General features: G+C 46.4%; 2 protein-coding genes across 3 annotated transcripts in view; both read left to right on the top strand.

The window, feature by feature from the left end:
- The first annotated feature begins 5,298 nt into the window (after positions 1–5,298).
- On the top strand, positions 5,299–42,971 carry LOC110301200 (inhibitor of carbonic anhydrase). The gene is made up of 17 exons (XM_021171527.2): positions 5,299–5,436; positions 10,415–10,587; positions 11,934–12,042; positions 13,530–13,691; positions 15,505–15,652; positions 18,210–18,265; positions 21,001–21,179; positions 23,799–23,970; positions 25,116–25,258; positions 25,853–25,943; positions 27,290–27,346; positions 30,116–30,271; positions 33,856–33,997; positions 36,943–37,007; positions 38,641–38,825; positions 41,476–41,662; positions 42,829–42,971. The coding sequence occupies exons 1-17, from the start codon at positions 5,394–5,396 to the stop codon at positions 42,861–42,863; spliced, it is 2,103 nt and encodes a 700-aa protein (XP_021027186.1). The 5' UTR covers positions 5,299–5,393; the 3' UTR covers positions 42,864–42,971.
- Positions 42,972–62,998: 20,027 nt separating this feature from the next.
- Positions 62,999–65,267, top strand: part of LOC110301231 (serotransferrin) — a 38,982-nt gene continuing 36,713 nt past the window's right edge. The window contains exons 1-2 of one of the 2 annotated variants that reach the window (XM_021171578.1): positions 62,999–63,137; positions 65,173–65,267. The exon at positions 65,173–65,267 is cut by the window's right edge and continues 78 nt beyond it. In XM_021171578.1, coding sequence (XP_021027237.1) covers positions 63,095–63,137; positions 65,173–65,267 — 138 coding nt within the window. In that variant the 5' untranslated portion in view covers positions 62,999–63,094. The remainder of the gene's footprint in view (positions 63,138–65,172) is intronic. The other variant, XM_021171579.2, reaches the window with a different exon arrangement.

The following is a 65,267-nucleotide window of genomic DNA, read 5'->3' as shown; positions in this document are numbered from 1 at the left end:
AAAAAAAAAAAAAAAAAAAAAAAAATGTCATCTACAAGATCTGGTGGCAGTTTGTGCCACCTCAAGGGGCTGAAGGTCATAAGTTCCAGTCCAGCCTGAGAGATTTAATGAGACCCTGTGTTAGAATACAAAGTGTTTTTTTTTGGTTTGTTTGTTTGTGTTTGTTTTTGCTTTTTTTAAAGGGAGAAGGACTAAAGACCTAACCCAGTGGCAGATCTGGAGCCTACGAGGTGCAAGGCCCTGGATCCAATCCCCAGTACAGAACACCAAATAGCAGTTACAAGGTAATGTGATGAGTGACTTTGCTTCAGTAACTTTGAAATGTAGATGGTGTGTGTGTGTGTGTGTGTGTGATTTATGTATGTATATGCATGTGATATGAGATGTGTGAGATGCATGTACTCTTGGAGGACAGAGATCAAGGCTGGCTGTCTTTCTCAGAAACTCTCCACCTTTTCTTGAGGCAGTGTCTCTCACTGAACCAGGGGTTCACTGGTTCAGCTTGGCCAGGGATCTCTGCCTCCCCATCTCTGGATTCGCAGCCTCCACTATGCCTGGTTGTTTTGTTGCTTTGTTTTTTCAAGATAGTGTTTCTCTATGGAGCTTTGGCTGTCTTGAGATTCTGTAAACCAGGCTGTCCTTGGACTCTGAGATCTGCCTCCCAAAATGCTGGGATTAAAGGTGTGTGCCACTAGGCCCAGCTAAAGAAAATTGTGTGCTTTCAAATCTCCATTTCCAATTTTCCATGAGGTTGCTGGGAGTCAAACTTCAGTCCTCTGGAGGAGTAGCCAGTATTCATAACCTCAGAGCCACCTTTCCAGCCCCTTTGCCTGGATTTTTAAGTAGTATGTCAGGAATCTGAACTCAGGGCCTCGTGCTTGCACAAGGAGCAGTTAACTGCCTGAGCCATCTCCTCAGCCTCTAGATAAGTTTCTCACAATACTTTGGCTGAAGTGATGGCTTAGAAATTAAGAACACTGGTGCTCTTTAAGAGGACTGAGGTTTGATTCCTAGCATCCATAAACAGATCCTAACAGCCATTAGTAATTCCTGTTCCAGGGGCAATGGTCTCCACAGGCACACATGTGGTACATAGACATACAGGCAGCCAAAATACTCATACACATACAAATAAGTAAAAGACAATATTTACCTATACTCTGGTTTGAAATATTAGAAATTATGGATAGTTCTATAGATATAAAAATGGGTTTGTAGCTGGGTGTGGTGGTGCACGCCTTTAATCCCAGCACTTGGGAGGCAGAGGCAGACAGATTTCTGAGTTCGAGGCCAGCCTGGTATACAGAGTGAGTTCCAGGACAGCCAGGGCTACACAGAGAAACCCTGTCTCGAAAAACCAAAAAAAGGGGGGGGTTGTTTTTTGTTCTTTGGGGTTTTTTTTGTTGTTGTTTTCAAACAAAGTTTCTCTATGTAGCCCTGGCTGTCCTGGCATTCACTTTGCAGACCAGGCTGGACTCGAACTCAGAGATCTGCCTGCCTCTGCCTCCTGAGTCCTAGAGTGTGTGTGCCACCACTGCCCAGCAATATAAATAAATCTTAATTTCCTAGGTGTGCACATCTCTAAGTTTAGCTACTGGGATAGAGGCAGGAGGATTATGAATCGTAGGCCAGCTTGGGCTTCATAGTGAGATCATGTCTAAAGTAAAAGTGAAGGGCTGAACTCTTTCACGCAGTTCTTGCCTAGAATGTATGAAGCCCTGTGTTTAATCCCTAGTACCAGAGAGAGGAGGGAGGAGACAATGGTTAGTGTGTTGTTGAAAACTTTCCCACAAGGGAAGCTCTAAACTCAGGGGACGTCATTGCTGATGTCTTCTGCACATTTAAGGAAAAAGGAATGTTATTCTCTTTTTCTTTTTCCCTGAGACAGGGTTTCTCTGTGTAGCCTTGGCTGTCCTGGAACTCACTCTGTAGACCAGGCTGGCCTCGAACTCAGAAATCTGCCTGCCTCTGCCTCCCAAGTGCTGGGATTACAGGCATGCGCCACCATGCCCGGCTAGGAGTGTTATTCTTACATAGCCTTTTTCAGAAAGTAAGAGGTGACATTTCTTAGTTCAAAAATCATTGTAATGTTAAAGCAAAAGATATATGGAAATTAGAATAAAGAGAAACTGTAAGATTATTTCTCTCTTTTAAAATTTTCTTTATTTTTCTCTTTTTAAAAAGGATGTATTTATTTTTATCATGTATGCATATATCCCCACATATATGTATGTATATATGTATATATACTTGTATGTATTAGTCAGGGTTCTCTAGAGTCACAGAACTTATGGATAGTCTCTAAATAGTAAAGGAATTTATTGATGACTTACAGTCTGCAGCCCAATTCCCAATGATGGTTCAGTAGTAGCTGTGAATGGAAGNCCAAGGATCTAGCAGTTACTCAGTCCCACACGGCAAGAAGGCGAAGGAGCAAGAGCAAGACTCCCTTCTTCCAATGTCCTTATATTGTCTCCAGCAGAAAGTGTAGCCCAGATTAAAGGTGTGTTCCACCTTTAATCCATAGCCACTATGCCTCAAGATCTCCATACCAAGATCCAGATCAGAAACTTCTATCGCCAAGCCTCCAGATAAGGGTCACTGGTGAGCCTTCCAATTCTGGATTGTAGTTCATTCCAAATATAGTCAAGTTGACAACCAGGAATAGCCACTACACTTGTATATATACATATATACACAGACACACACACACACACACACACACGAGTGCAGGTGTCTGTGGAGGCAAGAAGAGGGCATCAGATCCTTCTGGAGTTGGCAGCTGTGAGCTACCTCATACGGGTTCTGGAAATCAAACTGTGGTTCTTGGAACATGTTGAGACATCTCTCCAGCCCCCAGATTTATTTTTCTCAAGAGAATAGATACAGAAAGAAACACTAAAGAAAATATTACCAACTCAACAGTACATGGGTAATCTTGCATATAATGACCAAATGGGGTTTATTGCAGAAATCTAACAGTGGCAATACTTCAAGGTCAGTTAGCAGGGAGCTGCAGAGACCCCCCCATGACTAAGAGCACTTGGTGCTCTCACAAAGGGTTAGAGCTCTGTTCTTAGTACCCATGTGGTGACTTACAACCAGTAGCAACCCCAGCTCCAGGGGATTCGACACCCTGCTCTCACTTTCACAAGCAGAAGGCATGCGTGTAAGCAAAGCACTTATAATTCATAACGTGAAATAAATCTAGAATCCAGTTAGCAGGTTAGAGATGCCATTCAGGGGTGAAAAGCAAATGTGAGACCGGGGGTTCAAACTCCATGTGGTTATACACCCCCATATGTCCAGCCCTTAGGAAGCTGGGGTAGGAGGATCACAAATTTGAGGCCAGCCTAGTTTATAGCAAGACCCTACCTGTCTCAAAAAGCAACAAAACAAAACATTTTTAAAAAAACAAACAAATAACAACAAAAGAAGAAAACTCATGTTCTGCTGCTGTTCCCCACAGACAAGGCAGGAAAATCATGTCATTATTTTGATAAGTACAAAAAAATCCAATCCCAGTTATGTTTTTATGATGTAAGCAACTCATGTAGAAAGAGAGAACCTTAGTATTGCCAGTAACACCTAAAAGCAGAAGACATTTTTTTCTGTAATAACCCTTTTCAGAGCTTCTTGACTTAGTCCTAAGAGTTTCCCGGATCTATGAAACCAGGCCTCCACCTACTTCTGGACCAAACAGTTGTTCTCCTAGAAAAGTCTGCTGCAGAAATGCCTGTCTATTTGCACTCAAAGGCATGCACTAGACTATTCCCAAACTAACTGTTTATAGCAAGCCAAACCTGGGATAAGGAGGAATGCTAAAAATCAGAAAGAAAGAAAAAAAAACCGGCATTATTCAACAAAAGATGTAAGAACGCAAACAGAACACTGGAAAGAAACAGATTTAACAAAATAACTCAAGAAAGACACTGTGTTCAAGTTCAATGTGCAAAAATTGTGGCGTTTTCCTGATTGTGTCTTCTATTTCTTTCTTTAAGTTTTGTTTTTGCTTTTTGTGTATACAAAGGAATGTGAGCCCCCACAGAAGCCAGATGACCTGTAGCTGGAGTCCAGGGGTGTCAGGTCCCCCTGTCGCTGGAGTTACAGGTAATTAGTTGTGAGCCGTCCAACATGGGTGCTGGAATTGAACTCTTGTCCTCTGGAAGAGCAGCACATGCTCTTAACCACTGAGCCATCTCTCCAGCCCTACGTGCTTGGTTTTCGAGACAAGGTCTCTAGCCTAGGGAAGTCTCCAATAGGGCACGTAGTTGAAACCTCGAACTCCTAATCCCACTGTCCCCACTTCCCAAATGCTGGGGTCTCAGGCCTGTACTTCCATACCAGGCCCTGCTTTTTTTTATTTAGTTTTAGATCCTAGTAATGTATATAAAATGAAATGAAATTTCTGTTCCTAGCGGCACTGTCTGTAAGGACGGAATAGGTACTACAATCGTCAATCAGGGTGAGAGATGAAATATTCTTCATTCACATGATATGAAACAATAGGCCACACTGATAGCTGGTGGACAACCTCTGCATAGGTGAATCATACCAATTTAATCTTGGGTCAGAGAAGCCAGGCTCTGCGCTGTACGATTTCATCTCTGTGGAGTCCTGAAGTTAGCAGACTTCCATTTCTGTTAGAAGTCCAGGTAAGGGCCACCTATGTGGGAGAAGCTCTGCAGGGATTCGGCCTCCTGGATGTGGACTGGCTCTACCGGAGTCCTCTTGGTGATAACTAATTATTACACTGTGCTAGCAGGGTTTGTTGTACACCTACTATATTTTAATTTGAAGTTCTTCGAGTTTTATTTAAAATTACCAGACTTTTCCTAGGCAGAGGTCGCACAGCCTTGCAGACAGGGCTGCAGCCGGGAGAGCGAGAAACTCTGCATGTCAGATCTGTGCCTGAGCCAGGCCTTACACAGCTGGGACAAGCAACACTGGTGCGTGTTGGTGTGGAGTGGGGGTGGGGGGATGGAGGAGAAACTATGGGCTGTGTCACAGAAGGGACAGCTCCACTGGGGTCGCAGGACAGCCGGAGGACCTCAGCTTAGTCAACTTAGAGTCCTTAGTGAGAAGTGAGAATTCCCAAAAGAAAATTGTGTTAAGGTCTTATGCATGTGCGCACCGGCTTTACCGGAGAAGCACCGTTTCCACCCAGGGACCGAACTGGGGACAGAGAGAGAGAAAATAGTGTCCCTAGCCGCCTGAGTATCTGCTTGGCCAGATAAGGAAGACATGGAGGGTGTGGCAGTGGCGACCAGCCCGGACTGGGGCTGAAGAACCTTTCCCAGTAGGCAGATTCATCAGTCAACACTCTGCCTTCTGGGTAAAGTGCACCTAGGCTGGGGGAGAGCAACCAGAACGCAGTAGTTCCACAGTTGAAAATGAGGCTGCTCATCTGCGCCCTTCTATGCGTGGGGACCCTAGGTGAGTGTGCTGAGAGCCAGGCAGGGGGCCGGCCCTCCCGATCCTCTGGGGAGGGGACCAGGTGTCATTTGCTGACCAGACACTTCAGGGATCAAATGTTGTGGTTGGATAGCCCTAGGAAGAGTAATCACTTTGGACTGGAATTCACCTGCCACGCAGTCCCCCGGCTGTCCTTTGCCCTCACTGAGGCAGTCATCGTGGATTGTCGCTGACTCTTTTGCTTGGTTTTGGGACCCTTTTCCTGCCACATCCTCCTTAATACCAGGGAGGTGCCTAGTCTTTTTGTAACTTGTTATGTCGCGTTTGGTTGATATCCCTGGGAGGCCTGCCCTTTTCTGAAGGAAAATGGAGACAGTAGTTGGTGACAGGGGATGTGAAGAGGGACTCAGCGGAGAGGAGGGAGGGGAAATTGCAGCAATATATGAGAGATAGGAGAGGAAAAAAAAAAGCCGAACAAACAAAAAAAAACCCACAACTTGTTCCACTGCTTCTGTAGGTAAAGGGGCTGATGTCGTGATTGACGACATATGACCTCCAGGACCAAATGGTAGAAGGAGGAAATCCACTCCTGAAAACTGTCCTCTGACCCCCATGTGGCTTCCACAGAATGTTAACTTTTTTTTAAAAAGTTATGTTTACCCAACAAACACACAGTTGCTGGAGAAATGAGCTAACACAGCCAGAGGCAGGCAGAGTTCTACGCTCACAAATACAAGAAGCCCTTTCTTGGGTAGGGAGAACAGACTCCTTCCTCCAGGGAGGAACTCATGCACTGTGAAGAGCTCTTCCTGTCTCAGCCATGGTTGGATCTTCCTCCCTTTAGCTTTGTCTGGTCTGAGACCGTGGTAAATAATACCTAGGGTGGGCATCTTCCTTGGGCAGGTAGGCAGGGTAGCCGGAGCCCAGCGATGGTACACAGTATATGCCTGCCTCTTCTGCCCAGCAGTGCCATCTGTAGCCAACCCAGAGGGTCATTCTCTCAGAATGCAGCTGCCTGGTCTCTTTCAGAATTCCCCTGAACTGAGACAGTCGTCTGCTAAATAGCGTTCCGCCACCATTGCCAGCAATGTCAGACACCGACCAGAAGTTCATTTTCCCAACAGGCTTCATGTTTACTTATCGGAGACTAAAGGCCCCTCCCTCCGGGCTTCGTTTCTTCACGACCTTTCTCCAGGCTACCAGACCAGGCCGGAGTCTGGAACCTGCGTTCCTCAAAACTCAGTGTTCCAGTCCAACAAGAATACCTGTGGTGTCAAATGACAAAAAAACAAAACAAAACCCCAAACCACCACTACCAACAACAAAAAACCCCAGCCAAAGCAGCTTAAATAGGAAACACATAACCGAGGGACACATATCCTAAAAACTTGCAAAAGTCAAGAGCCAAGCCAACGGTTTCTTCTGGGGTCCAGGAACTTTCTCCATTCAGTGAGTGACTGGAGGCCAGCAGCAGCCTTTCTCTTCCCCCTGAAAAGGTCACAGCCGTGCTCAGACCTCTTCCTGTGTCTGTCAGGAGGCCAGTGGGGGCATGCTATTGATGACCTTGTTGATGTTCTCAGACTCCACCCACCCTTAGCTTGTCTGTACACGTTCTCTTTTTAAAATATATCTATTTGCCAAGCCAGGACAGTGATGACAGGGCAGTGATGCGCAGACAGGGAATGAATTCACCAAAGACAGAAGGAAGCAGTGGTAGAGAATTAGCTACACTGTGGCACAACCAATAGGCAGTAGAAACAGTTTAAACAGAAGCTTTGTAAGAAACTGGGGAGGGGTGCATGTGTGCTTGCTTGAGTGTGTGTGTGTGTGTGTGTGTCTGTGTGTGTCTGTGTGTGTCTGTGTGTTTCTATGTAGGCAGTCCTCCAGCAATGGTGGCAGTTGAGGCTTATGGTTATCAACAGGTTGGCCTTGAGGTTAGGATGATCTTGCTGTGACTTAGAAATGGCTCAGTAGAACCTACCAGTCCTAACGTGACATCCATCTATCATTTTTAGCTAGGGCATGTTATGATGAAGTCTTTGTCATAGAACAGTAGTCCCGTTCACAGGCAGTAGTGACTTGCTCTGAGCCCAGCCTGCTTTGAGGCCAAAGTCGCTTTGTTCTGAGACTTGAAGTGGCTCAGCAGTGTTCCCCCAGATTATTGACACATTGTTTACATACGATAAACTACACTCATTTAAAGGATATATACAGTTCGGCTAACGTGACCCCCTCCATAATCGAGATAAAGAACATTTCTAACTTTTTCAAATTGCCCCTCCTCCTTTCTCGGCCATCCCCACCTCACCCCTGCAAACACCCTGCCTCCTAGGCTCACACATCTGTAGTGTAAGCACACATCCCTGTGGGTTTGGCTTCTCTGTGTTTTCCATTTATTTCTTTATTGTGTGAAGGTCTCTGTCTGTGTGTATGTGCTCTACAGGAGAAGATTTTTGGAGTTGGTTTTCTCCTTACAACTTATGGGTTCTGGGGTCAAACTCAGGTCATCAGGTTTGGCAACAAGCACCCTTACCCACTGCCATCTCCACGGCCTGGACTACTGATTTCTCCTTCTTTTTTTCCCTCTTCCTCTTCCCCTTCTTCTTTTCCTCTTCTTCTTCTTCCATCTCCTTCTCCTCCTCTTCCTGTCTCTCCTCCTTCTCACCACGCCCCCCCCCCGCATTAGCTTGTAATTATTAAGCAAGAAGTGGAATTAAATAAGTTATTAATTTGGATGCAAGTGTGCAATACTCAAACCAAAGTGAACCTGGAATTTCTGGGGGGAAAAATTGTCAGTAACACAAGTAGCCACTCCCTCCTTCCCACCAACAATACAGAGTCCTGTTGGAGGAAAGAATTGGGCTTTGAGTTGGGAGAGCAGGTAGGGCTGTTGGTTACGCTTGGATTTTAGAATGATTTCTATGGCTCTCAGAATCAAGACTCCATAATGAGTGCAGGTAAGGGCCACAACCTTGAAGTCTTGAGCAGGGATTCCAGTAGATCTACATGTGCACCGCCATGTGAGGATTCTGGCTTGGACCCCATTGGAAGCAGGGGAGATCACAGGTAAGGGCAGTTTCCGTACGTAGACAATAAACAGGCATCACTGGCCTCGCATAGGTATTTGAATGGCCCATTCCTTGAAACCTTCTCAATTGCCGTAGACAGTGGGGATAAAGCCCTCAATGATGGAGGGGCTGTAATGGTTCCCAGGGGGTCTACTTCACAGAACTGGGAGTTCTCTCTCTCTCCCTGCTTCCCTCCCTCCCTTCCCCTCTCCTTCCCCACTGCCCTCTCCCCATTTATGTGTGCTACATTCATACATGCCTATTCAATCACGCGTGGGTGTCCTCGTGTGCACACACACTGTACTTGTGTGAGTTTGTGTGAAGGCTGGAAATTGACATTGGGTCCATTTTAGCGGCTGAAACAGGGTCTCTCACTGAGCCAGAAGCTCATCAACTCTGCTAGTCTAGCTAAACAAGATCCGGGTCTCTGCCTCCTGAGTCACTGAGCCACCTCCACAGTCCCAGCGGCTTCTGTCACTTGGCAGTTGTTTGGAGATTTACCCAGGTGGCATACACCACATTCACTCTCTCAATGGCCAAGCCCTGTTCCACTGCGCTGAAGGCTTCACCATCCTTTGATTCCCTAGCCACTTACTGAGCAGGGCAGGTTGTCTCTAGTGAGAGACACTTTTTTTTTTTTGAGACAGGGTTTCTCTGTATAGCCCTGTATAGCCCTGTTTAGCCCTGTATAGCCCTGTATAGCCCTGTATAGCCCTGTATAACCCTGTATAGCCCTGTATAACCCTGTATAGCCCTGTATAGCCCTGGCTGTCCTGGAACTCACTCTGTAGACAAGGCTGGCCTCAAACTCAGAAATCTGCTTGTCTCTGCCTCCCGAGTGCTGGGATTAAAGGCGTGCGCCACCACGCCCGTCTAGTGAGAGGCTTCTGTGAATAACTGTCATGCACAGTAGTGGGCCCATCTTTGAGAGGATACGTGGTTTTGTTTCTTTTGTATAAATGTCTAAAATTATTGGGTCCTATTAGTAACTATATGTTGAGGGTTTTTGTTTGTTTCTTTCACTTGCTGTGTTTGAGGTTCATTCAGGACTTAAAGCATGATGGTACCTATCTACTCTCCCTTTAATGCACACTTGATGGGTTTTTTAATGTTTATTTATTTACTTTAATGTGCATGAATGATCTGTCTTCACACACACAAACCCAGAAGAGGGAATTAGATCCCATATAGATGGTTGTGAGCCACCATGTGGTTGCTGGGAATTGAACTCGGGACTTCTGGAAGAGCAGTTAGCATTTTTAACCTTTAGCCCCAAATGTTTTTCTTTTAGTTATTGAAAAAAATAGTTTTGCTGTGAATATCTGTGTATTTGTTTGAGTTCCTGTTGTCAATTTTTAAATATATATTTAGGAGTGAAAATGCTGTGTCATATGGCTAATTCTGTGGTTATCTTTTGGGGGATGTTTGTTTGTTTGTTTGTTTGGGTTTTGGTTTTTCGAGACAGGGTTTCTCTGTGTAGTCCTCGCTGTCCTGGAACTCACTCTGTAGGCCAGGATGGCCTCGAAGTCAGAAATTCGCCTGCCTCTGCCTCCCAAGTGCTGGGATTAAAAGCTTGCGCCACCAAACCTGACTTGGGGGATTTTAATATATCTGGAGAGAGTCAGAAAAAAGGGTCCTGAGAATTCCCTCAAGGAACGCAGCTAATTCAGTGTGTGGATGACACACAGTTGGCTCTATTTTTTAGTATTAAGATATTTTTAATTACATACATAGTGTGTGTGTGTGGGGGGGGATGTTGTGCATATGATTGAGGTATCCACAACAAAGGCCAGAAGATAATGCCCAATCCCTCAGTGCTGGAGTTACAGGAGGTTGTAAGCTGTGACTCAGGGGCTGGGAACTGAACTTGGGTTCTCCAGAAGAGTTGAATGTCCTGTGGGTCCCTGACACCTCTTGTGTCTCTCCCCTAGGGCTGTGCCTGGCTCTTCCTGAGAAGACCATACGATGGTGCGTTGTGTCAGATCATGAGGCCACTAAGTGTTCCAGTTTCCGTGACAATATGAAGAAAGTCCTTCCTGCAGGTGGCCCAGCTGTTACCTGTGTGAGGAAAACCTCTCACCCTGAGTGCATCCGGGACATCTCGGTAAGTCACTGCTGCCTGAAAGAAAGCTGAAGAAAGGTTGTCCTTTTCCTGTATTTTACAGAGCAGGGGAGAACACAGCTGTTCACTGCTCGTCTGTCGGAAAAGTCATAATCTTAATCGAACAACTAATACAGGGTTCAAACTTAGCAATGTAGCCATGACACAGCAAAACCTAAAACTGCATCAAGAGAATCTATAAAGATTCAAAAGTACTGGGCTTAGCAGTTTAGAGCCCTGGCTGTTATCCTGGAGGACCAGGGCTCAATTCCCAGAACCCATACTGCAGCTCAAAACTGTCTGTAACTCCAGTTCCAGAGGATCTGTCACCCTCTTACAGGCAAAACACCAATGCATATGAAATAAAAATTTTAAAAATTAAAAAAGAAGACTCAAAATGAAACAAGAAACTTTCTCTATGCAGACCAGGCTTGCCCAGAACTCAAAGTGTCCCTGTTCCTCTGTCCCAGGCACTGGGACTCAAGGTGTAGACCACCATACCTGGTGGAGTTTTAATATTAAGTACAAAAGGCTGGGTTGTTGTTGTTGTTGTTGTTCTTTTAACAAGGCTGGTCTCGAACTATATGCCTGCCTTTGCTTCCTGAGTGCAGGGATTAAAGGTGTGTACCACCACTGCCCAGCTAAAGTTGTTTTTTTTTCCCTTAACATGAAATTTGCCTTTGTTTATGTGCATACATGTGTGTGCATGTGTATGAGTGTGTATGAGAGAAACAGAGACAGAGATAGAGACAGAGGCAGACAAGTGGGAGAGTAAACAGAGATGGATTTATAGCTATAAATATAAATTATGTTTGCTAGTTGTCCTTATGCAGTTGCAGAGCAGGTTAAGCTGTCTAAGACTTGCCTTTTTCATCTGATGATGGACCCTGAAGGGGAAGGACTCAGGAAGGGAGGATGTGCGAAGTGGAGAAAAGCCACCATGAACTGGAGCCTCAGAGAGGGCTGGAGCTCATGTCAAGTCCATTCATGTTGCTCCAAATCTTCTTCCGTCCTTCTGTCTTTCTTTTATGTACGTATATATTTTTATTTTATGAGGTCCTGAATTCAATTCCCAGCAACCACATGGTGGCTCACAATTATCTGTAGTGGGGATCCAATGCCCTCTTCTGCTGTGTCTGAAGACAGTGACAGTGTACCCACATACATGAAATAAATAAATAAATCTTTTTTAAAAATAATGGATATTGACAACTTAGAAAAAAAAAGAATGAGAGGAAGGAGGTCTGAGCTATGGAAGAGTCTGTGACATCAGAGTCCCAGGAAAGACACTAGTAGAGTCTTCACCAGGGGTGATGAGTCTCATTCATGTCTGGTCCCTTGTCTTTCAGGCCAATAAAGTAGATGCTGTGACTGTTGATGGAGCTTTGGTGGCTGAAGCTGACCTGCCTCACCACAGCCTGAAACCTATCATGGCAGAATACTATGGATCAAAAGATGGTGTGTTCTCCCAGCATCACTGGTGTGGCGTGATGGCCACCATGGTTGGGGGGGGGGGACTTTGCCAAGAGTGGCGGTTACTTTTGTTGTTGCTGTGACAAACTGCCTAACAAAAGAAACCTCAGGAAGGGAAGGTTTATCTTGGCTCACAGTTTTAAAGGATACAGTCCACCACTGTGGGAAGGGCAATGCCAAGGAGCGCGAGGCAGCTGGTCACATTGCATCTGTAGTCAGGAAGCAAGGAAAAAGCGAGGGGGACTGATGCTCGGTCCACTCTCTTCTCATTTCTATCCATCCCAGGAATGGTGCTACCCACATTCAAGGGGTGACTCTTCCCTTCTCAGTGAAACCTCTTTGAAAACCCTTAAAGACACTCAGAGGTGTGTCTCCTACATGATTGCAAATCTAGCCAAGACAATGGTGAAAGGGAAGCATCATGCCAACGTTACAGGGTATCAAGTCTCTGGAGCTCTTCCGATTGGCAGTGTTGTTCACTGACCCGCAGGGTTTGGGACATTTCTCCACAGGAAGCTGTAGCTTTTATGAATCCTGATGGACAGACATATCCTTGGTTCTATAGTCTGTGGGACAGTTAACATCCCCAGAGGAACGTTATCTAGAGCCTATCACATACCTCTAGGGTTGTGACAATAACAGACCATTTCTGAGGATCCACAAGGCTCTTCTTTTTGTTGCTTCCTGTAGGCCTTATATGGCACAGGTGGTATGAAAAGAAGCTCTGGGGGAGTGAATGAGGGGAGATTCACCTATCAGCGTGTGAAAGCACAGCCCAGCTCAGTCTGGTAGCCCACGGACACTCTCCGTCTTTCTTCTCACAACTTTACTATGTGACTGAGCTGTAAGCAGAGAACCACAGAAGGAAGAGAAGTCCACATAGAGAAAGCAACAGTGCAATGACTGGGACTAAAGCTTGGGGGTCCCTGGAACCCCCACGAGTCCTGAAATGAAGCATTGGAGGCTTTGCAGACTTACAATGACTGGCAGAAACTAAATATTATAAGCCCAAATGCTTTCAGTACAGCTGGTCTGACTAATAGCCTATCCGCAGTGCTGCGGATGAGTGTTTGTCCCCGTGGTGATCCCACGGCTAACTACACACACCATGGTTTAACATCTCTGTCCAGCTTCAGAGGAGGGGCACAGCATGCATTCCAAAGACCAAACTGAAAGTTCAAAGGATGCTACTGTCATCTGCATTGACCATAAAGTAAAAGCCTCACAAGTCTAGCTTGTAAGTCAGAGAGCATCTGTAATATTAATTTATTGCCTTGAAAGGATCAGTTCTCTCTTCCTGCCAGATAAAGGCATTTTTGCATTCCCCACCCCCCACCCCCACCCCCGCACTTCTTGCTAAGGGGTGGTGCTGGGCCCAGGATCCTCTGATGGTCCGCATTGAGAATGCCCTGGAAGGTTGGTTGTAATGACACACTTCATTTTGCCTTCTCTTTCTCTCTGCTCCTCTACAGATCCACAAACCCATTATTATGTTGTGGCCATGGCAAAGAAGGGAACAGGCTTCCAACTGAACCAGCTCCGGGGCAAGAAGTCCTGCCATACCGGCCTGGGCTGGTCTGCTGGGTGGTACGTTCCCCTCAGCACCCTGCTTCCTTCTGGCTCTCGGGAAACAGGTGAGACACCTGGGGCTGGGTGCCCCCAAGTGGGGCTGCTGCACTGGATGGTATAAATGGATTATGTTGGGGTTCCACAATGGGTCAGTCATTTGTCTTGCTGCTGTGAAACATACCCAACAAAAGCACCTTCAGGAAGGAAGGGCTCGAAGTCTGAGGGAACAGTCCATCTCAGTGGGGAACTCACGATAGCAGGAGCTCTCTCTCTCTCTCTCTCTCTCTCTCTCTCTCTCTCTCTCTCTCTCATTTAACCCAGGACCCAATTCCATCAGTGGGGACACACCCATGTTCAGGGTAGCTCTTCCCTCATTAGTTAAACTTTTCTGGAAACATCTTCATAGACACACACCCAGATATGTGTTTCCATGGTGATTCCAAACCCAGTGATAATGCATGTTAACCATCGCTCAGTCCCTGACGAACATGTCATGCTTTATGTTCTCCAAGATGGGAGTAAGAGTATGCACCAGCATCACATAGCTGGCAGAGTCGTCTCTCAATAGAGGTGCTTCTCTTTTGCTGGACCGTCAGTCTCTTCTTCCCAGGGAATTGCAGCAGTTTGTCTTGGCAAGAGTAGCCTTGAAAGTCCCCAAGGAAGGTCATCTCCCTCCAAGCCTCCCAGGAAGGGTCTCTGGGGACTCCCAGAAACTTCACCAGCCCCTCGGGTTTCCACGTATTCATTCTAGGGCTTGGGGCATGGGCAAGGACAGTGGGACTGGTCGATGCTAGAACATCTCTGGATACCCCAGGCTTCTCGAGCATTTAGAATGAGCCACAGTAAGCCCAGATCTGTTCAACCCTTGAAGATGACTACCAGATCCTACACTCTGCAAAAGTGGTACTCTTTCTGAGCTGTCAACCTCTGCAGTATTCATGGATATTTTTGGGTTTTTTTGTTTGTTTGTTTGTTTGTTCGTTTTAAAGATTTGCGTATTTTTATGTCTATGAGTACACTGTGTCTGCATGTACATGTGCATGCCAGAAGAGGTCATCAGATCCTATTACAGATGGTTGTGAGCCTCCATGTGGTTGCTGGGAACTGAATGCAGGACCTCTGGAAGAGCAGGCAGTGAGTGCCCTTAACCACTAAGCCACCTCTCTAGCCCCCAGTACTTGTGTTTTAACAGAGAGGGACAGGTGACTCTGTGGGTCTGCTGGAGTCTGGTGAAGTGGAACAGCCTTGCCTCGGCTCTCGCTGGGTGTTGACCTTTCTATAGATCTTCACTTGCCTTGGTGGCAGATACCGTGGACATCTCCCTGGGCAGCTAGGCTTTTGGCTTGCTCCTCTCCTGACTCACCAGCAGCATCTACCAAATACCCCGATGCCCCACCACCAAAGGGATCCCAGGAGGCATCATAGTCTCTGTGCACAGAAGGGATGAGGTGGGTGAGCTTCATGCAGGGAGACAAGGCTACTGGGTGGTGGATGATCTGCATGGGGGTCTTCAGTGTTCTGCCTGGCCCTGTAAGGGGTTGGTGAATTAACAGAGTCACATCTTGTCTTCACGTGGGTCAGCAGTTCCCACACCCTGCAGCAGACAAGCCGGCAAGCATTTTCATGGGCTTGAGCCCTGGGCTCACCTAAGTGTGATTCTCAAACACACAGGACCCTGGGCCATGCATCCATTCATTCTGATGTGGGCACTGCCGGCTACCTAAGGCAGGCTCCCTGCACATCCTTTCCCTTCTTAGAAGCAGGCCTGGGAGATGTCCACAGACTTGGGCTCTCCCACAGGGCACTTCCCCACAAACATGCGTAATCTGGAGCCTTGAGCCAGCTCACACCCTGTGGCCCTGTCTCTGTGTTGAGCAGCAGCAGCCACGTTCTTCTCCAGCAGCTGTGTGCCCTGTGCGGATGGAAAGATGTTCCCCAGCCTGTGCCAACTGTGTGCGGGGAAGGGGACAGACAAGTGTGCCTGCTCCTCCCGGGAACCATACTTTGGCTCCTGGGGAGCCTTAAAGTAAGTGAAACCTTTGCTCTGGAACAAGGGGGTCTATTAGCAACTTTTCTCTCTCTCTCTCTCTCTCTCTCTCTCTCTCTCTCTCTCTCTCTCTCTCTTTTAAAGTACTTATTTATTAAATTATTTTAATTTATTATCAAATTATTAATATAATAAAAATTACTAAAAGTTAACAAATTATTAAAAAGAATTTATATTTTGTAAGTTATATACATACTTTACATAAATAATCAAACTACGTGTATTTGTGGTTGTCTGCAAGTATGTCTGCGTGAGGCTGTTGAATCCCTGCAACTGGAGTTACAGACAGTTGTGGGCTGCCATGCGAATGCTCAGAATTGACCCCAGGACCTCTGGAAGACTGCTGAGTCATCTCTCCAGTCTCTTAGTTACTTTTCTTCTTTCTGTGACTAAATGCCTGACAAGAAGCGACTTGTGAGAGTTTATTTCAGCTCACTGTTTGGGAGGATACCATCCATCATGATGGGAAAGGTGTGATGGCAGGAGCAGGAGCTAGCAGGTTACCAGGAGTGGGGGATGCTGGCGCTTAGTGGCAGCAGGAGCTAACTGGTTACCAGGAGTGGGTGGGGGATGCTGCCGCTCAGTGGAGCAGGAGCTAGCTGGTTACCAGGAGTGGGTGGGGGATGCTGGCGCTCAGTGGCAGCAGGAGCTAACTGGTTACCAGGAGTGGGTGGGGGATGCTGGTCTCAGCTCACTTTCTCCTTTTTATTTGATGTCAAGCTCTAGCCCATAGAGCAACACCACCCACATTCAAGGTGTGTCTTCCCACCTTAATTAACCTAGAAACGCCCTCGAAGATAGGGCCTGTGCTTGTCTCCTATGTTATCTGATCCAGTCTAGTAGACAACCAATATCAGCCATCGCAGAGAGACGAAGGCACAGGGTAGAACAGGACATACACCTGGCATCTAGATGGCATGACCATCAGGGTGCAGAGTCCCTCCCGTGGCCTACCCCTGTTTCTAACCATGCTGAGGTTTATCTTCTTTGTGGGAGACCTTACTGTCTCCCCAAAGCTGGGGCCATGACATCCCCCATGATAACAGAAGTGCCAAGGGGTCAGACTTATCTCATTTCTGGAGACCGAGGTCTGTAGACACAGGCCTCAGGAGCCTCCCAGCTAACCACCTTTGGCATTTTACCTGTGTTTTTCCATTCTCTGTAGAAGGTGACTCAAACCAAAGCAGGGTTTTGAGGTTATCTGGCAGGTTTTTGTTTGGTTGGTTTGTTGTTGTTGTTGTTTTTGTTATTGTTTTTTGAGACAGGGCTTCTTTGTGTAACAGTCCTGGCTGTCCTGTAACTCCCTTTATGGACTAGGCTGGCCTCAAGCTCACAAAGACCCCCCTGCCTTTGCCTCTCAAGTGTTGGAATCAAAGTCGTGTTGTTGTTGCTGTTCAAACACTGCATTCAGAGGCTTGGGGAAGGGTTATTTTCTGTCTGCTATTTTCTGCAGGGCAGATCATAGAGGTCTCCCTGTCACTGAGAGCATCTGATGCCTTTATTTTTTCTTTCCATAATTTATTTATTTTTATTCACTTTACATCCCAATCATAGCCCCCATCCTGTCCTCCCAGTTCCACCCTTACAAACCCCTCACCCAATTACCCCTCCCTTTATCCTCAAAGGAGGGGAAGGGAAGCCCCACCCTAGAATATCTAGTCCTAACAGGACTAAGCATATCCTCTCCCACCGAGGCTCAACTCTAGGTAGGGGGAAGGGGATCCAATGGCAGGCGACAGAGTCAGAGACAGCCCCTGCTTCATTCGTTAAAGGACCCACATGAAGCCCAAGTTGCACATCTCCTACAAATATGTGAGTGTCCTAGGTCCAGCCTCTGCATACTCTTCAGTCTCTGTGAGCCTCCAGGGGCCCAGGTTAGTTGACTTTGTAGGTCTTCTTGTGGTGCCATCTATATTCCAGTCTTCCACAAGACTCCCCAAACTCCATCTGATGTTTGGCTGTGGGTCTGTCAATCTGCCTCCCTCCGTCCACTGCCGGATGAAGCCTCTCAGAGGACAGTTTTGTTAAGCATAGCAGAGTATATCATTAATCGTGTCAGGGGTTGGCTCTCTCCCATGGATGGGTCTCAGGTTGGACTATTCCTTCTGTCTCTGCTCCATCTTTATCTCTGCACATCCTGTAGGCAGGACAAATTTGAGGTTGAAGGTTTTGTGGGTAGATTGATTTATTACTGGTCATGGTGGCTCACACCAGTAGGTTTTGTCTGATGACTTGTAAGTAGCCAAAACCAAACCAGTTGCTTGGAACTGCTCCCTAGGAGGAATGTGAGGGTCCTGTCTGCTTCATCACCCCTCTCTGGAGCTGTCTGCCATGATGGTTTCCAGGCTCCTGCCTGCTTCAGGTCTTGGCATGGCTGTAAGGTTCAAAGGCCCCAGATAAGGCCATTGCCTCTCTGAAGGCAGATGGGCGCCACCACTTCTACCATAGCCTTCCTAGATTGTAAGGGACATTGTGCAAGAGGCAGATGAACCGTGTTCCCAGGCAGAGGGCCTGACCTTGGCTGTCCTGTTTGCAGATGTCTGCAGGATGGCACGGCGGATGTGAGCTTCGTGAAGCACCTGACAGTGTTTGGTAAGTGCTGGATGAAGAGCAAAGTGGGCCCCAGCCTGGCCAAAGGCTCTGGCTCTTGTCTCCAAAGGGATTTTTTGTTTGCTTATTTGTTTTTGCTTTTAACTTCTAGAGACTTTTGATATTGAGAGGCTAATGCCATTGAAGAGATTTTATGAAAGCATTTCCACCATTTCTACATTGCTTAGGGCCCCACTTATTCTTCTTAGCACACACCTGTCTCTTAGTGACTACCCCCATTTCAGGGCCCTGCACCCATCCCTTTCTTGCTGCCTTAGCCAACCTGCTGACGCCTCTATAAATCTAGGGAACATGAATTTTGGATGGTTATTTGCAATTTACCAACAAATGAAAGAAGTTTCTTTTGCCCCACATTAAACCAAGAGCCTTGTATATACCAGGTAAAGGCTTTACCCTGATTACCCCCCTTCCCATTGAAAAAGTTAAAATCAAAAGTAACATGGCAAACCTTTCCACCATCCATTTTGGACAATTTAGCTCAAATAAGCAAAGCAACGTTTTCAGACAAGTTAAGATTACATGTTCTGGGATTGTGAGGTGTGTATGTATGTATGTGACCATGCCTTTAGTCCCAGCACTCGGGAGGCAGAGGCAGGCGGATTTCTGAGTTCGAGGCCAGCCTGGTCTACAAAGTGAGTGCCAGGACAGCCAGGGCTACACAGAGAAACCCTGTCTCGAAAAAACCAAAACAAAAAAAACAAAAAAAAACAAAACAAAAAAAAAAACAACTGTTGTGATAATAAAAAGAGAAAGAGTTATAAGAATGTGTTCTGGCAGGGTGTGAGGAAAGGGGGTCCCCCGGCAGACCCATGCAGAGGCATCCCTTCCCCCTGAGGGACCAGACACACACCAGTGTAGTATAGAATAGGGTTCATTCAGGTCAGGGGGAGGGGAGTTAAGAGGGTAGCAGAGGCAGAGAAAGGCAGAGAGGAGAGAGTAGAGACGTAGAGGCCAGCCATGACCATGTGGAGAGGGGGCGGGGGAAGGGAATGGGGAGAGAGGGGGCAAGAGGCAAGAGAGAGACAAACATGTAAGAGAGAGAGGAGGGACCAAGCAGCCCCTTTTATAGGGCCAGGTCTACCTGGCTGCTGCCAGGAACTGTTGGGGTGAAGTTTAGACAGAATACCAACAACAACTGTATCTGTGTGTACATATTTGTATATGTGTCTTTCTCTCTCTGTGTATGTGTGTATGTGTATTTGTATATGTGTCTCTCTCTGTGTGTGAGTGTGTGTATGTATGTGTGAACGTGTGTGAACACATGTCTGTGTGTGTATGTGTGTATGTGTATATGACTGTGTCTGTGTGTGTATGTATCTGTGTGTATGTTTTTTTGTGTGTATGTGTGTCTGTGTATGTGTGTGTTTATGTATGTCTATGTATGTGTGTGTATGTAGCTGTGTATGTGTTTGTGTGTCTGTGTATGTGTTTATGTCTGTATGTGTGTCTGTGTGTGTATGTATCTACGTGTGTATGTATGTGTGTGTCTGTGTATGTGTGTGTATGTATGTCTATGTATGTGTGTGTTTGTGTTATTCTATGTATGTGTGTGTTTATGTGTGTATGTGTTTATGTGTGACTGTGCTGGGATTAAAGGCGTGTGCCACCACTGCCCAGCTAAGGCTGCAACTTTAAGATGAGGGTGTCAACAGTGTTTGCTCCTTCTGAGGACATGAGGAAGAATCTCCCGTCCTGTTCTCCTGGCTGGGTGGCCATCTCTGGTTTTCCTTGGTTTGCACATAAATATCGTCACTGTCTGACTTCACACTGATGTCATGCTTGCATGGCAGTCTCCCTGTGTGCATGTCTCTGGCTCAGTTTCCTCTCCCACAAGAACACCGATTGTATTGAATTAGAAGCCCACTGTATTCCACTATGTCATGTCTCCCTGTATGCATGTCTCTGGCTCAGTTTCCTCTCCCACAAGAACACCGATTGTATTGAATTAGGAGCCCACTGTATTCCACTATGTCATATCTTAATGGCACACACTTGTAAAGACTACTTCAAAGTAAGGTCACACTTGGGGACGCTGTGGATTATGACTTCAACCTATGAATAGGACAGGGTCCACAACACCCAAATCAACATAGTAGCAACCAAGGAACCTGTGCTTCACACCTGCAGAGTCCCCTGACTGGGACCCCATTATCCTTTCTTACCCTCGGCTCTCTCAGCACTTTCCCCAAGCAGGCCCTGTCTTGGGGAGAACTTGGCTCTGTCTTGGGGAGAACTTGACTGCGTTCATGAGGGACATGAATTGCCCCAGCATGGCAGCATATCTGAGACCTTGACAAGTTACCTTAACTCTCTGCCTCTGTTTCTTCGTGTCTATGATGTGATCATTCTATCCTCCTTTAGCTTGGGGGATTGAGGGTAAAGAGGCCTGGGCAGCAGTGAGTCTTGTATACAGCTGTGTGGGTCATCACTGCTAAGCGTGTGTTTGCAGCCACCGTTTGTATATTCAGATCCACAGGGATGTAGGCAGCTGGAGGGGGCCAGGGTCAGGCATGGTACCCAACCCTGTGGGAGTCACAGTGGGACTGTAAGCCTGTCATTCCCCTGGTGAGCCCCCCACCCCCTGCTCTCTCATCTGTGGAAAGTGTGTTTAGAAAGGATTCTAGCTCTGTCCCCTTCAGGCCACTTGCTCTGTGGTGGTGGGGAGAGGTCAGCACAGCTCCATGCTCAGCCTGCTCACCCGAACTTTCCTTCCTCAGAGGTCATGCCAACAAAGGCCGACAGGGACCAGTACGAGCTGCTCTGCAGGGACAACACCCGCAGGCCAGTGGAGGAATATGAACAGTGCTACCTGGCCCGGGTCCCTTCTCATGTTGTGGTGGCTCGAAGTGTGGATGGCAAGGAGGACTCCATCCAAGAGCTTCTCAGAGTGGCCCAGGTACCCCGTTCCCATATCCTTTCCTCAGCCCTCAGCTCCCGGCTTCAGCGTGTGTGGTGTGTATGGGTTTCCTCCATCTGACCACACTAACATTAGCCATCTTTGTGCATTCAGGATACAATGGGCGATGCCTTCACCAACAATCTACCTGCTATGTGTTTATTCCAGACAGTAGAAGCCATTAGGACCATGTGACCTACATCACCAACCCAGGGCTAAGCACTTCCTGTCTCATTTCTGTTCTCTTTTTCATTTTCTAAGGAGTCCCACCCTCTTCAACAAAGCGCTTCCCTTGTGACCCCCTACCCTGGCCTGTGACTCTCCTGGTGGAGGAACAGGAACATGATCTCTGTATTGGTGGAAATCTCTCCCAGCCAGCCTCTGGACCCTATCTGTGCCAGCACTGTGTTCAGGCTCAGGGATGAACTAGTTGTCCTTGAAGCACCCAGGCACAAGGAGAGTGTGCATGCATTAGCACCATAAGGAATTGCACCACCTTGAGAACACGGGCCGTGTACTCCGTGCTTTCACAGAGGAACTGATTGGAAGGGCATTCTGGGATAAATCCTGAGGCCTGGGGATAAGCAGTGTGTGTGTGTGTGTGTGTGTGTGTGTGTGTATGTGTGTGTCCAAAAGAGGGGTGAAGGATTATTAGAAAACTCAGCAGGTGGCTGATTTTATGCAGAGCCACTGCAAGAGGAAACTACAGTCATTTGAATTTTTTTTTTTTTTTTTTTTTGCTATTGTTATTGTTGTTGTGCTTAGGTTTTTGTGGAGACAGGTCTCATGTAGCCTAGACTGGCCTTGACTATGCTAAGTAGCCAAAGGTGGACTTGCACACTCCTTATCCTCCTTCCCTACGCTCCTAAGTACTGGGAATACAGACATATGTTGCCATACCTAGCAAACGCAGTCCTTTGAAAGAGCACTTGGACAGGTACCATGAAAAGATGAAATCAGGAACAACTGTGGGCCAAGCAATGGAGACACAGGCAATGGAGACACAGGCAATGGGCATTTGGGGTATTTTGGAAGCCTGAAAGGAAAAGAGACTGTTTAATAACTGGTCCTTAGCAACAAGCCTGAGGTAAAGAGAAGGTCTAGGACGCCTACCCTGCATCCCTGCTGGCAACTTCAGGGAACGTCTAGCATCACCAGGGCAACCAGTCAGGGAGGAAAAAGCCATCACTCATGTGAACACACAGCAAGAGCCCTACTAGAGCCGGGCAGCAGCCTGGCACATGACCAACTCAGACCCCCTTTCTACAGGTCGGGAGTCAGCTTACTGCAGTTTGCCTGAGTTTATACAGCACAGGCTAGATGGGATTTGAGTGAAACTGTCCTTAAAAGAACTTGTTAGAAGCCCTGGAACTGTCTTTGTGCGTGGCTATCTCCCTTTATCTGTGTGTAAGGGGTTATTTAAAAAGCTTTAGTGGATGTCTGTGATTGTAAGAAAATCCCAAGCCCGACAGATAGATACATATTCAGATGGATAGCTTGCCAGTTAGATGTGTAAATAAATAATAGATAGGGAGATAGACACTCCTTGATTCAGTGAGCTGTACTCTAGTACACCTATCACTGTGCTTAAAAAAAAAAGTCAAATCAAACTATTGTAAGTCAGCAATCTGTGCATTCAAATGTATGATAAAGATTAATGTATAAATTAAGTACAATAAGGGATTATCAATAATAACAAAATACATCCATATACTACAATTAAAGTTATTTAAAATTTGATGCCTCTGTCTGGAATTTTTCCCCTTAGTATTTTCAGAATGCTGTTAACTGTTGGAAACTGAAATCACAGAAAGAAACTGTGGATAATAATTAGTGTTATTATTAATTATTATTATTATTATTATTTATCTAATTTATTTCAAGGCTCACATCTGGGCACAACTTGTAGGTGTATTTGTTTTATTTATTTTATTTGGGTTCTTTTACCTCTACCTCCCTTCCAACCCTTATTCCTTCCAACAGCCCAACACCAGGGAGTAGAGAAAGAAGGTTAGAGAGGAGAGAACGCATAGGTTTCTCGTTAGACTACTTTCTGCTGACTGGGGGTGTTGGGTTCCTTGGAGGTGGTGGGGGAGTCTGATCTTCATAGTGAGGATATCTTCAACTTCTTCTTGTCTCTTTACTCTTTGTGTATGACCACTTGACTAACCCCAACAACAGCAACCAGGAGCAGCATGGAAAGGCTGCAGCTGCTGCCTTCTCTCTTCTGCTCCTGCTCCTCTTCCTCCTCCTCCTCTTCTTCTGAATCCCTCCTGGCCTCTCTTGGGGCTGCATTTCTCCCTCTCCAGAGTCCTCAGAATTAAAACTATCTGCAGCCCTGCAGCCAGCATAATTACGTCCCTGCCAGAGCACCCATGAGGCAGGCGGTCAGCTGCTTTGAATAATCTGAAGCAGCCCCATATCCCACACCCGGGATTAAAACAACAACATGTCTACATAACATAAGTGAGATTTTAAAGAAACTAAATTTCTCACTACAGACAGGGATGGCCGCATGGCTTCCCACCCCCCTCCCTTACCTAGTTTGGTTTCGTTTTGTCTTTACTTTCACCTCCGTGTCAACAATGCTCTTCCGTTCCTTTTCCTGCCTCTGGACAGGAACATTTTGGAAAAGACAAGTCATCACCCTTTCAGCTCTTTGGCTCCCCTCACGGGGAGGACCTGCTATTTACTGATGCTGCTCATGGGCTCCTAAGGGTCCCTCGAAAGATGGACATCAGTCTGTACCTGGGATATGAGTTTCTTTCTGCCATTCGGAACCTTAAAAGAGGTATGTCAGACTCAGGAGGGACCTGCCAAGCTTCAGCCACCGGGTGTGGCAGAGGCCTTGGATTGAGATTTTGCTGGTGGCTGCAAGTTTCACCTAACCTTAATGGCCAGAAAAGCCCACAAGTGCTATTCGATACACTGGGCTAACGAGCAGATGTTCTGATAAGTCAGGAGAAAGGGCTATGCCACGCTATTTAAGGATGAGAACATTATATTGGTGGAAGTGGTGGTGCTGGGCTTGAACTCAGAGCCTTACAGATGTTATGCAGGGGCTTGATTACTGGGGTATTCTGGTCCCCAGATAAAGGATTTGAAAACCTTTCTATTATAGAGATTTTTTTAAAGGTTTTGTTTAAGTATATGAGTACACACCAGAAGAGGGCCTCAGATCCCACTGCAGATGGTTGTGAGCCACCATGTGGTTTCTGGGAATTGAACTCAGGACCTCTGGAAGAGCAGCCAGTGCTCTTAACCACTGAGCCATCTCTCCAGCTCCCTACCATAGACAATTTAAAGCCACGGTGGTTCCAGGTTCTTGTGTTAACTGAGTCTACTCTCCCAGTGGTGGGTTTGCTCAACAGAGAGGACAATTCATTCTCAACTGACCAGGAAACACATCCATGATCACAGTCAGGAGCAGAGCTAGAACAGGCATTGCGGAGGCTTTGAGTGCAGCACTACCCTCACACCCCCAACTCCTGCTTCCACTGGCCTCTGCTGCCTGCCCCTCCTTCGCTTCTCTGTTTTCAACCCCCAGCACCCCCAACCCCCCAATTTAGTCAAACAATAGTCACCGAGCATCTACAAAAGAAAGAGCAGTGCCAGTGTTAGATGTTAGATGGGAACTGACACAGCAGGTGAGCCACAGCGATGAGACCATCCAAGCAGAGCACATGACTGCCATGGGCTGCTCCCTGGATGGAAGTTCTGGAAGGGAGAGCTAAGAAGCTTCCCTGGGGAGGTGATATCAGGAGGGAAGGGAAAACTCCACCTCAGCTGCTTTATGAAGGCCTTGGTCTCCACTTCTCCTAGACAATGACTGATGGCAAGGAATGAGTCGCACCTGCTCTTTGCCATCAGTGATGCCCAGCAGGGCAGTCATCTGGGGTTTTCTTTGGGTCCTTGGATCATCTCTCTGCATCCTAGGTCTGGAAGACTCCCAGAGGGTGAAGTGGTGTGCAGTGGGCCAGCAGGAGAGGGCCAAATGTGACCAGTGGAGTGCTGTGAGCGGTGGTGCTTTGGCGTGTGCCACGGAGGAGACCCCTGAGGACTGCATCGCTGCCACCATGGTAGGAAACCCTGCTCCTTCATCTGGGCTACATTTCATATAACTATTTTATCTCTGGGATCATATTTATAACTATAAGAATACATTAGTTGCTCTATTTAGAATCTTGATTAAAATATCAAGTTAATTATGAATGCCTTTCTTAATGGTTATTCATTATTTTGTTAGTTAATTATTTATTGCAAACGTTTCTTGCACCACAGTTATGAATGTGGTGCTGATGGGATTTAGGTGATGGATTTGATTCCATTGGTTGAAAGAAAACATTTTCCCGTGAGACAGATTAAATATAGTACCTGAATCTGGCCATGGGGGTTCTGAATTTACTGACAATGGTCATAAAGAAAGTGTGCTCTGGGCATGTCCAGAGGGTCCTCTAGGAGGACACAGGGATGTCCAGAGAGCATGGCTTGAATTGGGCATGTTTCTAGCTGACAGGCCAGAGGCAGGTCTTGTTTTCTAAATTCCGTATTTCCACCAGTTCTGCTGTCTGGTTAAATAAGGACCCATGACAGAATGTTCATGAGATGAAGACTCTGAGGGTCAGAGGAATGAGAGCCACACAGTTTACGACTGACTTCTTTCTTAACTTCAGAAGGGAGAAGCGGACGCCATGAGCCTGGATGGAGGGTTTGCCTACGTCGCAGGCCACTGCGGCCTGGTACCTGTCCTGGGAGAGAACTACCGTGAGTGGGGGGCTTCTCTTCGTTTCTCCCTGGGCCATGGGCACAGAAAGGTGAAGAAGTAATGTCATTTTCTGATAAGATGAGGATGACTATTTTCGCAGCTTAGGGCTCTTTGAAGTAGAATCTCGGACTCCCCAGTCAGAAGCAGATAAGCTACAGATGTGGGTGTTAGGCATGTTTCCATAGGTCTTAGGATCAAGCAGCCAAAGTGAGGGCAACAAGTGTCTGTCTCTCCAGTATCTTTGCCCCTGCTGGGACAGTTACCAGCAAGGAGAGTTCAACGTCATACCTCCTGTTTTAGCTAGAATGATACTGGAGGGCATGTGGTGGGTAAAGCCACCACAATGCTTGCCAACTAGCCCTTGGGTTAGACTTGCTGCTAGCTCCTGGGTCTCAGCAGCCATGACAAGCTAGGCTCAGCCACTCCCTCGGATAACAATTAAAGAGGAGAGAGAGAGAGAGAGAAAGAAAGAGAAAGAGAGAGATCTTATCTACCATAGCCACATAAGGAAGTGGACCCATTAGGGCTGCGACCCCTAAGTCCATCTTCAGGGTTCTGATATGAAGGTTCAGGTTTAAATAAGAGGGTAAGAGACATGCATGGATAATCAATCCTGGTCATGATGTGGTCTCCCACATCATGGATCCATCATGCTATTTGGCTTTAGTCTCACCTACAAGGTGGACTGACAAGGTGGTTTGACAGGGTGGTAGAACTGTATGAAACCTCTCCCTGGGAGATAAGATCTTCCTCAGAGACTTGCAGTGATTCTTGAGTCTTTCCCTTCTCCAGCATGAGATTCCTGAAGGCATTTCAGTGTTCCAATAGTCTGAGAGCCAAAGTGAGGGCAACAGGTATCTGTCTCTACAGTATCTTTGGCCCCTGCTAGAACAGTTACAGGCAGAGAGAGTTTAACATCATATCTCTTATTCTGGCTAGAATGATACTGGAGGGCATGCAGTGGGTAGTGCTTGCCAAACAGCCCCTGGCTTAGACTTGTTGTAGCTCAGAGAAGATGTCAGATACAGACAGCTGCTTCAAAAGCATCTCTGCCAAGATGTGCAGCGATCTCTCTTCTGCTCCCCTTCTATGGGCATCTTATTGTACTTTGGATCTGTTTAAGTGTTGAGATTCTGGGGTAGAACCTGATGTTATAGTAGCAAAGACTAAGGGAGAAACTAAATGGGCTGCAGAACCTTTGACTGGTGATAACCAGCGATGGATTGCTAAGCCAACATTTCTCATTTTATTCCATCTCAGCTGAGGTCGAGAGCTTACAGCTTGGGTAGAATAACTTGTGTGAGAGTTTAACATGGACCTTCAGTGTTTCTATTTTTCTTTTTAGTGTCTACCCACAGCAGTGGGAGGCTGGGGTCTAAGTGTGTGAATGCACCTTTGGAAGGTGAGTGAGTCAGCTTTTTGAACTTTGGGGCAGAACCTTATCCTTGGGAAGAAGGCAAAGGAAGCCTTAAAAATGACCAAAATCAGGGCTGGAGAAATGGCTTAGCAGTGAAGTATGATGATCACTCTCAAAGATGACCCAGATTTGATGTCCAGTACCCACATCAGGCGGCTCACAAATACCTGTAACTCCAGTTTCCTCTTCCTAAAGCAGCCATAATAATTGATGTCTGCAGGGCACTTGACAATTGAAAGGACTCCTGTGAACTCTGAGGCTCCTGTCTGTTCTCCTCAGCAACCTGGTAGAATGAGCATTATTGCTCCACTGGGAAAACTGAGGCTCAGGGACTGGGTGTCTTCCCAGGGGGAAACAGCCAGGGGTGGCTGCAGTTGAGTTTGAGAAGAGTTGAGATGAGCAGACCCCCAAGTCCTCCTGACACAGCACGGTGTTTCTGTCATGTGTCCATTCTTGCACAAAGGTCAGCATAGGGGCAGAAGCCATCTGGGAGCAGGTTAGGCCTTGTGAGAGAAGGAGATTCCCAGGGGCTGCTGAGGAGGAAGAAGAAAATGAGAATCACCCTGTGGTTAGCTGGAACTTGATAACAGGGGAATTGACCTGGTCCTTAGAGCAAACACCTTCAGGAGATAAGTCTCCTGCCCAACATCTCTCCATGGCTGATGTTTATATTTCCCCTGAAGGATCCAGCCTTGAAATCAGGTGGAATGTGGCCTTGGGTATGCTCCCTGGACCATCAGCATCATTTGGGAATCCATTGGAAATGAGATTTCTTGACTTCTCTCTAATTCTACCCAGTCAAATACTTCTGGCAGAGGCCAGAAGACTGCTTTGTTGGATTTAATGACAGAGCCCCAAGATGAACACCAGATGCTTACTTCGGCTCAGCAGAGATCTGATGAGTTGAAGGTTTGGCTCAGTACAGCACACGCAGCCTCAGGTGGGCTTTGCCCCTGTTGAGCACCAGGCCACAGAGGTCCCCATGCTTTTATGTCCCTGCTCAACTACAGCAGCCCACCCTAATCTCCCTGTGATAGGAGCCTGAAGCTCCCCACTCTCTACATTCATGGCTAAGAAATCTTCTCTGAATAGCGTCCTCATACTCAAAACTGAGAGCTGGCTTCCATCAGCTGTGTATTCCAGTCTGATCATTTATGGTCAGAAACAACATGTCTGTTTCAAGAAAAGTTGAAATATCCAGGAGCTGCAGTCACATGCAAATGTAGGTCAGCAAGGATGTTGAGAAGACAATTCAGACACATGGTGGCTGTCATCGAGAAGGTTCAGTCTGAGTATGGGTGGAGAGGACTCTGTATTTAACCAACTGTACCAGCTATTTTCCTTGTTGCAATAGCAAAAGCATCCTAATGGAGGAAGGGTTTGTTTTAGTTACAGTTGTAGGGGAGACAATCCCTCAGTGGTGAAAGCGTGGCAGAAGCTGGTCTTGTTGCATCAGCAGTCAGAAAGCAGAGAGAAATGAGTGTCAGGGCTCGGCTAGCTTTCTCCTTTTATGGAGCCCAGGGAATGGCACCTGCTTTCTCGCCTCAGTTAACCCAATCAAGACCAACTCTCCCTGACATGCCCAGAGCTCTATCTCCAAGGTGCTTCTAAGTCATATCAAGTCAACAGTCAACATAAACAATCAGACCAAATCTGTCTCTTATCTTTCTATATGTCTCTACTATCTCTTTTTTCTCTCCTGTATATCTCTCCACCTCTGTCTCTCCCATCTCTGTTCCCCTCTTTCTTTTCTGTCTCTGCATCTTTTATTTCTGTCTTTCTCACACAAAGTCAAAGATAGATGATAGCATTTAATGAAATAAGTGTAAAAATCTTAGACCTGAAGACAGTATTAGTATTTAATAATAATAATTTTATTATTATCATCATCAGTAGTAGATAGTGTAGCTACTTGTATTACAGAGTCCAGTCAGTGGAAATTGCTTTTCCACAAGCGAATCTAGAATTATCTCTGCCACTAGCACCACTGTTGGGAACCTACAGATTCATCTACTCTCCCCACTCAAAGCAGGATGCTGGGAACACAACAGATCCCCCCACCCCCCCATGATGAGTTTTAGCCATCACTGTACTAGTGAGAAGTGTAGGTACATGTAGAGGCACCCAAGGTCATCTAAGATAGCTAGTGAGACAAGTCTTCCCCTGCCATGCTGAGCCCCAGTTTTCCCACATTTGAACACGGAGGGCAGGGTGTGTGCGTGTAATGGAGGTGGGGGTGACGGCATTTCCTAATTCTGAAGATTTATAACTTTATCTGTCTAACCTAACCAATTCCACTCTTCAGCTCTAACTTACTAACGAGCACGACTCAGTAGTGTATTCCTCGGATAGGAAAACCTGAAGCACTAATAATAGTCCCAGAAGTCAGGAAGAAGGCAGGAATGCTCACTCCCACCAGAGAGCCACAGGATTACCTTAGAAGGAAAGGCAGCGAGATTAGAAAATGAGGGTGTCTTACCAGAGAAGCAGGGGCCCCCTTAGACCAGTCCCACACTCCCATTCTCACAGATCCTGAACCATGCTAAGGTCACACTTGCAGACAAATGGCTATGTAGTTTCAGCACACCAGCCAAAGGATGGAGCTGAACAGAAGATGGAGAAACCAGGTTCACATTCTCCTCCACACAGAGACTCCATTAAATGTTCCCGGGGAAGGGAGTGTGTCAGATCCCGCTTTTGCCCACTCTGTCTCCAAACAGTAAAGAGCTTGTGTCTCGGTGTCTCCACTGCAAGGTTATTATGTTGTGGCTGTGGTTAAGAAATCGGATGTTGGCATCACCTGGAAATCTCTGCAAGGCAAGAAGTCCTGCCACACGGCCGTTGGCACTTCTGAAGGCTGGAACGTCCCCATGAGTTTAATATACAACCAAACTGGGTCTTGCAAATTTGGTAAGTGTGTTCTGAAGGTGAGGCGGTGCTTTCCTTGGGCTTGTTCCTGAGTTGGGGGGATATTCAGTTCAGGGGATGGCAAGGAATGTCCTAGCCACCTAGGGTATTTGGGTCATGGGCTTGACAGAAAGTGAGCTCCACCCCTTCCCAGGTAGCTCCTCCCCTTTCTCCTACTTTCACTACCTGCTTTTGATGGGAGTATATAGCCCTGAAGGCAGATCTCAGGGAAAGGGCCCTGTTATGTCTTATGAACAGTCCTGGGAATAAATGGAGCCTTAGTAGTGTGTGTAAGTGTGCACACGTGTGTTATTTTCACATATACCCTGAACTGACAGCTTTCACACTTGAAGTCTTTTCACCAGGAAGACCCTGGAGTGCTGCCTCCCCTTGCACATTTATCCTGCTCTCATGACTCCCACCCTTGCCACTTCAGCTGCACCCTCAAGGGTACCTCAGATTCCTTGCCTCTATTACTTGATACATCCCAGTCTTCTCTGGAACAGTGGAACCAGGCTGGAGAAGAGCCCAGGACAACAGAGCAGTCATTGCTCTGGAAAAGCTCTGGCCAGTGGCCTCAGTAGGCCCCCAACACTCCCGAGTGCAGCTGCCCCTCACACTTCCAATAATTGTGCCTGTGTCCACACACCTCAAACCCACACCCACCTGCCACCTTCTCTGGCAGATGACCCAGTCAGTGGACACCATCAGAAGACAACTGAAACCATCAGCATCCATCAGCAGAAGGCTGCTGAGTCTATGGACCTCCTGACTGCTGCCTCTCCTCAGCCTCCTACATGCCCAGATCCCTCTCCCTGCACTTGGGTACCACTCACTAAAGCCCAAGACACTCAACTATGTTTCTCTTCTTAGCCTATCCAACAATTCCTTTCAACACCTCAATACACCGATGTCTTCTATCTTTAAGAATCTTAACTCCTACAACATTCTCCTGCAGCCCCTGTCTAAGTTCACTTTTTCCTTTCCTCCCAGATCTTAAAAACACTACAGGAGCCACACACCTTTCTCTCACATCTCCACTTCCTGCTGTCTGTCTTCTTGCATCATCCATCTCGAGGGCATCACTCTGATGGAGACCCCCACAGTGCCCTCCAGCTGCTCAGCTCCTGCTCTCCCAGCACCACCCCCCTCGGTTCCCTGGCTTTCGTGAAGATGTCTAGATGTTGTTTTTCTCCTTCTCCTAAAGGAGTCTATCCTTTCCAACCTGGTTAAAAAACATCAGGGTTTCATAAAGTGGTTCTCTTCCCATCTAAGCCTTATCCCTAAGCACTCACATCCAAATGCAGCTCGCTCATTACACTGCCCATACAAAACCAGGTACTCGGTATGCACTGGATAAATGCTGACTGCTATTGCTTTTATTGTGTCTAAAGGACAATAGCTCTTAAGCACAGGTTGCTCCTTCACACACACACACACACACACACACACACCACAACACACACACACCACAACACACACACCACAACACACCACACACCACACACACACACACACACACACACACCACAACACACACACCACACCAAACACACACACACACACACACTGCAACACACACACATACACAGTCTCAAGAAGTTGGGCTTTGCCTCAAACTCGAGATGTAGCCGAGACTGATATTGAACCTCTGATCTTCCCGTCTCCCAAGTGCTGGGATTATAGGTGTGCATGACCACATGCAACCCAAACATTTATCTAATGAACTATTTCCATATCTACTTAAGATCTCGAAGGCATATTAAACTCATCTCGATTATCCAAAACGGTGTTCTCTCATCCTAACCTGGTGATGCTCCAGGACTGCCTAGCATGGTGGCGGACTCTGGAGTCCCACTTGCCCAGCAGCATCAGTTCTTCCTCCTCCCACCCATGTCTTCTTACTTCACCCTCCCTCTCCTAGCCCACTGCAGTGGCCTGCCACCCGAGCTGCACATCAACCCTACATCCATCTACCTCTCAGTCAGACTTCTGCAAAGTATGGTTCTGATTGTGTGTGCCAATCCACTGGGCCCAGCATTGTCTAAATCACTTCAGAGACTCCCTTTACTCTAGAGATAAACAACAGTAGCTATACAGTAATATCCCCTGGGGTCTGAACCTTGCCCCTGCCCTACTCCCTTCTCTTGACGGTCTATTCAAATAGCCCCCATTAAGCTTTTTATGCTATGTCTGGGTCCTGCTCCTACATAGGCCTTCTCAGGTGCCAGTCCCCTGTCTGTAAGCTTCTCTTCTCTCCATTCCCTTGGGGACCGCCTACTCATTCCTCATCTCTTGACTCCCTGGTCTATGGAAGGTCCCTCTATCTCCAGCTTCAGGAAATCATATTCCTTCTTCCCAGAGCAACGGGGGCCATGCAGATCCATGGGTGTGGTTGCTTGAGCTCTGAATGATACCTACAGAGAGTAAGTGAAAAAGGGAAGGGCCCATGGTCAGTGTAGTTCACTGGAACCCAGTGCTACGCTTGGCAGTCATGGCTTTCCTAACTTGAAGTCACAATGACAAGCTTTCTAAAGGGAAAACCAAGACAGCAGAGACCAAAACACCTGGGTTTAGGTCAAACAAGCCAGCCCACTCCCTTTCCACTATGTTCGAGTTACACTCTCTACCTACCCTTCAACACCCTGGTCCTGTTTGAGGACAGGTAGACTTCTGTGAGCTCTCAGGCTGGCTCATCTCCAGTCAGTCCCTTTACGTGGTCTGGAATCTTTTCTTTTCTTTTCTTTTTTTCCTTTCCTTTTCTCTCCTTTTCTTCTCTTCTCTTTCATTCATTCTTTCTTTCTTTTTTCTTTCTTTTTTTTTTTTTTCTGAGACAGAGTTTCTCTGTGTAGCCCTGGCTGTCCTGTAACTCACTCTGTAGACCAGGGTGTCCTGGAACTCAGAAATCCACCTGCCTCTGCCTCCCAAGTGCTGGGATTAAAGGCGTGCACCACCACTGCCTGGCTTGGAATCTTTTCTTTTATTCCATGATGTTCTTGTTCCTTTTTTAAAAGATGAGTTTTGTATATGTAGAGTATGTATGTGTTCATGTGGACATGGATATGTATATGTGCAGGTGCATGTATGCACATATCTATGGAGGCCAGAGATAGAGGCTGGTTGTCTTCTTCAGTTGATCTCCACGTTATCATTATTGTTTGAGTAAGAGTCCCTCTGTGTAGCCCTGATGGTTCCGAGATCCAACTGTCTCTGCCTCCTAAGTGCTGGTACTTATAGCTTCTGTCTTAGTTTTTGAGACTGGGTCTCTCACTGAACCTGGAGCTCATCATTTTGACTAAGCTGGCAGGTCAACGAGCTGCAGGGATCCACCTGTCTCTGCCTTTCTCAGCACTGGAGTTACAGATTTACACCACAGCACCCAGCTTTTCCGTAGGTTCTGGGGATCCAAACTCAGGCTCTCTTGCTTGCGTGGTATGCACTTTGCTGGCTGAGCCATCTCCCTAGCCCTTACTAATGTTGCTGAATAACAAGCTGTGTGCTTGCGTTCCAGGCAGTCTCAGGGACAAACCTCCAGGGCTTTCCTGTGATCACAGGAAGAGCTGACGCTGGCTTGTCCTTCCTTGCAGATGCATTCTTCAGTCGCAGCTGTGCCCCAGGGTCTGATCCTGACTCTCCTCTCTGCGCTCTGTGTGTTGGGGGTAACAACCCAGCCCACATGTGTGCTGCCAACAACGCTGAGGGGTATCACGGCTCCAGCGGAGCTCTCAGGTTAGCGTCTGTGCCTTCCTTCTCTTGGCATCACCCCGTTGACCCCCTCATCTCCTCATGCAGTCATCATTTCAGTATCTGGGTGGTGATTTAGGGGAATCTGGGATTGGAGACCAGAGTTAACTGTTGATATTCAGCCTGGTTCTATAAAGAATACTCCCTTGGCCCAGGTGCCTGAGGGCACTTCAGGGACTTGGATAGGGCAAGATCAGTAGTACAGAGTCTAGTTTTCCTCTTATCTTTTGTGCGACTGTAGATAAGCCATTGGTTCTGTTAGAGCTCAGCTGTCAATCACAGGAGAGACCCAGACTCTGGCTTCCCCCACTGAGCTCTTTTACACCGACAGATCTTTTACAATAGACCTGTCAAGGTTCTGCCTTTCATTTAAGTGAAAGAAGACGCAGTTACAGAGCACTGAGTAGCAGGTGCTCATCTAAGTAGCTAGCAAGCAACAAGACTCGAATGGTCCTGTCTGGTCTGTGTCCCAGTACAAAAATAGGACCATAAACAGACAAGTAAAGAAAATTGTTCTCAACTGAATATGCTATAGAGAGACCAAGAGGAGGCACGAGTTAGGGAGCTTTCCATCCTTGTAACAAAACACCCGAGACAATCAGCTTATAAGACAAAAAGGTTCAATTTATCTCATGATCTTAGTGGTTCTAAGTAGAACCAATGCAACTGGGATCCAACCGTCTGTTTCAAAGGCGTGTCTCAATGACTTAGGGATTACTCAGTAGGACCCATCGCTTTCTGGTTTTACCTCTAATACCACCACCTTAGAAATAAGCTCTTTTTTTAAATTTAAGTTTAAATTTTATTTTAATTTTTATGTGTATACATGTGTCCCTGTGTGTGGTATGTCTGTTTAAATATGATCATGTACATACAGGTGCCTACAGATGCCAGAAGAGGGCATCAGACACCAGTCCAACCCCTGGAGTTGGACTTAGGGGTGATTGTCAGCTGCCCAACATGGGGGTTGGGAAGCAAACTCTGCTTCTCTGGAAGAGCAGCAAGTGCTCTCAAACACTGAACCATCTCTCCAGGTCCCAGAGCCAAGCCTTTGATAGCCCTGTGCCTTTGGAAGATGTTCAAGATCCTAACACAGCAGGGAGTAATGTGGCAGTGGCCAGGGCAGGCAACAGCTTAAGAAAAGGTACATGGGGAAATCTTCGAGAGCAGAGAGATCAGGAGAGCCGAGAGCTAAATAATGAGAGGGAATTGGCCTGAGAGAATCTGGAGTAAGAGTAATCGAGAAGTGAATCAGCATGGGTGAGGCATGTGTGGCAAAGACCCTACTGAGTGAGGCCAGCAATAAAATTCTGTGGACTAAGTGTGGAGAAGGAAGGGTCTGGGTTGTGACCTGCTGGTTCTGCCTGTGGTGGCCATGTCTATTGAACCCTGGAGTCTTGGCTGAACAGGAAAACTGAGTTCTAAATATGATGAGCCAGCCAGCCATGCTCAGATTGGTGTGTGTGTGTGTCTGTATGTGTGTGTGTCTGTGTGTGCCTGTGTGTGTGTCTGTGTGTGTGTGTCTCTGTGTGTGTCTGTGTGTGCCTGTGTGTGTGTGTGTGTGTGTGTCTGTCTGTCTGTCTGTCTGTCTGTGTTTGTACTGGATGAGTAAAAGCTCTGTGGGCAGCATGTGGCACTCTAGAAAACTCCCCTGCCTTCGTATACATCAGTTGACTTCATCCTGCCCTCCAAACATTTGCCTCTTATCAGTCATGTGCTAGTGACATCAATATCTATCTGCTGAATGTTGAATCTAAGCCAAACTAGCCTACATTATCTTTATATCACAAGGCAACTGGTATTAAGCTTGGCCCAACTTTAATACTTTTTCAAATCATTCTTATTTGCTTATTATTTTATTTGCTTATTATTTTGTATGTGTAGGGTGCATATGCTCCAGGATATTTATATCTGTCTGTCTGTCTGTCTATCTGTCCATCTATCATCTATCTGTCTATCTATCTATCTATCTATCTATCTATCTATCTATCTATCTATCTATCTATCTATGTTGGAAAGGGGAGGACTTGTGCACAGCAGTGCACATGTGGAGGTCAGAAAACAACTTGAGGCAGTTGATTCTCTTTTTCTACCTTCTGGAATCCAGAGACCAAACTCAGATTGTCAAGTTTGGTGGGTGAGTGTTTGTTTGTTTGTTTGTTTTTATTTTATAAAGACAGACTCTCACTCTGTAGCCCAGACTGGCCTGAAATTTGTGATTCTCTGGTCTCGGCCTCTCAAATGCTGGAGTTATAGATGTCGCCCCAGGTACACGTTTTCCCATGGGATAAAGATTGCGTCGTGTCTAGAGAAGCACACTCTCTGCTGTCAGAGCTGAGCAGATGAGTGCAATAAAACCACCTCACAGCCATATTTCCACGCGGATTGTAGTATCTCGTGGTGTGATACTTCAGCACGTGGGTCTTGTGGATCTAACCAGAGTGCCATCCCATAGATATCTCTGTTAGTGTGGATCTAACCAGAGTGCCATCCCATAGATATCTCTGTTAGTGTGGATCTAACCAGAGTGCCGTCCCATAGATATCTCTGTTAGTGTGGATCTAACCAGAGTGCCGTCCCATAGANCTGTTAGTGTGGATCTAACCAGAGTGCCGTCCCATAGATATCTCTGTTAGTGTGGATCTAACCAGAGTGCCGTCCCATAGATATCTCTGTTAGTGGGAGTACACAAGCAACCTGTCTGGGGAAAGTGGTGAGGATTTAAAACGAGGCCTGAACGGTGCTTTCCACAAGGGAAACTCAATGAGTTTCTGCCTCTCCATCACTTTCCTCCTCTAATACCCTGGGGCCCTGCAGGCACTACAGTTGCTTGAGTGGGAGTGTTGGGTGCCTAGGGGTGCGACTCCCCCTTGGTGGCTCCCTCTCACTCCTTGCTGATTCTCCTTGCTGATCTGGGCCTTGTTGTGCAGGTGTCTGGTTGAGAAGGGGGATGTGGCCTTCATGAAGCACCCCACGGTTCTACAGAACACTGATGGTATGTAGGCACCTGCACTGCACTTTCTGTCCATGGGAACACCCAAGTCTCCCTTGCAGAGTGGCTCCCCAAGAGGCAACTGGGGAAGTTAAATAACTAAGCCTAGGAGATTCCAGTGACTGGGATCCTAGCACTTTAAATTAATCTAGCATTGAAACGGTCTTCCAGTCTGTTCAGACTTGCTGCTAGTTATCACCCTGGCCTTGAACCTGGCTGACAAAGCACACAGAAACCATGGGCTGTGTGAGCAGGTTTGACTCCCTGATTGACAGGCATTCTTTTGGTATTCCAGATTAAAGTTCTTGACAGCTATCCCATGTTGGAAAATATCTTGTCTGTTTCTGTAGCTTGACTTTTTTTCACTTTCTTAAAAAAAAATTGTCTACTTATTTATATATTTATTTGTATGTGAGTGGCCATGAGGATTTATGCACACCACATGTGTGCAAGAGCCCAAAGCCAGAGGGCATTAGACCAACTGACCCTGAAGCTGCCTGAACTTGGCTAGGAACTGAACTTGGGTCCTTGGACGAACAATGAGGTCTTAACCCCTGAGCCAGATCTTCTGACCCCAGATGGATAATATTAATGAGTTTTTGAGTTTTTTTTTAATATAACTTTTTAAAAAAGATTTATTTACTTATTTTATGTACATGAGTGCTCAATCTGCATGTACACCTGAATACAAGAAGAAGGTATCAGGTCATATTATAGATGGTTGTGGGCCACCTTGTGGTTGCTGGGAACTGAACTTAGGACCTCTGGAAGATCAGATAGTGTTCTTAACTGCTGAGCCATCTCTCCAGCCTCTTCCTTTGTTTGTTGTTGTTGTTGTTTTTGTTTGTTTTTTGTTTTTTGGGTTGTTTGTTTGAGACAGAGTTTCTCTATGTAGCCCTGGCTGTCTTGTAACTCACTTTGTATACTAGGCTGGCTTTGAACTCTGAGATCTACCTGCCTTTGCCTCCCAAGTGCTGGAATTAAAAGCGTACCCATCACTGTCTGACAACAGTCTTAATTTTAAAACACTCCAATGTGTTGAATTTTCCCCTTTGGTTAACACTCCCAGGACTGTTATTTTAAATTCTTATTCAGTTCTGGAGAATTTAACCAAGGGTCTTGCTAGGCAAATGCTCTACAGTGAGCTGCAGCCCTGGCATTTGATTTGTTTATTGATTAATTGATTTTGAATTTTATAGATATGAGTCTTTTACCAGGATGTATGTCTGTATACCACATGCATGCCTGTTGCCTGTAGAGGCCAAAAAAGAGCATCAGATCCCCTGGGGTTGGAGTTGCAGACACTTGTGAGTCACCATGTGGGTGCTATGACACAAACCCAGGTCCTCTGGTCCTTAACCTCTGAGCCATCTTTCTAAATAATTATATCTATATTTTAAACTTACATGTATTTAATTAATGTCTGTTTGTTATGAGGTCAGAGGAAAACTTACTGGAGTCAGTTCTCTCCCTCTATCTATTATGTGGGTCCCAAGGATCCAACTCAGGTCCTCCAGCTTGGCAGCAACTGCCTTTGTTCTTTCTTTCTTTCTTTCTTTCTTTCTTTCTTTCTTTCTTTCTTTCATTTTTTCCCCAGTGAGCTACCTCACTGGCCCCAACATCATTCTCTCCCTAGGAAAGAACCCTGAGTCTTGGGCTAAGGGTCTGAAACAGGAAGACTTTGAGCTGCTCTGCCTTGATGGCACCAGGAAGCCTGTGACTGAGGCTCAGAGCTGCCACCTGGCCAGAGTGCCAAACCGTGCTGTGTTCTCCAGGAAAGATAAGGCTGACTTTGTTCGAAGAATACTCTTCAACCAACAGGTATGGGCACGAGTGCTACCCCCTGTGACTCAGTGCCTGGTTCCCAAGAGCTTCACTGATGGCCGTGTGCCTGTGCACCCAGCTTAGCTCATGCTCTTTCTCCCTCAGCAGGGGGCCCTGGACCTACTAATCCTGTCTCTGGTTATATCTGGTGCCCACTTGTTCTGCAGCTCTCTAGGAGTGTAAGATTTGCAGCCTTGAGGAAACACACAGGATCTCTTGGGTCCAGTCAATTTCCAAGAGAATGAATCTCTTCTCTCTTCTTCTGGTGCAATAAGTAAGGGAGTTGTTGGGTCAGTGGCTGAGCCAAAGCAGAATGGTGGGGTTCTCTCACTGACCTGTGGGTTGATCTGAGTTTGTCTTCTTAACCTGGATAGGCTGGGCACCATCTGGGCTTGCTGAAAGTTAAGGAGCCAAACATCTAGACACTTTCTGACCATATTGGAAGCCGACAGCCGCTTATGTTATGGAGTGAGTAGCAGATGCCTAACCCAAATGATCTGAAGGAAAACCTATAGTCTCCTCTGCCTATTGCAATAGATATCCCGTTCTTGGAGGTTTCTCAAAGAAGAAAACCATGTTTTATCATATATCACCTTCACATCCCTGAAAAAAAAAAAAAAAGATGGCCTGGTGTTCCAGTTTTCTTCTCTTTGTTGTGCTAGGGCAATAACCAAAAGAAACTTATTTGGCTTACAAGTTTAGTCTATCATCGGGGAAGTCAGGCAGGAACTCAAGACAGGAACCTGAAGGCAGGAACTAAAGCATAGACCATGGAGGAGCACCACTTACTGTTTTGCTTGATAACTCGCATTGAGCTGCCTTTCTTGTATAGTCTCAGCCTACCTGCTGAGGGATGGTACCACCCACGAAGGGCTGGGCTCTCCTATATCAACTATCAAGAAAATACCCATAGACAGGCCCACAGGCCAATCTAACAGAGACTGTAGCTAACTGAGAATCCCTCTTTCCAGATATGTAACATTGACAATCAAAATTAACCCTAACACCTAGGAAAACCATTGAAATAAGAGAGTCTTGACTGTGGACATGTGGCGGGGGGAGGGGGGGAGTGGGTGGGGGGAGAGTCTCACACAAGATAAGCTGCCATTGTTGGCTACTATAGAAATCAACTAAGGAAGAGAAGTAGGATGGAGATATGGAACTGGTTGGAGTTCAGAGACAAGAAGAAGAAACAGCAAGGGAAGACATGGGAAGATTTTGCCTGTAGCTTTAGAAAATCACTACTGCCTTTACCTAGGACAGAAGCTGGCTCAGCTCCATTGGGGGGGGGGGCATATCTTGCTATGAACCCGCTCCCCAAACCCTTGAACCCGAAGATAAAAGACACACACAGACAGCTTTGTTACCTTAACTCACCTGCTAGGCACAATAGCTGGGTGCAAATATTTCCTGCCTGGAAATGCATGCCCTTACCAATTTATTATCTCCATATTTCCTTCTGCCCTAAGCTTAGTGGCTTGTTCCAAATAGCCCCTGCCAAACATCTTTGGCCACCTGCCTGTAACCGAGGCCACAGGCCCTAGCTTCCCCCAAGGTCTTACATGTTTGCTATGTCCTTCTTCCTCCAAAGCATGGCAGAAAAAGCCTCTTTCCTTCCTTTGCATCTCCCTTTTCCTCCTGGGACCCGGAAGTCCCACCTGTACTGCCTGCCCAGCAATTACCCCCCCCCCGTCTTTCTTTATTGACAAATCAGGAGCCAATTGGGGAAATAGCGTTAGTGACAGAACCTCCCCCTACAGGAGGATGATCCATACAGCTGGGAAAGCACCTGGCACTGGCTGGCTAACTGGTGACATATGGCCAGCTTTCTACTTATGTTTCTTATGAAAGAAAGATGAAATTTCAAGACCTGTAAGGCATATAAAGTACTCAGAAATTGCTGGTTGTTTGTGAGCCTAGAGGCTGCCTTGGACTGAGAAAAAAGAAAAACAAACCTGGGTATGCCCCGTAGTTAAAACATTCCTGGGAACAGCTTAACCTTAAAGATAAAGAAGAACGTGAAGACATAACAGGGCTATCTGAACTGAGTCAACAACTCACAGAACTCTGACACCCTGCACNTACNTGTAATTTTTCTGCTGATGTTTGAATAAGCCAATTGTGTGTCACTATGCTGAATTCCACGCCCCTAGGCCCCTTACCCCATAAAACCCCCTAGCTTTCGAGCCTCGTGGCCGACATCTGTTATCTCCTGTGTGGGATGCATGTCCGTCCAGAGCTCCGTCATTAAACGACCTCATGTAATTACATCAAGATGGTCCTTCGTGATTTTTTGGGTGCACGCCGAATCGGGAATTGAGTGGGGGTTTCCCCACTAGGTTCTATCACTTACATACAGCATTGCACAATGTGACGTTAGTGTCTCCATTTACAAATGAGCAAACAGAGGTAGACTGAGCGTAGTGAAGGATTTTCCTAAGTTCACATAGCAAGGAAAAGATGAAGCCAGGATTCAAACCCACAGACCATGCTTTCTGTTACTACAGCATTCCCTGAACTGTTGCTGTGTCCAGGGATTCTCCAAGGACTGGAGCTGAGCAGTCCAGAAACCTTTGGTCTTCTAGAAAGAGTAGACACCTCTATGCTTCCTGGCACCCCTAGTGACTTTCTGTTTGTTCCAATCCAGGAGCTCTTTGGAAGAAATGGATTTGAATATATGATGTTCCAGATGTTTGAATCCTCAGCTAAGGACCTGCTTTTCAGTGATGACACAGAATGTTTATCTAACCTTCAGAACAAAACAACATATAAAACATACCTAGGACCACAGTATCTTACCTTGATGGATAACTTTAGACAGTGCTTGTCCTCTGGTAAGTAGAAACAACCAAGGAGAAATAGCAGGAGATTGGAAATCAGCATGTTTATGTTAAGAGCTCGGTTGTTTCAAGTACTCAGCTGATACAGACAAAGGCATGGAGAAGTAGAAACTTTCTCTTTGACTTGAAGGGTTAGAGTTACAATTGAGCCAATTCAATTAGAAAATAGTGAAAGACACCATCCATGTAATGCTAAATTGTCTGAAGGAGACAAGAAGTGTAGCAGAACTTGAAACCACTTGGGAAATGAAGCTCTTTTCATGTGTATTCCCATTTTTGTTGGGGCTTGGGAAATGATACAAGCTATATGTCTCAGGGTTTTACTGTTGTGAACAGACACCGACCAAGGCAACTCTTATAAGGACAACATTTAATTGGGGCTGGCTTACAGGTTCAGAGGTTTAGTCCATTATCTTCAAAGTGGAACATGGCAGCATCCAGGCAGGCATGGTACAGGAGGAGCTGAGAGTTCTACGTCTTCATCTGAAGGCCACTAGGAGAAGACTGACTTCCAGGCAGCTAGGATAAGAGTCTTAAAGCCCACACCCACAGTGACACACTTTCTCCAACAAGGTCACACCTTGTGATAGTGAGCCAAGTATATTCAAACCACCACACTGTGCATACCACCCGTGAAGGACTGGTTTTTTGTTTTATATAAAATGCTCAAACATTAATAAAAGTAAATACAGCATGGCTAACTCTGTAGGAATCTTGGGATACATATTTTAGATGGCATAGATGTCTCAAAAAGAAAGAAATTGGGGAAATAAAATTAAAACTGAGATAACCATTGGGCATATGCCTGACTCTGTGGCATTGTGTTGTGTGTTAGGGATAATGTAAGCAGGAAGGAAGGATGGGTACTTAAGGATAAGAAGGAAGGACAGCACAGGGATTTAAAGACAGAAGGAAGGACAGGACAGCACAGGGATTTAAAGACATGAAGGAAGGACAGATACTTAAGGATAGACATGGTAGGACAGAGATGGCCAATGAGGGTCTTAACTCATCTCAACTGTGGCTTACTTTTAGAAGACAGGAGTGTTTCCAATACACTTTCAAGAATTTCACTTTTAAGAGCCCGGGAAGTCAGAGCAGACGAGTGTGGCAAGTGCAGGCAGAGCCTGATGTTCTTCCCCTTGTGTTTTGATTTACAGAACTGCTGGATGCCTGCACATTTCATAAATATTAAACACCATTCAGCTGGGGGTGGGTAACCCAGGGTCTGGGGACCCAACTGCTTGCCTCCATGTGGACTTGTGCAGAATGAATAAAAGTATCTTCCCTTCGGAAAGCTTCACTGAGTGTTCTCAGATTTGGAGGTAATAAGACGTTTTGTATTAAAATTGTGACTCTGAGCTTAGTATCTACTAAAAATTATATCTTATAGCTGGTGAGATGGGTAAATGTAACAACTTAGGTTTGAGCTCTGGGACCCACACAGGAGAAATAAGAGATTCCCACAAGTGGTCCTCTGACCTCCATACGGACATAGCAACATGAGTGTGCAACCATGCACATACATCCACACATAAATAAGTGTAAAATTATACCTTTAGGAGATTGCCCCTTGGGTTGATGCTTAGTTTGAAGTTTGGACTCCCCACACTCGCGTGAAACCTGATTGTGGCTGTATATTTCTGTAACCTGAATGCTGAAAGCGGAGATGGTGGAACCCAGCTGGTCATCTGGCAGAGCTGCAACAGTCAACTTCAGGTTCCTCAAGAGACCCTCTCTCAAAAAATACAGGGGAGAGTAATGGAAAAAGATACCTGGTGTCAAACTACAGACTCCATATGCGTATACATGTGAGTGTACATGCATTGCACATGCACACACACACACACACACACTTTAAAAATAAAAGTAATGTACTCCTAAAATAATTCTACCAGGTTAGTTTGACTTATCTCCTTATAATCTGATTATTTTACACAAGAGATAACTAATTCAATTATAGCTTGAGCAAAAAGAAAAAAATCATCTGCCTAAATACCATCCAAGCAATAATATAAGAACACACAGACACACACAATCACATCAATGCTCAATAGAAATGACTCACATAATAACAAGAAAGGACAGGAATGGTTTTGTGTATTTTTTAAACATGGTTTGGGGGTCAGGAAGATGGTTCAGTTGGGAAAGTGCTTGCTGTACAAGCACAAGAGCCTGAGGTTGGATCCCCAGCACCCATGGAGAAGGCTAGGTATAATGATGTGAACTAGTAATCCTAAGGCTGGGGAAGCAAAGATGGGAGGATCCCCAGGGCTCCTGGGTGGCCAGGCCAACTGCCTTTCAGGTTTGAGAGACCCTGTCTCAAAAACGAAGGTGGAGAGCAGTGGAGAACAGCATTCAACATTCACCTCCAGTTCACCTCCAGCCTCCACATGCACGCATGTGTGTGGTGTGTGTGTGTGTGTATGCACATGCACCCTGACACGTAGAAATACAGTAAAACAAATTGTTTTGACACTTGAAATTAATGGCAAAGACAATCAAAGTCTTAGTTAATGTTTCCTGAAAAATATCAAAATCGCTGCCAACAGTGTATCTTACTGCATCTGCAGGACGCTTTCTGAAAATTTGACAAGTTCCTTATCAGAGATTTCGAGGTTGCTAGTTAGTACCAGGATGTTAGCTTTCGACAGCCTCTTAGCAAGTGTAGATTGAGAGCCAAGACATGTTGTTAAAAGTCAGACTCACTCGGGTGAATGAATGCGTGCCTTGGGTAGGGCATACCCTCCTTCCACAAACAGCTAAAAATCTGAGGGAACATATGAAACAGCTCTCTGTGGACGTTGAACAATAACAGTGAGGGACTGGTGTCCATGGAGGAAGGGAAAAAAGAGGTGAGAAGATGATGACTGGACTTCTGCCAGTCTGAAGTTTCTAGAAACAAAGATAGTAATCTGAGGTCAATGTGACTGGGATCAAGTGCCAAAAAGGATGGGACTTTGCCAGGAAACTCTCCAGGATCCGCATTCCAGTGTCCTTGATGTACCTACACTGGTGTAGACTGAGATCAAAAGCCACAAGAAGGGTAAAGGGTAATAGAGACTTAAACCCCACACAGCTGCCAGGGCTTGAAGTCATCAATCATGCAAGCTTCGAGCAACCAGAGCAAAGAGCCCTTGCTCAACACAAAGGGTTTTCACTATGGGGTGTGCCTTGGATGTGGGGTTAAATGGCCATTGAGGGGGCGAGACAGATGGCTTAGCAGTTAAAAGTACTCACTGCTCTTGCAGAGGACTTAGGTTCAGTTCCCAGAACCTACTTCAGGCAGCTTACAAGCACCTGTAATTCCAGTTCCACGGGATCAAACACCCTCTAGCCTCTGCAGGTCCCTGCACACATGTGGTGAACATAAACCCACAGAGGCACAGGCACATACACATAAACATTTTAAATGGCCATTGATTGGAGGTTACTCCTTCCAGCCTCCAGTGGAGCAGGCACTGCCCTCAAAGGACCCCACTGGTCTGCGGGCATCTTAACTACCCTCCTGCCACACTCTCCAGTTGACAAGATCCAAGACCATGAGGCCAAGGCAACTAAAATTTAAGGACTTGCCAGGGCAACTCACCTAGCTGCATCTTAACTAAAAAATCTTCAGATATGCAAGGAATCATGGAACTGTTAAAAAGTCAGGAGCGAGGTCTACCAACAAAAGCACGTTTAAAACCCAGAGATCAGGGAATTCAAACAATAACCTTTTTTAGAAGATTTGATTTCAAAAGAATTTAAAAATTATGTGTCACATGTGGGAGTGGGAGTGGGTTTGCACGAGTGAATGCAGTACCCACAGAGGCTAGAAGAAGAGATCAGCAGACACCCTGGACCTAGAGTGCAGGCAGGTGTGAGCGTCAGAAGTGGGTGCTGGGAATGGAAGTTGGGCTCTTTGCAAGAGCAGCTCCTGATGAGCCATTGCTCCAGCTCCATCTTTTCTTGTTAGACAAAGCAATGAGGGCATTCATGCCTGGTGCTGGAAATCTAGCCAATAACACAAGGCTAGTGAGGTTCTGGTTCTTAGAGAACCTATGACAGCCACTTTAACTAGACCAGCACTACATTCTAAATAATTCTCCATATACCCACATATAGTTCCTCCTCCCCATCAAAGAAACTTCCTTTTGCAGTGGATAGAGACCATTGCAGAAAGCGACAACTGGTCAACCTGAACAGAACAACTGACTGTGAGGAGCCCATCCCCAGTTGATACAGTTACAACATGATCCCCACACTGAAGGCTCCCCAGTTGATACAGTTACAACAGGACCCCCACACTGAAGGCTCCCCAGTTGATACAGTTACAACAGGACCCCCACACTGAAGGCTCCCCAGTTGATACAGTTACAACAGGACCNAACAGGACCCCCACACTGAAGGCTCCCCAGTTGATACAGTTACAACAGGACCCCCACACTGAAGGCTCCCCAGTTGATACAGTTACAACAGGACCTCCACACGGAAGGCTTGGGAAACATTGAAGAAGGGAAGGCAAGGACCATAAGAACCAGAGGAAGAGCAAGCATCTTTAAGACTATATCTTCCATATGTGTCTTCTACATGACAGGGAAGCTGTACTCATGAAATGTCAACATTTATGACTGCCTAAGCAGGACCAGGGCAAAGACAACAACTAGATGGCACATTAATGCTGGTGGTGGAAATCTGGGACTTAGCACCTAGATGAAGAGCTATAGGAAATTAATGGCTGCTGAGAGAAGAATTATTCTTCTAGAGAGATGAGTCCCCTAACTGGTTCTCCAATACCAGTGATCAGCCCTAAAAAACATACATACGAGCAACATTAAATGGACTCAGCAGGTGGTACTTATATATTTATTCACACACATATATATGAAATAATATTAAGTAAAGGTGCCATGAAAAGAATCTGGGATTGGAAGAGGTTAGAAGGAGGACGGAGAAGCTATGTAAATCAATACAAATGTATAAAATTTAAAAATAAATGTAATGCAAATAAAATATTTTTTTTAAAAAAGGGGGGATTTGTTATCTCAGTTTTGGAGACTACATACCCAGGAGCAGGCACCTTCATCAGCACTGTTCCAGGTACCAGTCTTGTGTTGATCTCCAGACAACTCCAGAAAGAGTTGTTATAAACACATCTGAGGGTTTAGAGAAAACAGTGACTATAACAAAGAAAAATGTATAAGGTAAGAAAGAACCAGCAGGGTTGGGGAGACAGAACAGCAGGTAAGAGTGCTTGTTGTTCAGTCATGAGACAGAATTTCAATCACAACACCCACATAGAGTTACTCACAATGCATGTTACTCCAGTACTAAGGGATCCAGCACCCTCTTCTGGCCTTGACAGGCACCATACTCAAACACACACACACACACACACACACACACACACACTCATTCATCCAAATACACAGATACATTAAAAATCTATAATCTAGATATAGGAGAAAACGTGATTTTTGTCCGAGTTTAGTTTAACCTATTACTCTCCAGTTTCGTCTATTTTCTATAAACATTTCTAGAAGCTTTAGAAAATGTGTATGAGGGCTGGAGAGATGGCTCAGTGGTTAAGAGCACCGACTGCTCTTCCGAAGGTCATGAGTTCAAATCCCAGCAACCACATGATGGCTCATAACCATCCGTAATGAGATCTGATGCCCTCTTCTGGGATGTCTGAAGACAGCTACAGTGTACTTACATGTAATAAATAAATAAATCTTAAAAGATAAAAAGGAGAAGAAGAAAATGTGTATGAGTATTTTGCTAATATATATGTGTGTTCACCACATACATGTCTGGAACCTGCAGAAACAAGAAAAGGATATTGAATGGCCTGAGACTGGAGTTACCGATAGTTGTGAGTCACCATGTGAGTGCAGGGAATTGAACATGAGTCCCCTGGAAGGGCAGCCAGTGCTCTTAACTGCTACCAGACATCTCTTCGGTCCCCCTCTAGTAGAGTTTTATATTCAAATTCATTCCAATCTCCTTGCTCCAAAGCCGGCAGTTTTAACTTCATACATTATGGTGAAGATTCCTGGGCCAGAAATCCACAAAATGGAGCACTTCAGCTTTGAGAAGCTGCAGCCAAAGCCGTGGTTTAGCCTGGTTTAGAGAACTGGAAGGAAGTGATGGCTTCGAGATAGAATCCTCCAAAAGTTCTTCCAACTTCTGAGCTCCAGCCTCAAGGACCTTATCTAGTCCACCCTAGACACGGGGTTGTTTTTTTTTTTTTTCCAGATCATTCAACTATCAGAGCCGATGTAAACATTGGAAAACTATGGGTCAGATCATTCCCCAGACTATAATTCAGTACCCAGAGAGGTAGCAGAAAGATCTCAGGCTATGGTGTTCCATGTCAACTTGACTCAAGCTAGAGTCATTTGGGAAGAGGGAACCTCAACTGAGAAAATTCTCCCATTAAATTGGGGGCAGCCTGTCGTGTATTGCTTTGACTTATGGCTCACATGGGAGGGCCCGGCTCCCTGTGGATGGTGCCATCTCTGGGCTGGTGGGTCCTGGGTGCTTATAAGAAAGCAAGCTGAAGCCAGGCGTGGTGGCTCACGCCTTTAATCCCAGCACTCGGGAGGCAGAGGCAGGCAGATTTCTGAGTTCGAGACCAGCCTGGTCTACAAAGTAAGTTTCAGGACACCGAGAGCTACACAGAGAAACCCTGTCTTGAAAAAAAAAACAAAAACCCAAAAACAAAAAACAAAAAAAGAAAAAAAGAAAAAGAAAAAAAAGAAAGTAAGCTGAACTGGCCATAAGGAGAAAGCCAGTAAGCATCACTCCTCCAGAGCCTTTGCTTCAGTTCCTGCCTCCATGTTCCTGCCTTGAGTTTCTGCCCTACTTCCCTTACTGATGGATTGTGATTTGGAAATGTAAGTGGTATAAACCCCTTCCCTTCCAAGTTGCTTTTAGTCATGGTGTTTATCACAACAATAGAAACCCTGACTAAGACAGGCTCGGGTAGCTTCTGGAGCAGGGGGCTTATTCTTTCTGGGTCTTATGCCATCTCCCTAAAGACTGCCCCAGGAAGTCACAGACAGGCCAGTCTTTTATGCTACGGGTTCTGGAAGATTCTCCTTCAGAGTTTCGCTTGCTACAAAATCTCTAGGCTATGAACCAAAGCCTTAGACAATATTGACTCAGTTTCTGCTACCATTTGCTCCACCAGGAAAGTCAACCTTGTGGTCCTAAGTGACACAGAACTGGGGCAAGATCTTGAGCTTTGGGTCCACTGTCATCTTTTATTGGCACTGGGAACCACTGTCAAGTGTCTTCAACTTCTCCCAAACCTAAGATCTTGGCAAAAGCAGTGGAGATTTTTGACATATTGAATACCAATTGATGGATCCTATCGAGGATTACTAAAAGCTGAGACTCACCTTTGTCTCACACACACCCACACTCATGCATACAGACAGATAGACAGACACACACACACAGACACACACACACACACACACCTTTGTATATAGCTTCTGGCATCTGTGTCTCAAATTCAGTGGGTCTTCCGAGACTTCTCCCTTCCTTCCTCATGGAGGAGAATGGGAATAGGGGCTTGTTAGTTCATTTTAGGTGCTAACCTGAAAGGCTGGTAGGTTTTGTTAAATTACGCATACAGAGTAGTTATATAGCGATTAAAGATTTGTCCATGAGTAACATTCCTGACAACTAAAAAGAATAAGGCCATTTAGTTGAAGAAACCAACAGTTGACACCAATGGCTTGTATGTCTGGGAATTTGTACAGGTCAGAGGCTTAATTTGGACAAGCCGGGAAGGAAGGTGGACTTTGGTCCTCTTTTTCCATGGCAAGTAGGGACATTAAACAACAGCATAGGCTGTAGGAACAGCAGAGGGGCCAGTGTTCTGTTTGCCTTGGCCCTGGGGAGCCTTGGACTCTGCTCAGTTTATCTGGTCACCTGCCTATGAGTCCACCTGAAAGTCTGAGTCTTAACATCTCTTGACGAACTAACAGGGAGAATTAAATTCTGAAATAAACCCGGGGGAAATGAGAGGTACTTTCCAGGAACAAGACAAAGGGGACATCTCAGGGCACCAGCCCAGTTCTAGGCTCCTGTGTCCTTGCTCTACTGGGCAGAGGACCAGCTATATTCACTGCCTGGCTCCAGTTTTTTGTTTTTTTAATCTGTGAAGTGCGGTTGTTATACTAGATGCTCTCTCCCTACCTGTGTCTTGCTGACGAGCCCAGTAGTAATGGAGGGGATCATGATGGCCACGTGTCAGTTCAGAGCCAGCATCTCACTGGCAAGGTCAGTAACTGTCATAACAGGGAAGATATTTGCATTTCTATTACTAATGGGATAGTGGAGCTTAAGAATAAAAAGCTTGCCTGTTTTTAGATACCTTGTTTTGTGGCCTAAGATTGAAGTAGAGTCTTTATATGTTTTATTACTCCTTGGATGGCACAGGATGGTATTCGGCCCAGGTCAGATGTAGAGATGGAGGTCACCGGTAATTTGTATACAGACAAACAACTCCCAGCTAAGTCTTCTAGCGTGCACTGCCTAGGATCTATTGATCAGCACCTTTTAAAAGATTCCCTGATAAAATGGAACTCAAGAGGAAGAAGTAGGTGAGTGGTTGTGAGTTCAATGCCATCCAAGTCTACAAAGTGAGGTCCAGGCTAGCCAGGGATATATACGAAGAACCTGTCTCAAAAAACAAGCAAAACAAACTAACAATAATAAAAATAACCACCAAAACAAGAAATGGAACCTGAGGAGCTAAGTTCCGAAGACTGTACCCAAAGGACTTAAGGGTGGGGGTGCTGAATATTGGTCAGATTATAGACAAAAATTTAAAAAATAGCAATATATCAACACTGTATTATGTCAATTATTAACATATCCTGAGATCTGGCACCTCTGACCTCTGTGGTTGCCTTAGCTCACATGAAAACCCTCTTCCTCTACCATATAATTAAAAATAAGAATAAAATGGGGTTGGGGAGATGGCTCAGTGATTAAGAGTCCAGAGGACCTTAGCTCATTTTCTAGTACCCATCTCAGACACCTCACTAATTTAGATCCTCTATTAACTAGGCAAAACACATACACACACACACACTTATATGCACACACAACAGGTTCTTATGTATCCCAGGATAGCCTCAAACTTGTTATATAGCTAAGACTAGGTTGGTACTCTTGATTCTGCTGTCTCTACTTCCCAAGTGATAGGATTAAATGCATGCACATTGTAAGTGTATGTGTGTATGTATGTATGTATGTAGCTGCTGTGCACATGTATGTGTGTAGAGGCCATAGATCAATGTTGGGTGTCTTCCTCATCATTCTCCACCTTATATTTTTAAAACAAGAGTCTCTCACTGAACTTGTAGTTCACCAATTCAGCTAGTCTGGCTAGCAAGTGAGGCCCGACAATCCTCTGTCTCTGCTCCCCAGTGCTGGGATTATAGCTGTAAGCAGCCACACCTGGCTGTTTATATGGGTGCCGGGATCTGAACTCTGGTCTTCATGTCAGTTCGGCAAGCACTTTACCAACTTATTAGCCATGTCTCCAGTCAGCTAGGGTAAGCATTACTAATCTCTCCAGCTGGCTAGGGTAGGCATTACTAATCTCTCCAACTGGCTAGGGTAGGCATTACTAATCCAATCCTCCTACTGGATGAGGAGCAGCCACAGGAGGGAGGGGCTTAACTGACTTGCTTAGTTCATAATCTACCCTACAGGTCTTCATTTATATGATCAAGTCACTTAAGTCGCTGGAGACTTAAGGGTGCCTTTAGCAGGGAGGACCACAATGTGACCTCTTGTCCCCATCTTGTCTTTCCTGCTAGGACTTCCTCCGATGTTTGCATAGTTCCTCTTCTATCAGGATGGCATCTGTGAAGACCTTCTACAAATCAGGATGTGGGACTGACTCTACTTCTGCAAGCCAACTTCTCTATTTGAGAATCTCCCAGTGTTTGAAACTCCAGACTCTTTGCCATCTAGTTCTCTGGCCTACTTTATAGTTCTCAGAATACCCTGCCTTCCTTTCCAGGCCAAAGCTTCCTACTTTGTCCCCTGGGAGAGGGATCCCTGGAATCGGGGACTGAAGAAGTTTCTGTGACAGATGTGGTGTCTCTGTCACTGTTTTGCATTTCCTTCCCAAACCTGCCATACTGTGGGACATTAAACTGTGACCCTGGACTCTAACCTCACCTTTTGCAGGTCTGTCCAGATGTCCGGTAAACAGCATGCCACAGAAGACCTGCATTCCTGCAGGCACCACTTTGGTCAGGGACTTTTGTTCCTTTACACATGAGACTTGACAGAGTCCACTCAATTCCGGGGTCAGTGGCCTCTCTAGTTGGCTTTTGGGTTAGGTAGAGTCTGGCTGGGTTGTACTGGACTAGGAATGGAACCTCTTAGCAGCTCCTCCATTGCATAATGAAAGTCTTGGGCTTTCACATACAGCTCTGGTCTCTCCTAGTTGACCACAGCAGAATGACTGGATGGGTGGAAAGGAGTCCAAAGCTTTGTTTCACTGGAAGGTTCTGAGAGGCTCTGCTCTGCTCTTCACAGTCCTCTAGGTACTGTGGAAAAAAGATAGTTTTCCTCTCTCTCCTCCCTTTCCCTCTCCTTCTCTTGTCCTTTTACTGGAAATAAACAAAAAACAATAAAATTGGATCCATTCTCCTCTCCTCTCCTCCCCTCCCCTCCCCTCCCCTCCCCTCCCCTTCCTTCCCCTCCCCTCCCCTCCTCTCCTCTCCTCTCTTCTCTTCTCCTGGAGTGGCTGGGACTGAAGTACATAAGAGCCTGAGGCTGTGAAGGGACCTGGAGGATAAGGAGAATAATGATGCACAGAAGCAAAGGGAAAGGAGAGTGAGATGGGGGGGGGAGGGGGGAGTGCCCAGTTCTCACTGATAGGACAGGGAAGGAGACATCTAGATAGATGGTGGGTTATGGTTCAATTGCATTGAGCTCTCCCTGCAATGATGGAGAGAAGAAAACTAGAATACAAGCTGTGGCTTAACTGGGACTCAGTCAGTCAGTGTGAACTCATGGCTGCCAGAGAGGAAGACAGAAACAGTGAGAAGGCACACACACACACACACACACACACACAAAGCAAAATAGGTACAGCTATGTGTGTGCTTACAAGCAGGTGCACACAAACACACACACATACATGTGCATCCTAGCTGTGTGTGCAGAAGAGTCTTGTGGTCTGAGTCCTCGGCAGCAGGCTCCCAGAATGCACTTTTGAATGCCATTCTCCTCTACAAGGTTAATTAAGTCTCCGTGGAGTTTTTGGTTCCATAAACACAAGCCCCGGAGACGGTGCAGAGAAAACACAAGGTGGACTTGATTGATGGGGCTTTTTTTTAGAGGACGCAGTCGCTCCAGGCCACAGTGGGGTGATAATGAGAAAACAAGGGCTGGAGGGATGGCTCGGTGGGTAAACGCACTCGCCACTAAGCCTGATAGTCCTAGCTCAGCCCCAGGAATCCACACTGTCGTCTGATCTCCACACACTGCCACAGCACACGGGTGCTCACAAATATACACATGCAGGTGGGAAATGACTAAGTAAGTATATATAAACAAAGCAACTATCCTTGAGAGACAAAGTGACTAATGATGTTCTGGGATATAATCTACAGCATAAAATCGGAGCCCATGAGCCCACACTGATCTAAATGATAGAGAGATAAATGTGTGAAGTGGAGGCTTTTCCTTACTTTACGATGCTCATCAATGAATCTAGAGGGAAGGAAAGGATCAGAGGATCAACATTTGGTAATCAGTGCAGGACCAAGTCATTCTGGCAAGAATCACTACTGAATGCTAAGGCCAGTGGGCACAAATCCTACTAGGAGAAAAATGTGAAATGGTCTCTAAGCATCTCTTTGGAGACTTCTTACTAACTGAAAATGGGAAGAACAGGTCTCGGTGGTGGTAAAACCTACCAGATACCCTCACCAAGAATCAGTTAACCGCACAGCAAGGCAACAAGTCACCATGGCAGCCTGTGCCATGTGATACAATGTCACCTCTTCCAGGTAGTTGCCAGAATCAGGAAATCAAAGTCTCATGATGAGGTAATCTCAGAAAAACCCAGGTCAAGGAACTCTCCCCAGAATAGCTGTCAAATACAAAAGAGCATGCTAAATCCCACCAGCGTGACACAGCTCAGCCAAATCCGGAACACTGGAAATTCCGCGGGACAAAGATCTGGTTTCTTTGAAGTCCCTTTCAGATACTTAATTGAAGTAAACAGCATAAAATGCAGGTGATCACTTTAGAGCAAAAGAGATGCTGGGATAGCCCTCACGTAGCATGTAGAACCCATTTAGGATCTACTTTGAGTTCCTAGTTTAATTTGCTTTTAGATCCGCATAGACATTTGTAGATTGACTAAGCAGTAAGGGAGCTGGTGACCGTTCAGCAACTAGGAGACCTTCCCTTTGTGTCTGACAACCTGAGTCCACCCTCAAGACCCACAGTGGAAGGAGAGGAACAACTCTGAAAGTTGTCCTCTGGCCTCCATATGTGCAAGCGAGCACATGTGCACACATGCAGACACAAATAACAAAGAAATAACAAAGTCATGTTGGAGAGTAGCAAATAGATGGTAATACAGAATCAACATCAATTTCTATAGATGTGTCAGTAGTGTTATGCAAAATTTCCTGTGTGTTAAAGATATATCACATACTGGGGGAAATAAGATAATTGTCACTTCAGGAAAAAAGGGGGGGGGGAAGAGGGAAGACGGGTGAAAGAAAATAGACAAAACACTGAGCATTGTTGGAACTGGGGGTTATCTGTGGGCATTTCCTATGTTACTGACTCACCTTTGTGGATATTTGAAAACTCTCATGTGAAGGAAGGGAAAGTATCTGAAAGGGACTTCAAACCCCAGAAGTAAAATCTAAAGTTTATTTTCCTTCTTAATGTAGGAAGTGGGAGTGAGAATAGCGACTAGCCATTGCGGTGATGTGTAGGTACACACCCTTAAGAATGAGCTTGAGTGAGCCAAACAAGGACAAGAACAAGAAACATGCTCACACGAGGCCTCAACCTTATACAAAGAGCTCTAGGCTCCAAGGATTGCTGAGAGTAGGAGAAATAGCCTTCCCCAGAGAAGAGCACACCAACTGGTTATCAAATACCAAATGTTCAGCCAGCTCTGAAAACACACACAGTAACATTATACAGGCTAGGCAGCCTGTATGTATGCGTTTAGGAATACAGGTGAATACACAGGTATGTATGTGACAACAATCAATGAAAAAAAGACGCCATGAATTTGAAAGAGAGCAAGGAAGGGTATATTGGAAGGTTTGGAGAGAGGAAAGGGAAGGGTGGAATGATGTAATTATATTCTCAGAAAATATACAAAATATTTTTTGAAAGGGTGTGTGGTTGACTGTGTCTTTTTTGTTCACTGCCTTTAGTCCAAGAACACTCTAGAAACAACTTATGTTATTATATGCACCATCACCACCTGAATTGGTTATACTATATATTTTGGTGCAGGGTTGGGCAAGGAGGTCAGAAAAAAAAACTAAATGCAATCTATTGTTATCTTGTATGCCTTGCCTTGTACAACCAGCAAACGCATGGAGACTTTTGTATTTGTATGTGACCTGTGGAAATATATGGTCATTTTATATCAAAGACATGCAAACATTTCACGTGCTAGAATCTATAAATCATTTTTAAAGTAATCTCTTTTATTTATTCTTTGGCAATCCCATACAGGTATACAATGTATCTCGATAATGTCAATCTCCACCTCCTCTTTCCCACTCCCCTGCCTGACAGCACAGCACGGACGCCACCCCCAACATATCCTCACCTTCACGTCTTCTATTGGTGTTAGGATTATTATTACTGTTATTTTGTGACACATCGAGTCTAACTAGTGCTGGCTGTTGGGGAGTTGGCTGATGCTGCTGGCCCACAGGTACCCACAGTTTTGGTGAGTTCATGAGAGCAGCAGCCATGTCATCTCCAGGAGACAGTGTTTCATAGCCTCCCCTCTCCAGTGGTTGGCTACTACAGTCTAGGCCGTTTTGCCATTTTCCCTAAGCCTGGAGGGAGGGATTGATATAAATGTCCTATTTGGGGCTGACCGCTCAACAGTCCCATACGCTCAGCACTTTATCCAGCTGTGAGTCTCTGTATTCACTGCCACTCCGTGAACCAAGAGGCTTTTCTGACCAAGGGAGAGATCAGCACTAACTAACCTTTGGGGAGAACTATCACTGTTTAGAAGGCGGGGCTCTGCGTTTTAATTTCTAAAATTTCATTGATTCATTCATTCATTCATCCATCCATCCATCCAGTGTGTGTGTGTGTGTGTGTGTGTGTGTGTGTGTGTGTGTGTAAATGTGCATTCCAAGTCTTGCCTGTGATGATGCTCAGGGGGCAGTTTGTAGGAGCTGATTCTCTCCTTCCACCGGTTGGGTCCTGGAGATCAAACTCCGGTTGTTAGGCTACAAGCACCTTTGATTGATGAGCCATCTTGCAGGCCTTTAAAAGACAGCCTGACATGTTCATCTAGGAAAGCAGCAGCAGTGCATGCCCCACTATAGCCTGCAACTTTCTGAACCTTGGACCACGTTTATAACATGAAGAGTGAATTCCCTTCGGTGGAGGCTTCAATCCAATCCGAAAGGAGCTGGTTACCACCATAACCTTAATGGCACCATTACACTAGGGGTGCATCTTGCCTAGTGGGTCAATATTGGAGCATTCAGAGTTCACTGCTAGGTAAGCCACACTGATGACTGTTCATCCCCTAGTGGCCTGTGTAGCACCCTCCAGCACAGTGAAAGCTAGCCAGCAGGAAGACAGTTTTCAGGCCAATTCCAGCTTGATTTCTCTATGTCCTGAAACCAAGATATTTTTGGCAGTAGGGTCTTACCATCTGGTTATGGTGTACGACCCAGAGCGACGGCAACAGCCCGTGCTGTTTTGGGGGATATTTATCTTTTTGACCAAATAATTCATCGAGAGGGATTCCACACCAGGCAATGAGATCTTCATTTAATAGCAGTCATCATCTGGAGAGAAGCATTGTCCACCAAAGCAGGGTGCCTGTTCCCAAACTCCTTTTTAGAAAGTCATGTGTTTTCAACTGGCTTACAAAGTAGTCGTTCTACATAGCGTTTTCCACACACCCTTAGTTTAATTACCCATCACTTCCTCCTAGGCCCTGTTCTCATGCCCCATCCCCGATTAAACCTCTAACTCCCAATATGCCCCACCCCCATCTACAGACCAGTTTGGAGAGAAGCGACGAGACTTTCCTAATTCTGGTTCTGACGCTGCACACTTTAGTTTTTCCGCTCACTTCAAGTTTATTTTCCTCACTAAGACTTAATCATTCTGTGCAAGGCAATCCTGATGCCTCTGTTTGTCCTTTAGGTAGAATTCTTTTGTTTTTAGATTTTGTATATAGCAATGAGTTGAATTTGTATAATTTACCTTGCATTCTGATGTTCCTTATCCCATTTATCCTACAAAGCAAGATAAATGTATTTAGAAATTTATACTTATGCAATTAAGCCATCTATAAAAATAAGAGGTTTTGTTTGTTTCTTTTTTCAGTCATTTTGCTTCCTATTTCTTTTTCTTGCCTAGAGGTCTGGCTCAGACCTGCCACTAATATGTTCAGCGGAGATGATAACAGTAGCTGTTTTAGTATTGTTCTTGCTCTCAAAGAGAAAGCTTTCATGTCACATTCCACCACAAAGCAGGATATCTGTAGATCTCTATTAAATACCCTTCATCAAATCCAGGAGCAAGTTTGCTAAGATCTTTCATTAAGTATGGATGTTAAGCTATATCAAATGATGCTCTCATAGTGATAGATGTGGTTATTAATTTCCTCCACAATTATACTAATTTATTCAATTACATTGATGCTTCAAAAGATAATTTGCATTCCTGGATGAGTCAAATTGAGAGTAACGGTTTATTATCTTTGCTACATTTTAGTGGATCCTCTTTGTGACTTTTTTTAGATGTTCCTGTACGGGCCAAGCTGGCCTGGTACTCATTTTGTAGCCCAGGTTAACATGAATAGTAGATTTACTGGTGTGTGTCCAAGCCCACATTTATGCATTGCTAGGGATCAAATCCAGGGCCTGGGCCACACTAAGCGAGCACTCTACCAACCAAGCCACTTCTCAACCCTACTTGTGATTTGTTGTTTTTGTTTTTGTTGTTGTTGTTGTTGTTTTTCATGACAGGGTTTCTCTGTGTAGCCCTGGCTGTCCTGGAACTCACTGTGTAGACTAAGCTGGCCTCGAAATCCTCCTGCCTCTGCCTCCCAAGTGCTAGGATTAAAGGCATGTGCCACCACTGCCCAGCTATGAATTTTTTTTTTTTGCATCTGTGTTCTCAGAAGATATTTTGTATTTGTTGTGATATATTTATTGACTTTTTTTTTCCTTTCAAAGTATACATTCCGTCCTCAAAACATTAGTTCGGACTTTCCTAGACTTAGTTCCCAGGAAGCCTGTGTAAGACTGTTGCAGTTTTTCTTAAATGTTGGATTGAATTCAGCCCACCTGGCAGTGGACTGTTACTGTTTACCAGAACGCTACTATGTGTGCTCTTGGCTGTGAAAAGAATAAAAGCCTTCCATTGTCTTCGGACTTCTGAGAGGGAGGGTAGACAGAGGGAGGAAGAGACAGGGAAACAGGGTGGCATGCCACATCTGAACGCCAGTTTCCCATTGAGGCCCTGCCCCAGTTTCCACCTGCCTCACATACTCTCTGGGACCCAGCAGGCTGGCAGTGACAGGCCTTGCGGGGGTTTCCAGGTTACTCCTTCCCCAAGACTGCTGAGACTGAGATTTCAGAGAAGGCTCTGGCGGTGGGTCAGAGGACACTGCACCGGGTGGAGGAAGGGAGGGAGGGAGGGAGGCATGCTTGAAGCAGACAGAAGTTCTTTGTTTGCTCAGCTTCTATGAAAATTGAGCAACATTTGTAAACAGCAAATATTGGTTCAGAGGCCCACTGCCTTCCTGCCTACCCCATTCCGGGCAGCACCCCAAACTCCCCTGCACGTAGACACAAGTTCAGTTGTTTCTACCAGAAAGCCAGCTCTGTTGTTGAAATGTGAGGGTCTACTCTCTTTGTGGTACATGACTGGGGCTTCCTGTAGGTTGGCATGAAACAAGAAGCCCCCTTTAACTCCCCTCTTGGCCTCTCCCCTTCCCACCTGCCCCCTCCTCTCCTCTTGTTCTCTTTCTAAATAGAGAGATCAACTATTAAGCCCCCATGGTCTGAAGAAGGCTAACATTAGGAGTTCCGAGTTGTACTCCCAAAGCTTGTGAACTAGGAGCCCTCATTTTAACAGACTGGATAGGTCTGGAAGCACAGATGCTGATGTCATCTGTCGATCAACTCCACAGACTCTTGCCCCAGAACAGAGTCTGGAACGTGCAAGGGGCTAAAACCACGCTTCCTTCCAACAGGGCACAATCTAGGCAGCCCCCATCGGATGTTCTGTGGCCCGGCACTCATTCCTCTCCCAGGCTGACCAGGTCCGCAGATGGCAGAACTGGCAGCAGAGGTGGGTGAGGTGAGAGAATGGCTGTGGGAAAAAAAAAAAAAAAAAGGCAGAGCTGGAGGCCATCCTTGCCTGTAACCTTCTCAGTGTGACCAAAGATGAGCCTTCTCGGCCTCTGTAAGTCCTGCTTTGCTGGAAAAAGCTGTGTCCCTGGTTGAGAAGTTCACCTACAACCAGTGTGTCTGATTTTGTATGCTGGCATTACCACATTCCTTTGGGTTTCTTTCTCATATCTAGACGGAGATTCATAAGCACCAATCCCGGGGCTGTAGTGAGAGATCGGTGAAGCCCCGCTGAAAGTCTCAGCCATTGGTGAGGTGCTCAGGGGGACAGTGAGTATCCAGAGGGTCTCTGGTTTAGAATAATTAAACACACAAGTGAAGACACAGATGTCTGCAGCCCCCAAGAACACAGAGCACTGTGATGCCAACCTCCCATCCCAACACATCCATCCCTACGGAGACACATAGGCCTGAGCAGTCAATATAACCAGGGTTGTATCCACATGTACATCCCAAAAGGAGACATTGTCTGAAGAATGGCAGACACCGGGCTTCTCCTGATTAAGAACCAATGGCACGGATCTCTCTACCAGGTATGTGTGGTGAGGACCCAGTGAGGCCAGACACTTTGCTAATAAGCCTGTGGCTGGAGGAGTAGCTTGAGGTAGACTCATTATGTGTCCACAGGAGAGGATGAGGCAGGGAGAGTCACTTTCTAGTTGTATTCCATGCCCTCCTCTGAACTTCCCTGAGTTTGTGTTATATGTTCAACACCTCACAAGCCCCCCCCCCTTCCTGCTTCCTGGCAGCCCCTGCAAGCTCGCTGCAGGGCCTAACCAAGGCATCAGCTGGAAGTGTATCTATCGCTCTGCTGGGTGTCTCCTGCCTCCAGGTGTCCAGTGAATACAGACTCCATCCTAACGCCTGCTGTGGGGTGGCAGTGGGAATATAGCCTTCCTGCATAAGGGCCCACAAGAGGGTCAGGGGGACAGAGCACAGAGCAACTGTGGCTTCTCTTCCTCATTAGTGATGTACATATTGCCCAGTGTCCCTGCTATAAACCGATGGTCTCCAAAGTGCTCCTTTCTCAGGGACACCATCTATTGTAATGGCCCAGTGATACTTTCTGCTATTGCAAAAGATTAGCCAACCAGCACTGGCGCTCAGCGTGTGGGTTGGCCCTGTTTCCTCACCTGGGCCACAGGCCAGACAGGAGCATGTGATATGAAGCTTCTGAGGGGCCTGAGGGAAGATGGGGGTCCTCTCAGCAAATGACTGACAAAGGAAAAGAGTTCTGGATGCTTGGGACACTCTGTCCCTGTCCTGTTTTTTGGCAGTTTTGTGTCCATGTTTAAGTTTTTCATATGTCCAGTTACATGGGTGTGTTAGGTTAGAACATTTGACCTTTGGGCTGAGGTGGCTCAGCAGGCTAACCGGTTTCAACCTGATAACTTGAATTTGATCTCCAGAACCTTCCTCCACAGTGGAAGAACAGAGCTGACTCCTGGAAGTTGTCCTTTGACCTTCGCACTCTGACATATGACACATGTGTGCTTGCGCTTGGACATACCACAACTTTCTCTCTAACCATCCCAGGACATACACACACGTACCTTTAAAACATTCCTGTCAGAGACTGGGATTACAATGGGAAAAGTCACTTTGTGTTTGGGTTCATAAGCGCCAGTGCACAAAAACCAAAGCAGCCAAATTAGCATGTTGACCGACCGAGTCTGGGCTGAGCTCCTCTCTGTCAGCTAAACAGAGAATCAGACCCACATCACCTTCCTGCGCCTGCTACAGACGTCCAGGCTACCAGTTCTTGCACAGGAGAAGGACAGCAACAGAGTCCTGTGTCTGCCACTCTTCTGAGGGGTTGACAGGACACGGCTAGCCATGGAGATGTACATGCCACATGCTTGCATGGGAGGCCCAGGTCTGTGAATGTCTACAGGAGATGTGAAGATGAGAGGCTGGTGCCATGACGTTCTGTGTCCTTGGTGGCCCAAGACACATCTGCGCATGTCCCCAGTTGTGTGTTTAATTCCACACCAGAGAGCTTCTGGTCACCCACGGCTCCTCTTGAACACCTTAGCTATGGCCGAGACGTGCTGAGAGCTTCACCGGGCTCTTTTTGCAGCCTGAAATCAGAGCGTCTCCATCCTGCAGACTTGACAAGGAAACCGAGGACCAGAGAGGACAGGACCTTGATTAAATCCAGTAAGAAACGGTTGTTGAAAACCCTAAATTCCCTTAGTGATTCTGAAATCTGGATTTGCATTTTTGCCTCTAAAGACGCCTTGACCTTTCCCTGAGTGTATATGGAGCCTGGGATAGTACATTTAGTGATATACCCAGAGGGACATTTTCAAATGCCTATTTTTTTTTAACCTCATCATTTCAGAATCTTCCAGTCCATGTACAGGATTGAAATGCACAACTCTAGTGAGAGTTGAAACGGCGGCACGTATGGAGGGTGCAAGCGAAACATTTCTGTGATGAATGCAGTCAAAGCAGTTTGGTGACTACTTAATCAGGGGTATCATCAGGATGCCAAGGAAGCCAAAGCCAACCATCAGACTGGTGGATGCTCAAAGCCAACCATCAGACTAGCACCCCAATGGAGGAGTTAGGGCAAGGACTGAAGGAGCTGAAGGGGTTTGCAACCCCGTAGGAAGAACAACAATATCAACCAACCAGACACACCCCCCCCCCGAGCTCCCAGGGACTAAACCACCAACCAAAGAGTACACATGGAGGGACCCATGGCTCCAGCTGCATATGTAGGAGAGGATGGCCTTATTGATGGCATCGATAGAAGGAGAGCCCCTTGGTCCTGTGGATGGATGCCCCAGTGTAAGGGGATGCTAGGAAGGTGAGGCAGGAGTGGGTGGATGAGTGGTGGGGGGTGGGAGGTGGGGGAGCACCCTCATAGAAGCAGGGGAAGGGGAATGGGATAGAGAGTTTTCAGAGGAGAAACCGGGAAGGGGGATAACATTTGAAATGTAAATAAATAAAATAACAACAACAAAAAATGGAAGCATCCTCTTTATGCTTACACTGGCCCTTTGTTCTGAGCCTCACAGTTTGACCACTTCCTGGCAGTGGGAGAGAGTTTCTTGTCCCTGTGACTGTTTCTAGCCCGGATTGTCTCACCAGAAGCTCAAGGGCAGGAAGCTTTCAGCTCCAGAGCAGGCCAGGCCTGGCAGGGATAGAGGGAGGGAGAGCTGCCCCCGGACTGTTGCAGGGATCATCTGCAGAGGAGCATGGCCTCTCTGACCTGAGCCAACTTTCCTAGTTAGGTTCCTTCTCCGGTTCTAGTCTGCCGTCCTAGGCAGTTTCCCTTCCCGCACAAGCCTCAGTCTCTCCCCGTATAAGGTTGATGAAGCTGTTGGCAAGCAGAAGCCCTGGCACCCGGGAGCAAGCCACTCCCGCCCAAGCAGCTGTACCATGCTGCTCCAGGCAGTGATAACAAAGAGTGGGTTCTGCTTTTAGCTTCCTTCTAAACACAGCCTTTTTGAGTGAGTGTGTGTGTGTGTGTGTGTGTGTGTGTGTGTGTGAGTGTGTGTGTGTGTGTGTGTGTGTGTGTGTGTGTGTGATTGTCGTGGTAGTGGATTCCATGCGCAGTTCTGTCCCACAGCTCAGGAAATGAGGTGATCATCAGGGCAAGAAAGGAAGGGGGTGGATGCGGGGCGATTGGGCAATTGGGCAATTGGACTGCGCAAACACAAGAGGTCAAAGATTGCGCCCAGCCGGCCCCCTCCCTCCGTGCATAAAGGCGAGCGGGCCACGGGCAGGCGGTGCAGAAGCGGGTCGGTCTGTACTCCCCGCTCCTCGCCACACACACACCGAGAGGATGAGGCTCACCGTGGGTGCCCTGCTGGCCTGCGCTGCCCTGGGTGAGTGTGCGTGCAGGGGACGACTGGCTGGCTATGCAACCCTTAGGAGCTAAAGCTGGAAGCCCTAGCTTCCAGCCCTTTGCTTCCTCTCTGTGGTATCTTCATCTTCCATCGCGTGGGAACAACATGGATCCTCATGCATCTGGGGCTCTGACTCAGTCTCTACCTTTCATTATCCTCACCACGCTGTCTCCCCTATGTCCAGTAATTTGAAGATATAGTATACGCGATGTTAGAAAACTTTTAACCAGTTTACCCAGGCGCTATCCCGGGGCCTCTCAGTATAGTCCAAACAGCATGGTGTGGTAGTCACAACCTCCTGCGATCTAATCCTGCTATCTTTCCTTTGTCTGATGCCTCCTCGGATGCCTTTGGCACTCACTGGTGGCTTAGACTAGAGTGTGGGATTTGAAGCCGGAATTCTGGGGTTCAAATCATGCCTGTATTTCTCCTGTGACAGGTCTTGTTACCGCACATGCCTGGGAGGGTCAGGTGAGGGTGAGGTCACAGGTTCCAGTCCTGCATCCTGCTGACTCCTCACCAGAGGAGGGTCTCAAAGACCCAAATGCCTGCTCCAGTTGGACTGTAGTTAGCATTTGTCACAGTGTTGGGGCTGTTTAGTTTGAGTGATTTGTCATCCCTAACAACTGTCAGCCTGAAGCAGGCTTCCGTGCTTGTTAGCTCAGGACACCTTGTGTGGCTGTGCACAGAGACACCGGACCAAGGTCAAAATTTACAAGTTAGATGAACTAGTTTGAAGAGTCTAGAGAGGTCGTCTATCCCTCTGGCCACGGTGAACTAAAGGGAAGTAGCTTGGGACTCAGTCTCCCCGTTGTCCTTCCTCATCCATCCTGAGGTCCATTGGCCTCACCCACCCCGATCCATGTTTAGTGATTTGTGGACTTGCTGAGTCAGTAAGTCAGCCCTGCTGAATTGCCCGAAAGGGAAGGGATGTGACAAGAGCTAGGAGTGCCAGGTCCCACAGACGGCACCTCTCCATCGTGTGGATTTCAATGGTGACCCAGCTGGGGAGATGGTACAACTGGGAAGATGCTTAGCATGCAAACATCAGGACCTTAATTCAGAACCCCAGCAACCATGTAAAAAGCTGGGTACCGCAGTGCCCTGGGGAAGCAGATACAGGAAGATCCCAGGGACTTTTTGGCCAGACAATCTAGTGGAACCAGCAAGGCTCAGACTCAGTGAAAGACACTGTCTCCAAAAAAATCAGGCAGAGAGTAATATCGGGAGACACCGCACATTGCCCTTTGTCCCCCACCTCCACCCCTCGTGTGTTCCCATCTGCACATGCACACACCACATGGGAGCCCGATTATATAAGCACATACACACATCATGACACACGTAATTGTCTTCAGCTGATTCTCTAAATGGCAGCCCAAAGAGGGTAAAGCATTGAGGGAATTGGTAGAAACAGAAGCCTGCTGCATAGAAGGGAGTTCCTAACTTTCTCTCAACAGAAGACAGCTGAGTATCACAGGTGAACTCGTGATCTGTCGCTCAGCGAGAGGCAAAGCTTCTAAGATCGTTATCTTCCCCTGGGGCCTGGCCATCAGACCTAGAGTCTGGGCTGCTAACAAACATGATGACGTAGGACAAACCTGCTTCCTCCCCCAAGGCCAGCTTTCTCATTTCTAAAAGACGGTATGCCTTTCCTAGAGTTGGTGTCTTGTCTGAAGGTGGCTGAGGATGCTGTTTGCCCACTGAAGTTCACATTTTGATGTGGACCTTCAGCCAAGGCAAGAGAAGAACAGGTTGTCACCTTCAGCTATCCCAGCATCTCTCTAAGCAGCCCAGGGTTAGGTGGGAAAACAGCAGACCATTGGGGCAAACGAATTCATCTATTCCCAGGATCGGAGTGCAGCAGAGCCCTGTGGTCTGTCATGACTGCCACCAGGGTTGAGAGGAGGGTGGAACAGAGGAGAGGTGGCCATTAAGATCCTTCATAAAGTGGTGTGTTCTCTCCCCAGGCACGGGGAGCGGGTCCTTTATGCCTCTGCCTTCTCTCCTGCAGGGCTGTGTCTGGCTGTCCCTGACAAAACGGTCAAATGGTGTGCAGTGTCAGAGCACGAGAATACCAAATGCATCAGCTTCCGTGACCACATGAAG

This window comes from Mus caroli, chromosome 9, assembly GCF_900094665.2.
Source record: "Mus caroli chromosome 9, CAROLI_EIJ_v1.1, whole genome shotgun sequence".
NCBI classification, from domain to species: domain Eukaryota; kingdom Metazoa; phylum Chordata; class Mammalia; order Rodentia; family Muridae; genus Mus; species Mus caroli.
The sequence above is the reverse complement of the archived record's forward strand: the minus strand, read 5'-3'. Positions and strand labels throughout refer to the sequence as shown.

Bases quoted from the DNA above. Each gene is read 5' to 3' on its own strand.
- LOC110301200 (XM_021171527.2), top strand. From the start codon at position 5,394: ATGAGGCTGCTCATCTGCGCCCTTCTATGCGTGGGGACCCTAG. The intron at 13,692-15,504 runs GTGAGACACCTG...TGTGTTGAGCAG, and splicing joins TTCTGGCTCTCGGGAAACAG to CAGCAGCCACGTTCTTCTCC. The intron at 33,998-36,942 runs GTTAGCGTCTGT...CTTGTTGTGCAG, and splicing joins GGCTCCAGCGGAGCTCTCAG to GTGTCTGGTTGAGAAGGGGG.